The sequence below is a fragment of the Lactuca virosa genome, chromosome 8 (assembly GCF_052849685.1).
Source record: "Lactuca virosa cultivar CGN04683 chromosome 8, Lactuca_virosa_CGN04683_v6, whole genome shotgun sequence".
In the NCBI taxonomy this organism is placed as follows: Eukaryota; Viridiplantae; Streptophyta; class Magnoliopsida; order Asterales; family Asteraceae; genus Lactuca; species Lactuca virosa.
This window is the reverse complement of record NC_136433.1, coordinates 360,931,646-361,003,734: the sequence shown is the minus strand read 5'-3', so window position 1 is coordinate 361,003,734 and position 72,089 is coordinate 360,931,646. Positions and strand designations below refer to the sequence as shown.

At 38.9% G+C, this 72,089-nt stretch overlaps 2 protein-coding genes and 1 long non-coding RNA gene across 4 annotated transcripts in view; 2 read left to right on the top strand and 1 right to left on the bottom strand.

Moving 5' to 3' along the window:
* Nucleotides 1–26,508: 26,508 nt before the first annotated feature.
* LOC145134674 (uncharacterized) lies at nucleotides 26,509–54,193 on the bottom strand. The gene is made up of 4 exons (XR_013719264.1): nucleotides 52,993–54,193; nucleotides 52,620–52,695; nucleotides 27,272–27,331; nucleotides 26,509–26,590 (listed from the first exon to the last, which is right to left on the bottom strand). It is a non-coding gene; the product is annotated as an uncharacterized LOC145134674 (long non-coding RNA).
* A 301-nt stretch (nucleotides 54,194–54,494) lies between these two features.
* LOC145128729 (mitochondrial metalloendopeptidase OMA1-like) lies at nucleotides 54,495–57,054 on the top strand. Of its 2 annotated transcripts, XM_079063535.1 has the most exons (3): nucleotides 54,495–54,636; nucleotides 54,941–56,379; nucleotides 56,812–57,054. In XM_079063535.1, exons 2-3 carry the CDS (start codon nucleotides 55,528–55,530, stop codon nucleotides 56,959–56,961), a joined length of 1,002 nt encoding a protein of 333 aa, XP_078919661.1. In that variant the 5' UTR covers nucleotides 54,495–54,636; nucleotides 54,941–55,527; the 3' UTR covers nucleotides 56,962–57,054. The 2 variants fall into 2 exon arrangements, with proteins under 2 accessions (XP_078919661.1, XP_078919660.1); XM_079063534.1 differs by having other exon boundaries at nucleotides 54,495–56,379.
* A 14,060-nt stretch (nucleotides 57,055–71,114) lies between these two features.
* Nucleotides 71,115–72,089, top strand: part of LOC145128732 (uncharacterized) — a 5,450-nt gene continuing 4,475 nt past the window's right edge. Inside the window, exons 1-3 of the mRNA XM_079063537.1 lie at nucleotides 71,115–71,578; nucleotides 71,887–71,944; nucleotides 72,045–72,089. The exon at nucleotides 72,045–72,089 is cut by the window's right edge and continues 44 nt beyond it. Coding sequence (XP_078919663.1) covers nucleotides 71,231–71,578; nucleotides 71,887–71,944; nucleotides 72,045–72,089 — 451 coding nt within the window. The 5' untranslated portion in view covers nucleotides 71,115–71,230. The remainder of the gene's footprint in view (nucleotides 71,579–71,886; nucleotides 71,945–72,044) is intronic.

Below are 72,089 nucleotides of genomic sequence, written 5' to 3'. Positions count from 1 at the left end.
ATACATGGGCTGAATCTCGCTGTCCATAGCCTCTTTCCATTTCGCAGACTCTGGGCCTGCCATGGCTTCCTTGTAGCTGTTAGGTTCGTCTAAATTTACTAGTGTACTATCACTAATAAACGTGTCCCCTTCAGTAGTAATATGGAAGCCATAAAACTGGGGTGGAACGCTAACTCTTTCGGAACGTCTAAGAGGTAAGGACTCGTCAATCAGTTCAACATGATTTTCCTCCTCATGTTGAATGCCAGTGTTAGAGGTTCCTTCGTCGTTCGATTCTTGAAGCTCTTCAAGATCGATCTGCCTCCCACTGTCCCCTTGGCTTATGAGTTCTCGTTCTCGGAAAACCCCTCTCCTCGCAATGAAGATAACATTGTTACTCGGTCTATAGAAGAGATAACCAAAGGACTTATGTGGATAGCTGATGAAAATACACCGCTCACTACGAGGTTCGAGCTTGTCGTGAGTCTCTCGTCTTACGAAATCGTCACAACCCCAAACCTTGATATGTGCCAACGAGGGAGCTTTCCCTGTCCACATCTCGTGAGGTGTTTTGGCAACCTTCTTCATAGGGACTAAGTTAAGGATATGGGCGGCAGTCTCTAAGGCATACCCCCAGAATGAGATAGGTAGCGGAGCACGACTCATCATGGAACGAACCATGTCGAGTAAGGTTCGATTACGCCTCTCAGCTACACCATTCAACTGCGGTGTCCTAGGTGGCGTCAACTGCGAAACTATTCCACATTCCTTGAGGTAGTCGTGGAATTCATGACTAAGGTACTCTCCACCTCGATCGGATCAAAGCATCTTGATTTTCCTGCCCAACTGATTCTCCACTTCCTGCTTAAACTCTTTGAAGTTTTCAAAGGTTTCTGACTTGTGCTTGATTAAGTAGATATACCCATATCTGCTATAATCATTGGTGAAAGTCACATAGAAGCGGCTCGCATCCCTTGTGGTGGATCTAAAGGGCCCACACACATCGGTGTGTATGAGATCCAATAAACCCTCACCCCTTTCACAAGTACCAGTGAAAGGTGACTTGGTCATCTTTCCAAGTAAACAATACTCGCACACGTCATCGTCCCTAAGGTCGAATGATTCCAACAATCCATCCTTTTGGAGTTGGGCTATGCGCTTCTTGTTGAAATGTCCAAGATGTCAATGCCACAAGCATGCTTTGTCCAAACTATTGAATGAATCGATATGCAACACATCATTTCCTAAGTTGTCTACAACCATCACAGTTTCATATATTCCATTACAAGACAATGCTTCAAAATAGAAAACACCATTAAGATAAGCATTAATAGAACCCTTTTCATTATCAAATGAATATCTAAATCCTTGTCTATACAAACCATGAAAATAAATGATGTTTCTTGCCATTTCTGGCGAATAGCAATAGTTATTCAAATCTAGTCCTAATCCATTACTAAGCACTAAAGAGTAAACTCCAATCTTGGTGACAGGCGACGATCTTATGTTCCCCATGATCAAGTTTATCTTCCCATGCTCCACATCCCTATTTATTCTTAGGCACTGCAAATCAGAACAAATGTGAAAACCACATGCTGTATCAAGTACCCAAGAAATAGCATGTGATGAATCATTAGATTGAATAATGTAAATACCTGTGTAGGATGGCTTGATCTTTCCATCCTTGATATCTTGCAGGTACTTCAGGCAACTTCGTTTCCAATGCCCCTTTTCGTGGCAGTAGTAGCACTCTACATCCTTTGGGTTGGAGGTGGGTGACCAACCTTGGTTCCACTAGAAGAGGAGCCATCATGGGACTTTCCCTTATGGTGGCTCTTGGAAGGAGCCTTCCTCTTCTTACCCTTCCCCTGCCCAATTTCCAAGACGGGGGCAACAGTAGGAGTCGATGCAACAGATTTATCCTTGAGGTTTCTCTCAGCAGTCCTCAACAACCTTTAAAACTTGCTCAACGTGACCTCCTTTTTGTTCATGTGGTAGGTTATGCGGAACTGGTTGTAGCAAGGAGGTAAGGAGTGAAGAATTACGTCAATCGCCAGCTCCTCATTGAAGTCTACATTTAACTTCTGCAGGCGGTCAACATATCTTTGCATCTTCTGGAGATGAGCAGTGACAGACTCTCCGTCTCTCATCTTGGCCGTGATCATCGAAGTGATGATCTCGTACCTCTCCTACCGCGTGCTTTGATGGTACCTATCCATCAAATCTTGATGCATCTCGTAGGGATAGAAGTCCTCGTAGGACTTTTGGAGTTCTGCCATCATGGTGGCGAGCATGATGCAATGGATTTTCATAACATCTCGCTCGTGGGTCTCATAAGCAGCAATCTCCTCGGGAGTAGCAGTTTCGAGGTTTACTTCCTTCAGCTCCTTGTCGAGGACATACTCATTGTCCTCGTAGCGAGTAACCATTCGTATGTTGCGGATCCAATCATTAAAATTGTTTCCATCGAAGATTACCCTCCCACACAAATTCATGAGTGAGAATGAGCCGGAAGAGTTCGAGCCTTGAGTGTTGTTTGAGTTCGACATCTGAAAAGGAAAAGAGACAAAGTTTGATTAGATAAGAATCCCCAATTAAACACCCAAATGAGAAATTAGGGCTAGGATCCAACAACATTATTTACAACTTAAAAGAGGGATGTCGTAATTTAAATTGCAAATAATTTGAAGGTAAGTGAATGACGATTCACTAATTTCCACCATGAAAAACGAGAATAATTAGGTTTTAAAAGTATTGAAACTCCTAGATCTTTTGAGATTCATTGAACTTTTCAATGGCATGTTTAAATCTCGATATGCCCTTCAAGTTTGTGACTGGGATACCGAGGATCACAAACAATGTGTAAATAACCATGCGAGTGTACTTGGTGCCCTCTATGTTACAACCACCTAATCAATGTGTCGGTTAGCCACACACGCTCCATTGATCTATGACAAACAACGAGTCACCCTTTTCCACCTTTGCTTAGAGCCAAATTAGTGTGCCGGTCAACCACACACGCTCCACTAACGTCTTAGCAAGGGTACAAAGTGTAATTCCATGGAATAACATCAAATTCATATTTTTCCTAAAGTAACTAAGATTGGGAATTTTATAAAAACATTTAGTTACTTTATTAATCATTATACTTTTAATGATGAATTAGGTTGCCTTATCCTACCCGTTCGGCTAACGACCCTCCACCAATCAAGGAAGCGGTGGGTGAGAGTTGATACCCATTAAACGGCCATTTTATAGGTCATAACCTTATACCCCCTTATAGATCGGCTTCGTGAATGAGGCCTACTAACGGTAAGACTAGCATTTATCTTATACATATATAATAATTATTCTTATAATATTATAATAGTATAGGGTGAATTTTAAACTTGTAAAATTCTAGGGTATGGAAATTAATTATTTCAAAATTAAACTTTTAATCCAAAAATTAAATTTCAAAACTTGAGGGCAAGTTTTGAAACATTTCAAAACTATCTAGATCAAAATTCAAATAATAATTAAACAATTGATTGGTGATTATCAAATTTTGACCTAATCCAATTTCATGCAAGATAATTGATCAAATAATTCAAATAATTAATGTTAATCAAATAAGGCAATAATTATCTAATTAAATGATAAAAAATCTTTTATTTTGACTAAGATAATTACATGGAATCAGTAAAATCGGATTTTATTAATTAAAAATAATTTTGGTAATTATCCCAAGTCAAAATAAGCCAAAATCCCGAGATTTGCACTCTGACCCGCCACCACGTCGTGCCAATCTATGCCACGTCGTGGTTACCAGCCAGAAGCAAAAAACGAATGCTTTGAACGATTAGTCTAGGCATCAAATACAAAAGAAAAACAGTCAAGACTTTGATACCACTGATGGGGTTTGAGCATAAGAACATCCTATGTGCACATGCAAAACCTTAAAGCATTTGGATCTAAGTTTCTCTATTGTACATGCAAATTATCCAAAGCTTGTAAACCCTAATCTAGCATACTTTGACAAACAATATATATAACAAAACAAGTTTAGATGATACCTTTCAAAAGGACCATACATAACAGGGTCAAATACATACCAAATATAGTTATGGGCTTAGACACTAATCCAACATGTTGGCCTACCGCCTCAACCCTACCGCTCTCCTCGAGCCTCCGTTCCTACGGCTTACAGTCAGCCCGCACCGGGTATCTCGGCCTACCGCACAAATCAGGACCGCCTCAACCCAAACCAAACACAATATGTCGACATATAAATAATCATGATCAAGTAGGCACATAATACAGGAAAACATCAATCATACAACTCACTACTGCCTACTAGTCTTCTCGCAACGTACAGTCCTGCTACCAGCGGACCTCCAGAGAATGCGTAACCAGAGGTGAGATAGCCACCCGAACAGATGATCCTACTCTAAAGCCACAACCAAACAAGGAACAAGCAAGTGAGCCTAGACCAAGAGTTCTCAGACTATCCTACATGACCACAGACAGTCCCTAAAGGCACTCCATAGATGATAACTAGCAAGCACAAATAACATACAGTTCTACAGGTTATTACCACAAGGAATCTACCAGCTTCAACTCGCTTCCAGACACCTACAGGAAGATACTTGAGTCAATACTCGATCACAGGTCATAGTCACTTGCAACAATGACCACCTCACATGAAATGATGATTAGGGTTTCACATAAAATGACAATTAGGGTTAAGTAAGAACACTTAACCCATTAAGGACTTAATCACCTAAGGGTAGGACTGATTAAGGTTTGACTTAGTCATTCTTGGGTGTAATAATAATACAATCAATAGCCCAAATACGCGTACGATCATTGTCTAAATAGAGCTCCTCGATTCTAGGATTTTTCACATAAAATGAAAACTAGGGTTAGTGTTCCACACTTAACCACTTAAGGACTTAATCCATTAAGTCCAATATTGCATTAAATTAATTGTAGAGAACTATTAAGTATTATTTTAAGTTTAATTAATAGTTTTAATGCGGGTCCCGACCAACTCCAAAATTAGGGTTTCTTGATATTAGGTTTTTCTAAACCCTAATTAGGGTTTCCAACTCCATAAGCTAGATGATTAGTTAATTAATTAAATATATATGTTTAATAAATCGGGCATCACCCACTGCCACCTCGGGCAATGGTGGTCGGCGGCGGTCCATGGCGGTAGGAGGCGGCAACCACCATTTCAAATTACGGGAATCATAAATTTTAGATCCAAACACCATCCAAAGCCTCTTGGTTTACACAGAATGTTAATACAACACCCAAACACGTACACAACCACCCGAAGTGGCGGCTGGTGGTGGTAGAACGGCGGCAAGAGGTGGCAGCCACCACCTGACGGTGGTGGTGGTGGGTTTTCTTCAACTTCCGACCAAGAGACGTCCAAGCAACATCAAACTACTACCACATACACATTCCCATGATATCACACACACAGCCACCTCTCACTGTGGCTGGTGACGACAGAAGAAGGTAACATGGCGGCAGCCACCATGGTTGGTTGCCATGGTGGTTATTCACGTTTTACGTCAACCTAAACACACCCAAACCCGCGACATTGACTGAAACAAGCACCCACACATTGGAAAACACACACCAAACGAAACAGCAACCTCACCGTCGGAGGAGGACGGAGGTATGAAGGAACAACGAGAAAGCAGTGGCGGTGCTAACTGTCGGCGCTAGCGGTGGAGATACAACAGCAGCAGAAATGAAGAAGAAGAAGTGAACCGGAACAGCAACAACGACAGTCACAACGTCCAACGGTGGCTTCGTCTTCAACGGAAGCAGTGCAGCGGCGGTCTCCGATGGCTCACGGTGCGACGTAGTTAACGGCGGCGGCTGGAGATGGGGGGGGGGGGGATAAGGTGGCGACTGGAGATGATGTAAGGTTAGGGTTTGGGGGTGCTCCACTCTAAAAAAGGGAGGGGTAAGGAACACAGGTTTAAGTCCCGTGTTTTACCCAACTTCTATGCATTTTAACGAGATTGGTCCCCGCCTTAACAATTCATTTACAGTTCAAATCCAATAATTACTAAACATCCCTTGCTTCACAAAATCCTTTTCTTTCAAGTCCTAATATTACAATATAGACCCCAAATTTTGGAAATTATGACATTTAACTCACATGGCTAACACTGATCAATTATTACGGATTTAAGGCTAAAATAAAATAAAATCTAAAATACATCTCCGGGTTTTAGGGCTATTAATTATTTAATTTATTTATTTATATGTTCATTTAATTTTATTTATTTAATTAATTTTATTTATTTAATTTTATTCAATTTTAAACGGAATGTTACAAGATGTGTACAAAAAAAGAAGTTACCCAGATGTGAACAAAACGAAAAGACAATTACCCTGATAACTCAATTTTCCTTTTTATTAAGGTGGTCGATTAGAATGTTTGCAATATTAATAAATTCAGTTAAATTTACTTTAAACAATATTTATGAGCATTTAAATTGGCCACAACATGATGGGAGCCGTTTTTGGTAGCATTAGTGTGGTAAATATCGGCCTAGGCGCTAGGCGATCTACAACTGATTACGATTTGAAGTGTTTGACGGAAAAATATCGGTCAAACTCGGGCTAGGCGGTCCGCGGCGCTCATAAGCGGGAAAATTTAAAAAAATTTAAACATTCAAAATTTCAAATATTACCCCAAATTTTTCAAAATTTCACATTTTTAAATATTCAAATTTTCAAATATTATACCAAATATTTCAAATTTTAAATTTTCAAATACTAATTTTCTTAGGATATATTAAATTTTAAAATAATTTTATTAGTAATTTAGAGTTCCCGATTAATCCCCGTCAAACCGATTAATCGTTTGACCTCAGTCTACCGTCAAAGGTTTTTTACAACCATGGGTAGCATAATTATCAAATAGCTCTCTCTCTCTCTCTCTCTCTCTCTCTCTCTCTCTCTATATATATATATATATATATATATATATATATATATATATATATATATATATATATATATATATAGAACATTCATTTGAAATTTGAAACTCATGTGTTTTCATATTTCTTTGTAATAATGATTTTAAATTACAATTCAAGAGTTTTTAACTTATTATATCTATTGATACTTATGACTCCACTTAATTAATATTAAGATATATATAGTTCAAGTTGGTAAAATATTTTGGTAGGATTTGAGATGGTTATGTTAGATTGGAAAGTTTAAACAAGATGTGAAGAAAACAATTATATTTTCTAGGTTAAATTTTTATAATGATGTGAAAAAAACAAATGTATTTCAAGATCATTTTTTTTATAATGCATGTTCGTTTTTTCAAACAAACATATTGTATTGGATTAGTTTTTTATTTTACTTTTTGGCTGATTCATGATCTTTTTAGGGTAATATTGTCTTATGAATGAAAAAAAAATAAACACGAGATAGTTTTCTCCATCATACGACAGTTAACCGAGGTTGAACAAATTCGAGCACCACAACTGAAGAATATTTCCTTTTGTTTTGCAAAGAGCTTAAGATAGATTCCTTATGTTTTCCTAAATTAATTTTTTTAATAATTGAAACTTTTCCAAATAAATGGTTTTTAAATGATAGCCATTAACAATACTAATAGTTAAAAATAACATAACCTTATAAATTATATTACATTACCTTAAAAAATATCAAATAAGTAATTTCTAAATTACTTAACCGTAACGTTAAAAGTAACATTAAATCGATAATTATATTTAGTTTTATTCATAAGTCAGCTCCGAGTACAGACCATTAAATAATATGATTTTAATAGACGTTATAACATGGTACAAAATCATTACAATTTTACATAACAAATTAGTGTAAGAAACTATTATTTCATAGTTAGTATTAATAACATGACTAATTTCAACATATACTTGCCAACTTTTAATTACAAAATTTTATTAAACGCGCAGATATTCGTCGTGTGTGTGTTTATATATATATATATATATATATATATATATATATATATATATATGACACAAGAGCAATGCTATCTATGTAGATTTTAATACATAGAGAAAACTTCATTGAAGATGGTGTTATTTTTTATATTATTGGTCTCCATCGTTGGTACGTTTTGTCTCTAGTAATTTTAATTTTTATATTTTATATCTTAAACAATAAATTTCTATAAAAGCCTTCGTTGGGTACAACATGAACTATATGAGAGTATGTATGTAGTCAAGATGGGATTTGTTCCTCTTATGTGTTGAGAGTTAGACATCTAAGGCACCTTCTTTTAAGTTGGATGGCAAATGAGGATGATCACGTTCCATGTCTCATATCCAACATGATGTCTGTAACAAAGAGAATATTGATACACTTACCTTATACTTCAATTGTAGCTAGTGAGATCCTGGAATTGGATGTTGATTGATGGGACCCCTTCGTGTGTTATTAGGGGCAGTAGCCCGTTGCTAGACGTCAACTACTGTCTATGTCAGTCTATAATGAATCTTGTGCAAGTGGGAGATTGTTAGATCTATATGCCTAAGAATCATTATTGAGTGACATTGCTAATGACATATGATCCTATAGGGTCACACCTTAATTAAGTTGGCACTTATTGAATATTTATTAAGTAATTTCTTATTAATAAATAAATTCAACTCTTGTATTTAATTAGAGAAAAATTATTGTTCTATGAAAAAAATATTGTAAGAAGTAGAAAATTAGTCTTTATTTGATAAGGTATCATATAATAAGTCATGTACAAAGTTTTGGACACTTTGGTTAACAATGATTAAATCAAAGGCTTACTCTACCATGGTTAAAGGACTAGTGAACATTATTTATATTATTTAGGGCACATGGCCGAAAGTTGTAAGAGTATGGAGGTTGCGTGTCAACCTCCATCATGATGTTCCCCATGCCTCTTCTTTTATAGCCCATGCTTTTGAATATTATATTCAAGAGGCCATGATTGGATGGGGTTATTGTAATATTCCAAATTTTCAAGCCAAATTTTTTTTTTATTTAAGTAATTCTCAACATAGTTGACCAAAACATTTCCCATGCCATATCATTTGCAAACAAGAATATAACAATATGTCTGAAAATCATAATGTCAAAGTAAAATCAATCAGAGTACAATCCCAGAAAACTCCATGCGGAAATCATGTGTGTGTGTGATGCGCTGCTACACCGCCGGCTCCTTCCCCTTAGACGAAGAGGTACCTGAAACCAAAACTAAAAATGTAAGCACAAAGCTTAGTAAGTTCCACCATCATACCACATACCATACATATACATCATAGACATACTGCCGGGCAATTCTGGGGTGCCCGACCTACCCAGTACGGCCATTCTGGGGTGCCGACCTACCCATGTCAAGCCATTCTGGGGTGCTGACCTACCCATGTCAAGCCATTCTGGAGTGCTGACCTACCCTTCGGTCCTAACAACCGAACCTCGGGGGCTACTCCACCCCCTACTGCTATTATCACATATATATCATAACATAAACATATTGTCAGACATATCCGGGGTGTCTGACCTACCCTTCGGTCCTAACAACCGAACTTCGGGACTATTCCCTCCCTACTACCACTATCACATATAACGAATCATGCTAGCATATAAACATATCATCACATACTGTCAGACATATCTGGGGTGTCTGACCTACCCTTCGGTCCTAACAACCGAACCCTACTACTATCACATATAACATATCATGCCAGCATATAACATATCAGGTAGTAGCAAATCCAGATGATATCACAAAGACAATCATCCAACATACAACTCCTACTGGTGGGCTGGCATTGTGACCGTAGACCCACCGCTACTGGAAGGTAACTCACCTCGAACGAGTAGTTGTTGATAATCTGTGCGGGAAATCTCTGTCTGCTGCTGCTCTGGAAATCCTCCGGCTATAATCCGCACAAAACACTTAATCAGAGTCTGATATCTATTCTTAGGGTAAAATGACCATTTACCCCTGACCAATGTCCAAGTCAAAGTCAAAGTCAAATTCCAGTTGACCCGAGTCACCGAGTTGGGCCGCCAACTCGTCGAGTCCCTATCTCTTCAACTGTCCCCCATCCACGTCTCTACTCATCGAGTTTAGCAATGACTCGACGAGTTCTCCTTCTAACACAACCTCGGATGAACCCTCATCCGACTCGCCGAGCGGTATGAACACTCGTCGAGTCCATCTTCATCCTATGAACACGTCCTGTCCTCGACTCGCCGAGTTGTATGAACAACTCGTCGAGTTCATTTTCAAGAGTTGGGAGATTGCCTTGGACTCGTCGAGTCGGCTCATGCACTCGCCGAGTCCTATGAACTCCAGGACTAATGCTTATCCCAATACGTTTGGGTCACTCCCCTGGACCCTTTAAAACCTTTCTTTCACTCAACTGGGTCTCTTGAACCATAACAGAAAAAAAGGAAGTCAAGCCTCGGACTCGCCGAGTCCCAAGAACGACTCGCCGAGTCGATACAGTCCCAAGTCTATTCCTTCGATTTCTGGTGTACAACTTTTGTCCAAATGATAGATCCAAGCCCCTAAGCTCGATCTAGCACATAAAGTTACGAACTTGACGTGCATGCATGGGACTTTTGAGCCTAAAAGGCCCTAAAATGGCTCTTATGTTGCATGGGACTTTCCTTGAGTGCAAAAGCAACCCCAATCTGCCTCGTGACTCTTCCCAAGTCCTAGATCCGAAGTTTTGACCCCCAACCATGCTTATAATCATGGTTGGTTACCAAGAATGGCTTATAAATGCCCTAAATCTCCCCAAAAAGGGATCTAGCAAATGAACAAGCAAGGTATCGACTTTATACCTTACAAGAACTGCAAATGATGTACCAAACTCGAATCCTTCAGTCTCCTCTTGATCCTTCTATGCTCTTCCTTCTTCCTTGTGGTCAAAACCCACAAAAATCACTCAAAAGCCTTAGATCTTGCACCAAAACACTTAGGGTTTGCTATGGAGGGTTTCTGGGAGCAATAGGGACGAGTGGTGGCTGAAAGAGATGATTAAATAGGGCGCAAACCCTCAGATTAGGGTTTTTGTCCAGTCAGAGCCTACTCATCGAGTCTAGGACCCGACTCGACGAGTCCCATACTTAAATCCCGCGTCTCATCCCTCTTCTACTCGGCGAGTTGGGCCTTCAACTAACCGAGTCCCAGGCCAAAAATGCAAAATTACTTAAATAAAATACATACCAGGAACCAGGTGCTACAAATCTCCCCCACTTCTTTCAGACTTCGTCCTCGAAGTCTGCTGCTCGATCCTGGAACAGCTCTGGGTAATGCTCCATCATCTCATCCACCGGCTCCCAGGTCCATTCCGAGCCCTTCCGGTGCTTCCATTGCACCTTCACGAGCTCCACCCTCTTGTTCCTCAGATCCTTCGACTTCCGGTCGAGGATTGCTACAGGTCGTTCAATGTAATTCAGGCTGTCATCGACCTGAATGTCCTCTAAGGGTACTACTGCTGAGTCGTCCACCAGGCACTTTCACAGCTGAGAGACGTGGAAAGTGTTGTGGATCTGGCTGAATTCGGCTGGCAGATCCAACCTGTACGCCACCTTGCCCACCCGGGCTAAGACCCTGAACGGTCCAATGTACCTGGGGCCCAACTTGCCGCGTTTCCTGAATCGAATGATGCCCTTCCATGGCGACACCTTCAGGAGAACAATGTCCCCGACCTGGAACTCCAGGTCTGATCGGCGTTTGTCGGCATAACTTTTATGCCGACTCTGAGCAGTCTAAAGTCTGCTCCTAACTTGCTGAATCCTCTCTGTCGTCTTGAGCACCACTTCGGTGCTCCCCATGACCCTCTGGCTGACCTCACCCCAACATATCGGGGTCCTGCACTTCCTCCCGTATAACATCTCGAAGGGAGGACGGTCAATACTCGCATGATAGCTATTATTATACGAGAACTCCGCCAACGAAAGGTAGGTATCCCAGCTACCTCTGAAGTCTAAAACACATGCCCGCAGCATGTCCTCTAGCGTTTGGATGGTCCGCTCGCTCTGACCATCCGTCTGCGGGTGAAAGGCGGTGCTAAAATGCAGACGAGTACCCAGCTCGTCATGAAACTTCTTCCAAAACCTGGAAGTGAACCGCACATCCCTGTCGGAAATCACTGAAACTGGCACTCCGTGCCGAGCTACCACCTCTCGGATATAGATGTCGGCCAACTTCTCGGCCGAGATGCTCTCCTGGATCGGTATGAAATGGGAACTCTTGGTCAACCGATCCATGATTACCCAAATCGAATCCACTCCCCGTGCAGTCTTGGGAAGCTTGGTGATGAAATCCATGGTAATATCTTCCCATTTCCACATGGGAATATCTAACGGCTGCATCTTGCCGTGTGGCCTCTGGTGCTCGGCCTTGACCTTCCTGCAGGTCAAGCACCGCTCCACATACCATGCTGCGTCCCGCTTCATGCAGGGCCACCAATAATCAAGACGAAGATCTCTATACATCTTCGTCTCTCCGGGATGGATAGAAAATATGGATTTGTGTGCCTCCTCCATTAGGATCTGGCGCACGCCTCCATGATAAGGGACCCACACCCTACGGTGAAGTGTCAATAACCCTCGGCTATCATAGTCGAAGGAGGAAACCTGACCCACTATACGATCGCTCTTCCGATGTTCCTCCTTCATACCCTCCTGCTGAGCCTCCCGGATCCGCTCCAACAATGGAGTCACCACTGTCATCCTCAGACAGATGTCCGTGATTGGCACTGCCTTGCGGCTAAGCGCATCGGCCACGACATTGGCCTTCCCCGGGTGGTAGAGGATCTCGCAATCATAATCCTTAACCACATCAAGCCACCGACGTTGCCTCATGTACAGGTTCGGCTGATCCATGAGGTACCTCAAACTCTTGTGGTCCGTGTAAATGGTACAACGAACACCATATAGGTAATGACGCCAAATTTTGAGGGCAAAAACAACAGCCCCCAGCTCCAAATCATGCGTCGGGTAATTCGCCTCGTGGGGCTTCAGCTGCCTCGAAGCGTATGCAATAACATGCCCACTCTGCATCAGTACCGCGCCCAAACCTGAGATGGACGCATCACAATATACCACAAAATCCTCTACGCCCTCTGGCAGGGCTAGGATCGGTGCCTCGCACAATCTCTGTCTCAGTGTCTCGAATGCGGCCTTCTGCTCAGGCCCCCAACGAAAGACCACGAATTTCCTCGTTAGCCTGGTCAGGGGTACGGCTATCTTGGAGAAATCCTGGATGAATCTCCGATAGTAGCCGGCTAATCCTAGGAAACTCCGAATCTCAGATGGAGACCTCGGAACCTCCCATCTCATCACGGCCTCCACTTTGGTCGGGACTACCGATATCCCGTTCTGGTTGACAAGGTGCCCGAGAAACTGCACCTCGCGCAACCAGAACTCACACTTGGAGAACTTAGCATACAAGCTCTCCCTTCTCAAGGTCTCCAGAACCTCTCGCAGATGCTCTTCGTGCTCCTCCTGCGTCTTGGAGTAAACCAAGATATCATCAATAAACACTATCACAGACCGATCTAACATCGGTCTACACACGCGGTTCATGAGGTCCATGAACACGGCAGGAGCATTGGTGAGCCCGAAGGGCATCACCACGAACTCGTAGTGGCCATAGCGCGTCCGGAACGCAGTCTTCTGTACATCCCCCTCTCTGACCCTCATCTGATGATACCCTGATCGCAAATCAATCTTGGAGAACCAAGATGCTCCCTGTAGCTAGTCAAAGAGGTCATCAATCCTCGGGAGTGGGTAACGGTTCTTCACCATTACCTTATTCAGCTCCCTATAATCTATACACATCCAATGCGACCCGTCCTTCTTCTTCACAAATAGAATCGGGGCTCCCCAGGGTGAACTGCTCGGTCTAATGAATCCCTTGTCTAGCAGCTCCTGCAGCTGCGTAGACAACTCTTGCATCTCAGGAGGAGCCAACCGATACGGTGCCTTGGCTATCGGAGCCGCACCAGGGACTAGTTCAATCCTGAACTCTACCTGCCTCTCCGGAGGTATCCCAGGCAACTCCTCGGGGAATACGTCCGCAAACTCTCTTACCACGGGCACATCGCTCACCGTTGCCTTACCCATCTCCCAGGTATCCATCACATAGGCAACAAATCCTAGGCAACCCTGCTGAAGGTAACGCCTAGCTCTCGCTGCTGAACATAAAGCTGGTCCTTGTTGTGGCCTCTCGCCCTGAATCACCAGCTCTCCCCCACTTGGGGTCCTAATCCGCACCAACTGCTGCGCACAGTCAATCACTACCCCATTGGGGCTTAGCCAATCCATACCGATAATAACCTTGTTCCCCCTCAAACAGTCGCAGGACGCAATCTCGGTAGACCTCTGATGCTCGCACTGACCGGTCGTCCGCAATCTCGACCTCTAGAGGGCAATCCAACGTGCCCGACGACTCAGGAAAATTCTTGCTAAGCGCAAGAGAGACAAACGATTGGGTAGCACCCGAATCAAACAATACCTGAACTGGGATACCGTTCACATGGAACGATCCTAAACAGAGCACATACATAACATATCAAGATCACAGCGCCATAACATAAAAGCATAAGAAAGGAATCATACCCGTCACTACATCAGGTGCAGCGCGTGCCTCCTCGGCTGTCAACTGAAATGCTCGGCTCCGCTCCACTGGAGCCTCTGTCTTGGCCTTCCGGCCATCTGCAACCCGCACTGTCGCTGAAACCGGCGCCACTGCTGTCGCTGCTGCTGACGCTGCTGTCAATCTCGGGCAGTTGGCCTTTTTGTGGCCCCTCTGATTGCAATGGAAGCAAATCAGGTCTGTCATCTGTACTGTGGGGGCGGGGGCAGTACAATCCCTGCCAAAGTGCCCCGTCTTGCTGCACTTGTAGCAGCCTGACGATCCCGCTCTACAAGCTCCCTCATGCGACCTGCCGCACTTCCTGCAGCGGCTCTGGACCGGCTGGCTCTTCGACCTAACGTCGAATCCCTTGGGTTTCTTCCCCGAAAGCCCTGTAACCTGCTCAGACTCAGCTTTCCTCTTCCTCACGTGCTCCAAATCGAGCTCACTATCCCGCGCCCTGGCAATCATGGACTCCAGGGTCGGGCAGGCAGAGTAGCTGACATGCTCCCGAATATCAGCCCTCAACATATCATGGTAGCGGGTCTTCCGCATCTCCTCATCCCCCGCATACTGGGGTACCAACAATGCTCTCTCCCGGAACTTGGCGGTGATCTCCGCCACAGTCTCCGTAGTCTGCCTCATATCCAAAAACTCTTGGGCCAGCTGCTGAAGCTCTATAGCCGGCGCAAACTCAGCCCTGAATCTGGTCACGAAATCTGACCACGTCATAGCCTCGACGACTGGGGCTCCCAATGAGTCACCAATCGACTCCCACCAGTCTCTAGCTCTATCCCTCAAACATCCCGCAGAAAAGCGGACCTTTTACCCTTCCGGGCAGAAGCTCGTCAACTGCGCAGACTCAATATCTGCGATCCATCTCCTGGCAGCGATGGGGTCTTTCACCCTGTGATAATCCGGCGCACCACTCCCACGGAAGTCCTTAAAGGACAGTGTGCGCGTACTCGTCTGGTTAGACGCCATATCACTCCTGAATGCCCGGAGGCGATCCTCCATCAGCTCAACAATCCCCTCCTTGATCGACCCGAAAATGACTGGGGTCGACTCAAGAATGCCTCTCGTGATCTCAGACGCGATGAACTCGCGCAGCCCGTCATCAACCTGCTCGGATCCTGCACCCGAGCCTGATCCTGATCCTGATCCGAAACCTCCTGCTCCATGTCGCGTGGTCACCATACTGAAAAATACACGCATAAATGGCAGGGTCATACATACTCTCGAGAGGTCTAACACACTCTCCAAGTTTCCCGGTTCTGTCTCAACCTTCCTTGATTCGAGTACGGATCCTCTGCTTCCAGTAGTACGGGCCCATACTACCTTCCACGTCTATCCGTACTTTCCTCAAGGACTGTCTCGACTTTGCCAAGTCCCTTAACCAATATCCCTTTCCAACTGGTCTCAACCCAGGCTCTCCTAGGGCACTCTCTGACCTACTCTCCACCATCAGCTGCACTAGGAGTCCCCACTTCCCTTCCCTAACTAGCTTGCAAGTATTGTTACATATCCGCCCACTAGTTAGTTAAAGTTAGCCAGGACCCCTTAAGCACAAAACAAGCAGCATTCGTGCATCGAGTGACCGCATCAGGCATAACCTAATCAGACTATCCTACTGCCGACTAAACAGTCCTAGCATACAGCTCGTACAACAGGCATATAAGGAATCCTTCCTAGATCCTTAAACCTAATCTAGCATGCAGTTCTCGGAATCATATATATCAGGCATACAAGGCATCCTCCTAGATCCTTAGCCCTAATCTAGCATGCAATTCTCAGAATCATATATATCAGGCATACAAGGCATCCTCCTAGATCCTTAGCCCTAATCTAGCATGCAGTTCTCAGTATCATGCATCATGTAACTTATTATAACAAGTATGGGTATCTTGGGGAAAACTTACTTGAGCTCGGCTGGTCGCACGCATCACACACCTTGTTCTTTCTCAAAACCCCTTTGACTCAGATTTTAGAAAACCATTTTCTTTGTAAAAATCTTTTAAATCCCTCGGTTTGAGTCCAGACACCCCCGAGGGTGTGTCCGAATCCCTCAAACCAGGGCTCTGATACCAACTTGTAACATTCCAAATTTTCAAGCCAATTTTTTTTTTAATTAAGTAATTCTCAACATAGTTTACCAAAACATTTCCCATGCCATATCATTTGCAAACAAGAATATAACAATGTGTCTGAAAATCATAATGTCAAAGTAAAATCAATCATAGTACAATCCCAGAAAACTCCATGCGGAAATCATGTGTGTGTGTGTGTGATGCGCTGCTACACCGCCGGCTCCTTCCCCTTAGACGAAGAGGTACCTGAAACCAAAACTAAAACTGTAAGCACAAAGCTTAGTGAGTTACCCCATCATACCACATACCATACATATACATCATAGACATACTGCCGGGCAATTCTGGGGTGCCCGACCTACCCAGTACGGCCATTCTGGGGTGCCGACCTACCCATGTCAAGCCATTCTGGGGTGCTGACCTACCCATGTCAAGCCATTCTGGGGTGCTGACCTACCCTTCGGTCCTAACAACCGAACATCGGGGGCTACTCCACCCCCTACTGCTATTATCACATATATCATAACATAAACATATTGTCAGACATATCTGGGGTGTCTGACCTACCCTTCGGTCCTAACAACCGAACTTCGGGACTATTCCCTCCCTACTACCACTATCACATATAACATATCATGCTAGCATATAAACATATCATCACATACTGTCAGACATATCTAGGGTGTCTGACCTACCCTTCGGTCCTAACAACCGAACCCTACTACTGTCACATATAACATATCATGCCAGCATATAACATATCAGGTAGTAGCAAATCCAGATGATATCACAAAGACAATCATCTAACATACAACTCCTACTGGTGGGCCGGCATTGTGACCGTAGACCCACCGCTACTGGAAGGTAACTCACCTCGAACGAGTAGCTGCTGATAATCTGTGTGGGAAATCTCTGTCTGCTGCTGCTCCGGAAATCCTCCGGCTATAATCCCCACAAAACACTTAATCAGAGTCTGATATCTATTCTTAGGGTAAAATGACCATTTACCCCTGACCAATGTCCAAGTCAAAGTCAAAGTCAACTTCCAGTTGACCCGACTCGCCGAGTTGGGCCGCCAACTCGTCGAGTCCCTATCTCTTCAACTGTCCCCCATCCACGTCTCTACTGGTCGAGTTTAGCAACGACTCGATGTCACACCCCGCTAAAGCGGAAACGCAAGGTATGACAGCGACAAAGGTTTCATTGCAAAAGATAAAGATACATCACCATAGCAATATTTAAAAGTTTACAACCCCTAGCTTAAACAAAACAAAGTACAAGTTTTCCAAAATGACATTGTTCAAAATATAACTTCATAAAATAACTTCCACACGATGCAGCATGCTCTATGATGATGAATCTCTATATCCACTTACTAATTATTTCCTGAAAAAGCATGTAAAACGAGCGTCAACTATGAAAATAGTTGGTGAGTTCACAGGTTTATAAAATCAAGATTTGGTATAAGACTTTTCATAAATACAAGTACATTGCTTTAATGAGAACAAAGTTCATTGCTATAATGAGAAACAAAGTTGATTGCTAAAATTGATAAACGAGTTTATTGCCATAATAGATAACAAGTTTATTGCTATAATGAGAAACAAAGTTGATTGCTAAAATTGATAAACGAGTTTATTGCCATAATAGATAACAAGTTTATTGCTATAATGTGTAACGAGTTTGTATGTGTATGAGCAAACAATGAGTCTCAACCAAACCTATGACTGAAGCCCTATCAAGATCTATGCTTATCGTTCCATAGATGAATATGGTATCATGCACTCCAGCAATAGGGCGAGTGAGGAGTTGTCAATTCCTAATAGCGCTATCCATAATGACCATTGGCTCAAAGAGTTAATGGTTAGAGATAAGGGAAGGGCCTTAGTACGATAAGTTCTCATGTTCCGTGTTGCATAGACATACATAGAGAGACATAGCAATAAAATAGCAATCATGTTTGATACAAATCAATTTAAATACAACATTAAAATAATAGTTTTTCGGGACATGCTTTTCCACCCCAAAACATAAAAACTGAAAATAGGGGAGTGCGTGAATACTCACAACGTTTCGAGTAGGTACAAGTGGTACTTCGGAATGCACCAACGTCTTACTACCGGGATCCTACGACATCAAACACACACTAGTGAGTTTCCATGTCGAAATCTGATGCTAATATACTAAATTCTACATATAGTGAAATGCCAATTTATGTTTTAGTATTTGATTTTATATTAATTGGTTACACTTTTTCTGAAATAATGAAATTCTACAAATCGTGCGATTAATTACAACATTGGAATATAAATTTTCCAAATTTTTAAGTCCTTATTACAACATAAATTCACGGAAATAGCATTCAAAGGATAAAAATTCTCAAACTTTTTATTTAACTGTTATTACACAATACTAAGCTGAGAAAATTATAAAAAAAGATTTCCAAGCTGTTTAATTATATTTTATGATTTTTGAGCATTTATTCCAATAAAATTTGAAATAAATAGAAAACAGTTTCCAAAATTACCCAAACTTTTTATTTAACTGTTATTATACATAAATAGGCTGGGAAAAATAAAAAAAGATACTTTTCAGTGGGTATTTCTATTTTTCCTTGTTTTATTCCTTTAAATAATCACTAATTGAAGAAATAATATTAAACAGTTAAAATAAATTACCAAAAATTTTTGTAACATCATTTACAGTATAAATAACCTGAGAAAAATACCAAAAGTGGTTTTTATATTGTATAATCCGGTTTTGGGTATTTATGTGTAATTAACTTTAGAAATTAAGAGAAAAATAGTTTATAGTGGACAAAAATCCTTAAAATTTTTATGTAACCTCCTACTGTAAAACATGATGTTCTGGTAAATTTTCATGAATTTTGGATAATCAGAACTATTTTTCCTATTTTTAAACCATTATAATTACCAAAAATTGGGAAAAATAGCAAGGCATGATTAAAAATGTTGAAATTATTTTTCTGAGTCATCCATCACAGGTAAGGTATGCGAAAATTGTTAGATAAAATTTTCACACTCTCCAAAGTGGTTTTGTGATTTATTATATCCTAACAAAAAGAAAATTGGAAATCATACCAAACAGCAACAAAAATTGATGAAATTTAGTGAGGGGTCATTATCCATCATAAGGGTCATTCATGAATTTGTTCCGGATTTATTGACCTCTGGAAGTATTTTATGTGATTTATGCCCTTGGTTTCTAGCAATAATTTTAATAAATCAAAGAAATAATAAAAGCTTTTGGTATTTTACAGATTATCACATGCATGTGAGGGCTTCCAAAAGGAAAAATGTTCGAAATTTATTCAGAAGGGAAATAGGGGTATTGAACCCAAACAAGTTAAGAAATGTTGCATGCAATGGTGCATGAGATATAAATGTGGCTGAAGTTTATGAATTTATGTAGCCCATTCAGTGGGGTTTTAAGCCACGAAATTTCAACCATCATTCACTGCATATGTTAAGTTTCTAAAGTATTTTTCCCCAGATTTATGGTTGGGTTTAAGGCCATTGATAATGCAAGGCAAAAATGGTGATCATAGAAAAAGAGCTGTTTGCGCAACCATTTTGTAAAAATTGCCAAAACTCGGATTGTTAATATTTTACAGTAAGACCAGTTGGGTTTGAAAGTTAACTCATGAAATTATCCAATACAAAAAGAATATCATGATTTGGTTAAGAAATGACCGAGTTATGGTCGTTCAAAGTTGAACAAAGTAATCTGGCAGATTGCATGTTTGCTTTGAGTGCATCCTTAGGACATTTTGACAAGAACATCATGCATGCCTTTGATAAGGTCCGATTTCTAGCACATGCATGGAGTGAATGAGCATCCAAGATGTACTAGAAATGGTTTAAATGCTTTTGACCATGCAAGAATACAAAAGAAATGGAGAAGAAGATGTAATACTTGTTTTTGAAGTCACATGAACATATGTGCATCATTTTCACTCCTTGCATGGGTTTGATCCCGGATTTTCACCATTTCAAACACATGCATTGTGTTATGGTGAGAATCTACAAACCACAAGGGGAAAATAAAGATTTCTAGCCATGGAAAGGCATAGAATCCGAAAAGAGGAGAAAACTAAGAAGAAAAGGAAGTAGAATCATGAAACTATGGAAGAAGATGTTGTTGTTTACCTTGGTTTTGATCTTGAGGGAAGTAAGAACACTTCAAGGTCTTCTAAATCTCGAAATTTGGCAGAGGAATGGGAGGATTTTCGTGAGTTAGAGAGAGAGAGAGGAAGAGAGTTTGTGTGTGTTAGGAGGGTGGAGTGTGAGAGAGTGAAGAGAGAAGAGGTAGAGTGAAGGTTTAAGTCTAATGATTGAGTTTTGGGAAGAGAGAGTGCATGGGGAGGGGAGAATGGCTGGCTCTATCATGCATTAGGCCTCCTCTCTCCTAATTTCAAATTTTATAAAATTCCCTCCAATAATTTTATAAAAACCCTAATTTTTATAAAAATATTTATTAAGCAATTCTTGATTTATTTGTAAAAATCTTGTTTTTAACTAATAAATTATGATTATTGCATGATAATTTAATTTCTATTTCAATGATTATAATCCATAATTTTATTAATAAAAAATTGATATTAGAAAGTTTATAGCCAAATTTTATAAAGTTTTTAAGCTTTATGATTTATAAATTTGGATTTTTAGCTCTCTTAGGGTTTTTGGAATATTGTTTGATATTCATCATCATAATGAAGTATAATTAGAATATTTTAATTTATTTTTAGGGTTTTATACCCTTTTTCAATTATAACAAAGCTTGAAAGTTTCATTGAAATTATAGCATTGGCATTTCCTATTGTAGTTAAGCAACTTACTAGAATCGTAAGTGTCAAGTATATTAGTCCTAGGTCTTAGATGGATCCTAGTTTATGTAAGATTTTGACCTAATTTATACTACTAGGCCATGGCATGATGTGCATGAATGGTTATTATAAAGATGCATGAGTCCGAGAATGACCTGAATTGACAGTTGTCACAGTATCCCCCACTTAAAAAGAATTTCGTCCCGAAATTCATTCTATGTCATCGCTTGTCATCGTATGGGAAAAGTTGTGGATACTTTTCCTTCATGAAGTCCTCACGCTCCCAGGTGTACTCCGATCCGCGTTTTGAGTTCCATCGAACTTTCACAATCGGGATCTTACTCCGCTTAAGTTGTTTTACCTCCCTGCCAAGGATTTCTATCGGTTCCTCAACGAAGTTTAGCTTATCATTGATCTTAATTTCCTCAAGGGGTACTATCAATGCTTCGTTGCCTAGACATTTCTTAAGATTGGAGACGTGGAATGTGTCATGAATGGCGCCTAACTCTTGGGGCAACTGGAGTTTATAAGCTACCGGACCAATCCTTTCAATGACTTCAAAGGGTCAAACATATCTCGGGCTTAGTTTTCCTTTCTTACCAAAACGCACAAGCCCTTTCCAAGGCGACACTTTTAAAAGTACCTTGTCTCCTACTTGGAATTCTAATGCTTTTCGACGATTATCCGCATAACTTTTCTGACGATCTCTAGCAGCTTTAAGCCTATCCTTGATGATACGCATCACAATACACTACAAAGTTCTCTGATCCCTCTGGTAAAGCCAGAATTGGTGCATTACACAACTTGTTTTTCAGGATTTGAAACGCCTCTTCGTGTTTCTCTTCCTAGAGTAATTTTCTGTCTTTTTGGGTCAAAGATGTTAATGGTTGAGCAATCCTAGAGAAATTCTCAATAAAGCGTCTGTAGCACCCAGCTAATCCTAGGAACTGTCGTATTTCTGTCGGGGTTTTGGGGGCTTCCCATTTCTTGATTGCCTCGATCTTAGCTGGATCTACATGAATTCCTCTTTCGCCGATCACATGACCAAGGAAATGTACTTCCCGAATCCAAAATTCACACTTAGTGAACTTGGCATACAATTTCTGCTCCTTCAACAGCTCCAACACTAGCTTCAGATGTCTCTCATGATCTTCTTTGGTTTGTGAGTAAACAAGTATATCATCGATAAATACAATTACAAACTTGTCTAGGTATGGTCTACAGACCCTATTCATCAAATCCATGAAAACAGCGGGTGCGTTCGTTAGTCCAAAAGGCATGACTAAGAACTCATAATGTCCATAAGGGGTTCTAAATGTTGTTTTGTGAATGTCTCCTTCGTGAACTCTTAGTTGATGGTATCCTGATCGGAGGTCGATCTTTGAGAAGTATGAAGCGCCCTGCAACTGATCGAACATGTCATCTATTCGAGGGAGAGGATATCGATTCTTGATTGTCAACTTGTTCAGTTCTCTATAATCAATACACATTCGGAATGACCCGTCTTTCTTTTTGACGAATAACACTGGAGCTCCCCAAGGTGAAGAACTTGGTCGTATGAACCCTTTGTCTAGAAGTTCTTGAAGTTGTCTGGACAGTTCTTGCATCTCGGATGGCGCAAGGCGATATGGTGCTTTTGCTACCGGTACCGCTCCGGGAATTAAGTCTATCCGAAATTCGACCTGTCTGTGAGGGGGTAGACCGGGTAATTCCTCCGGAAACACTTCGGGATAGTTTTGAACCACCGGGATCTCCTTGAGTTGCTTAGCTTCAGGTTCTCTTTCCATCACGTGGGCCATGAATGCAATACAATCCTTTTTCAGGTACTTATGAATCTTTATGCTCGATACAATGTTTAAACTTCTTCCTGGCTTCTCACCGTGTATGATAAGGGTTTCTCCATTAGGGAGAGGTATCCTAATGACTTTCTCGTAACAACCAATGTCCGCTCTATTCTTGGATAACCAATCCATTCCTACTATTACATCAAAACTACCTAGCTCGATAGGAATTAGGTCAATGCTAAAGAGTTTATCAGCTAAATTTAGAGTACAGCCAGGAATTATTTCATTAGCCCTAATTTCATACCCATCAGCAAGTTCAATAGTATGAGTATTCCTCATCTTTCTTGATTTCAAGTCGAGTACCGGTCTAAATGTTAAAGAAACGAAACTCCTATCTGCTCCCGCATCTACTGATGCAAAATGATTGTTCAGGAGAAACGTACCTGTTATCACTTCAGGGTTCTGACGAGCTTCTTCTGCACCAATCACAAAGGCTACACCTCTTGGCCGCCCACCTTGATTTCCTTGGAAATTTTGCCTAGCTTGGCCTTGTCCATTGTTACCAGGCCCCTTGTTCAGTTTGGGACAAGCACTACGCAGATGATCAGTACTCCCGCACTCGTAACATGCCCTTTTTCCATCCTTATTCAGCTTACAATACTTCGGGTAATGGCCTGTCTGTTTACAGTTTTGGCACACTGGGCAAGCTCCCTTGTGATGGAAGTTACACTTATTACACTTCGGGTGCGGTCCCGTGTACTGCTTTCGCTCCTGCACTTCCATGACTTTCTGTTCCTGAGTTTTCACTGGTTCTTGCTCCTGGGCTCTTACCATAAAGTTTCTTGAGACTTTCTGCTTCCTCCCTGACTTGCCTCCATACTTCTTCTCTCCCTGATCTGCTGGCTTCCTCTTGCTACTAGAGCTTTCCTTTGTTGATGCTCCCATCCTTATCACATCATTGGTTAGTCGATTTGCTAGGCTTACTGCACTTTGAATAGTAGTTGGGTTTGCTGAGGTAACCATTCCCTGAATCTCTGGTGCCAGACCCCAGATGTAACGATCTATCCGTTTCTCCTCAGGAGTAACCATGTGAGGTACCAGTTTTGCTAGTTCATGAAATCGGACTGTGTACTTCTCTATTTGTGTTCCAACCATAGAATGGTTCCAGAATTCAGATTCAAGCTTCTGAAGTTCATCCTTGGGACAATACTCCTCTATCAGCAGCTTCTTTAGGTCTTCCCAAGTTAGCTGATATGCCGCTGTACGGCCTCGGGTTTGCACTAGAGTATTCCACCAGGTTAATGCCCTATCTTGGAATAGGCAAGATGCATACTCAACTTTGTTGCGCTCGAGGCATTTGCTAATGTGAAGGACCGACTCCATGCTGTCAATCCATTTCAGCAACCCGACCGCACCTTCTTTTCCATGGAACTCCTTAGGTTTACAGGCCATAAAGGACTTGTAGTTGCATTCTCTTTCATTGTTTCCCCGATTTCCTCCACTACTTCCTTGGTTAGCATTAAGTCCTGCAGTTACTTGAGTAACAATGTTTGGGATTGCTTCCATGAGTTGTTGTGCTACAATTTGAGCAACATCGGGTGTTTCGTTCTGTGGGCGCCCGCGATTAGGCCTTCCTGACATGGTTCTAAGACACAAGAGAAGAAATACGTATAAATACATAAAATAATGTATAATATTTAGTTCACTACTATTTTGAAAACCGTAAGTGTTGTCAAATTAATGGTTTGCATTAATACTAGGCATATAGATTTTAGAAAGGAAAGAAAAGAAAAATCTTTTTATTCAACTATTGACTAAATAATAACTAGGGTTTGACCTCATAGTAAAAGTTTTCAAACATAAAATAAACTTCTTCATTACCATTTGAAATAGTCTTAAAACCAAAACAATACATCAATCCCAAAATAAAGTTTTAATGTCTTTCCCCAAAAGATACCCAACATGGGTTTTCATTTCATGACACAATAAAATACTAAAATCAGAACCAAGTACGAATCGCTATCCCAACAAGAAACATCCACACCACAATCAGTAACAGCCCTCCAAACACATAACATGCGGTCATCGCACGACCTGCCACTCGTCTAGCAGCACTAGCAGTGTCAGCAGTCTCCATCGAATGCTGAAACAGGATTTCCATCCTTGTTAACACTTCATCCAAAACTTCCCGATGCTCAGCTATCACAACAAGACTGTGATGTAGGCCCGCTGCCATCGAATGCATCCTCCGGGACTCCTCCGGGGTCATACCTGACTGCCTGACAAGTATCCCTATAACTCGCTGAGGTGAGGGTGCTCTCGGTCCTGCCATGTTGGGTCCTACCTGACTGGTTCCTGCCGTGCCAAGTCCTGCTGTACTGGTTGCTATCCTTCCCGGGATAGGGACACTCTTCCTTGCTGTCCTCCGAATACGAAGCCCATAAAGTGGTGGCTGTGGCAACACTGATGTAGGTGATGCCTCGCGTCGTTGACTCGGGGCGTTGTCATTGCTGATCTCCACCGAGTTCCTTGTATCTTCCGTATCCTCTGATGGGTCTTCTTCTACCGAGGCGGGGGGATTACGTCGAGGGATAATAGTGACGTAGCCGGACTCATCGGCTGAGGCGGTAGCGTGAGAAGATGACGATGTCGACATAGTGGACTGAGACATAGATTCAATGAGATATGAAATAAATGACAATGCATGGCTATAATATGCAATGCTTACACACACCAAAATTAACCTTTTTGAATTTTTGAAATAAAGTTTTCTCAAGAATTTTGTTGAACATATTCCCATTATAATTAGCTCAAGCTTTGTATAAATATTTCCTTAATTAAACATAGGTGATCAGGCTATGTTTAATCGAGGTCCAATAATACAACTCCCGACCTAATTATACTAGTAATATGTTTGATGTAAAAAGAATTTCTTTGTAAGTTTTAGTTATAGGTTGTGTTTTCTTAAAAAAAACCGATGTTCTCTATAACTTTAGCTCTGATACCATTTCTGTCACACCCCGCTAAAGCGGAAACGCAAGGTATGACAGCGACAAAGGTTTCATTGCAAAAGATAAAGATACATCACCATAGCAATATTTAAAAGTTTACAACCCCTAGCTTAAACAAAACAAAGTACAAGTTTTCCAAAATGACATTGTTCAAAATATAACTTCATAAAATAACTTCCACACGATGCAGCATGCTCTATGATGATGAATCTCTATATCCACTTACTAATTATTTCCTGAAAAAGCATGTAAAACAAGCGTCAACTATGAAAATAGTTGGTGAGTTCACAGGTTTATAAAATCAAGATTTGGTATAAGACTTTTCATAAATACAAGTACATTGCTTTAATGAGAACAAAGTTCATTGCTATAATGAGAAACAAAGTTGATTGCTAAAATTGATAAATGAGTTTATTGCCATAATAGATAACAAGTTTATTGCTATAATGAGAAACAAAGTTGATTGCTAAAATTGATAAACGAGTTTATTGCCATAATAGATAACAAGTTTATTGCTATAATGTGTAACGAGTTTGTATGTGTATGAGCAAACAATGAGTCTCAACCAAACCTATGACTGAAGCCCTATCAAGATCTATGCTTATCGTTCCATAGATGAATATGGTATCATGCACTCCAGCAATAGGGCGAGTGAGGAGTTGTCAATTCCTAATAGCGCTATCCATAATGACCATTGGCTCAAAGAGTTAATGGTTAGAGATAAGGGAAGGGCCTTAGTACGATAAGTTCTCATGTTCCGTGTTGCATAGACATACATAGAGAGACATAGCAATAAAATAGCAATCATGTTTGATACAAATCAATTTAAATACAACATTAAAATAATAGTTTTTCGGGACATGCTTTTCCACCCCAAAACATAAAAACTGAAAATAGGGGAGTGCGTGAATACTCACAACGTTTCGAGTAGGTACAAGTGGTACTTCGGAATGCACCAACGTCTTACTACCGGGATCCTACGACATCAAACACACACTAGTGAGTTTCCATGTCGAAATCTGATGCTAATATACTAAATTCTACATATAGTGAAATGCCAATTTATGTTTTAGTATTTGATTTTATATTAATTGGTTACACTTTTTCTGAAATAATGAAATTCTACAAATCGTGCGATTAATTACAACATTGGAATATAAATTTTCCAAATTTTTAAGTCCTTATTACAACATAAATTCACGGAAATAGCATTCAAAGGATAAAAATTCTCAAACTTTTTATTTAACTGTTATTACACAATACTAAGCTGAGAAAATTATAAAAAAAGATTTCCAAGCTGTTTAATTATATTTTATGATTTTTGAGCATTTATTCCAATAAAATTTGAAATAAATAGAAAACAGTTTCCAAAATTACCCAAACTTTTTATTTAACTGTTATTATACATAAATAGGCTGGGAAAAATAAAAAAAGATACTTTTCAGTGGGTATTTCTATTTTTCCTTGTTTTATTCCTTTAAATAATCACTAATTGAAGAAATAATATTAAACAGTTAAAATAAATTACCAAAAATTTTTGTAACATCATTTACAGTATAAATAACCTGAGAAAAATACCAAAAGTGGTTTTTATATTGTATAATCCGGTTTTGGGTATTTATGTGTAATTAACTTTAGAAATTAAGAGAAAAATAGTTTATAGTGGACAAAAATCCTTAAAATTTTTATGTAACCTCCTACTGTAAAACATGATGTTCTGGTAAATTTTCATGAATTTTGGATAATCAGAACTATTTTTCCTATTTTTAAACCATTATAATTACCAAAAATTGGGAAAAATAGCAAGGCATGATTAAAAATGTTGAAATTATTTTTCTGAGTCATCCATCACAGGTAAGGTATGCGAAAATTGTTAGATAAAATTTTCACACTCTCCAAAGTGGTTTTGTGATTTATTATATCCTAACAAAAAGAAAATTGGAAATCATATCAAACAGCAACAAAAATTGATGAAATTTAGTGAGGGGTCATTATCCATCATAAGGGTCATTCATGAATTTGTTCCGGATTTATTGACCTCTGGAAGTATTTTATGTGATTTATGCCCTTGGTTTCTAGCAATAATTTTAATAAATCAAAGAAATAATAAAAGCTTTTGGTATTTTACAGATTATCACATGCATGTGAGGGCTTCCAAAAGGAAAAATGTTCGAAATTTATTCAGAAGGGAAATAGGGGTATTGAACCCAAACAAGTTAAGAAATGTTGCATGCAATGGTGCATGAGATATAAATGTGGCTGAAGTTTATGAATTTATGTAGCCCATTCAGTGAGGGTTTAAGCCACGAAATTTCAACCATCATTCACTGCATATGTTAAGTTTCTAAAGTATTTTTCCCCAGATTTATGGTTGGGTTTAAGGCCATTGATAATGCAAGGCAAAAATGGTGATCATAGAAAAAGAGCTGTTTGCGCAACCATTTTGTAAAAATTGCCAAAAATCGGATATTTAATATTTTACAGTAAGACCAGTTGGGTTTGAAAGTTAACTCATGAAATTATCCAATACAAAAAGAATATCATGATTTGGTTAAGAAATGACCGAGTTATGGTCGTTCAAAGTTGAACAAAGTAATCTGGCAGATTGCATGTTTGCTTTGAGTGCATCCTTAGGACATTTTGACAAGAACATCATGCATGCCTTTGATAAGGTCCGATTTCTAGCACATGCATGGAGTGAATGAGCATCCAAGATGTACTAGAAATGGTTTAAATGCTTTTGACCATGCAAGAACACAAAAGAAATGGAGAAGAAGATGTAATACTTGTTTTTGAAGTCACATGAACATATGTGCATCATTTTCACTCCTTGCATGGGTTTGATCCCGGATTTTCACCATTTCAAACACATGCATTGTGTTATGGTGAGAATCTACAAACCACAAGGGGAAAATAAAGATTTCTAGCCATGGAAAGGCATAGAATCCGAAAAGAGGAGAAAACTAAGAAGAAAAGGAAGTAGAATCATGAAACTATGGAAGAAGATGTTGTTGTTTACCTTGGTTTTGATCTTGAGGGAAGTAAGAACACTTCAAGGTCTTCTAAATCTCGAAATTTGGCAGAGGAATGGGAGGATTTTCGTGAGTTAGAGAGAGAAAGGAAGAGAGTTTGTGTGTGTTAGGAGGGTGGAGTGTGAGAGAGTGAAGAGAGAAGAGGTAGAGTGAAGGTTTAAGTCTAATGATTGAGTTTTGGGAAGAGAGAGTGCATGGGGAGGGGAGAATGGCTGGCTCTATCATGCATTAGGCCTCCTCTCTCCTAATTTCAAATTTTATAAAATTCCCTCCAATAATTTTATAAAAACCCTAATTTTTATAAAAATATTTATTAAGCAATTCTTGATTTATTTGTAAAAATCTTGTTTTTAACTAATAAATTATGATTATTGCATGATAATTTAATTTCTATTTCAATGATTATAATCCATAATTTGATTAATAAAAATTTGATATTAGAAAGTTTATAGCCAAATTTTATAAAGTTTTTAAGCTTTATGATTTATAAATTTGGATTTTTAGCTCTCTTAGGGTTTTTGGAATATTGTTTGATATTCATCATCATAATGAAGTATAATTAGAATATTTTAATTTATTTTTAGGGTTTTATACCCTTTTTCAATTATAACAAAGCTTGAAAGTTTCATTCAAATTATAGCATTGGCATTTCCTATTGTAGTTAAGCAACTTACTAGAATCGTAAGTGTCAAGTATATTAGTCCTAGGTCTTAGATGGATCCTAGTTTATGTAAGATTTTGACCTAATTTATACTACTAGGTCATGGCATGATGTGCATGAATGGTTATTATAAAGATGCATGAGTCCGAGAATGACCTGAATTGACAGTTCTCACACTCGACGAGTTCTCCTTCTAACACAACCTCGGATGAACCCTCATCCGACTCGCCGAGCGGTATGAACACTCGTCGAGTCCATCTTCATCCTATGAACACGTCCTGTCCTCGACTCGCCGAGTTGTATGAACAACTCGTCGAGTTCATCTTCAAGAGTTGGGAGATTGCCTTGGACTCGCCGAGTCGGCTCATGCACTCGCCGAGTCCTATGAACTCCAGGACTAAGGCTTATCCCAATACGTTTGGGTCACTCCCCTGTACCCTTTAAAACCTTTCTTTCACTCAACTGGGTCTCTTGAACCATAACAGAAAAAAAGGAAGTCAAGCCTCGGACTCGCCGAGTCGATACAGTCCCAAGTCTATTCCTTCGATTTCTGGTGTACAACTTTTTTCCAAATGATAGATCCAAGCCCCTAAGCTCGATCTATCACATAAAGTTATGAACTTTACGTGCATGCATGGGACTTTTGAGCCTAAAAGGCCCTAAAATGGCTCTTATGTTGCATGGGACCTTCCTTGAGTGCAAAAGCAACCCCAATCTGCCTCGTGACTCTTCCCATGTCCTAGATCTGAAGTTTTGACCCCCAACCATGCTTACAATCATGGTTGGTTACCAAGAATGGCTTATAAATGCCCTAAATCTCCCCAAAAAGGGATCTAGCAAATGAACAAGCAAGGTATCGACTTTATACCTTACAAGAACTGCAAATGATGTACCAAAATCGAATCATTCAGTCGCCTCTTGATCCTTCTATGCTCTTCCTTCTTCCTTGTGGTCAAAACCCACAAAAATCACTCAAAAGCCTTAGATCTTGCACCAAAACACAGGGTTTGCTATGGAGGGTTTCTGGGAGCAATAGGGACGAGTGGTGGCTGAAAGAGATGATTAAATAGGGCGCAAACCCTCAGATTAGGGTTTTTGTCCAGTCAGAGCCTACTCATCGAGTCCAGGACCCGACTCGACGAGTCCCATACTTAAATCCCACGTCTCATCCCGCTTCTACTCGGTGAGTTGGGCCTTCAACTCGCCGAGTCCCAGGCCAAAAATGCAAAATTACTTAAATAAAATACATACCATAATCCAAAACCTAACTTAATACATCTCATATACCCAACTATGGGTTTGAAACCCTAATGTCCCGGTTCAAACTTAGTATGGACCAGGATCCTCTTATTGGGCCTAATGGGCCAGTAAACCTTTCATTTGATGATTTGGGGCCAAAGAACCCTATTTGGGCTCTAATTGGACTCACATTCGTCAAACCATGGTATTTGGGCCTTGATGGGCCTAAAATGTCTCACCTTGTTATCATGGGCCATGATGGGCCGTGAACCACTCTATTGAAGATTAATGGGCCGAGAACCCATTTTTGTTCATCCTTTGGGCCGTAAACCCATGAAGAGGTCCCAATGGGCCTAGAACCTTCATATTGGGCCTATAATTTTGAATATGTTCATTAAAAGCCCAAAACATTCTTTCCTTTCACACTTTCCTCCCCATTCTCGGTTATGTGTGTGTATATATATATATATATATATATATACACACACATTAAAAAAAAGGGGGATAATATGGGGATTTTTAGAGCATGACACCTAAGTTTTACATGGTGGAAACCCATGCAAAATAACCATCAAATATCTAGGACATGAAGCAATTAACCATTAAGTAAAAACCATTAAGCTTTCTCTCCTTTATCCTCTTCTTAATATCGGCCATATCTTCCCATTTTACACTTGAATACAATTCTAAACTTCATTCTATATCTTCAAGGATACCTCCATATCCCTCTTAAAAATCGTGACTTGGTGTATGATTTCAAAAGGGTTCTTCAACAAAGATTCTTCCTTTTGGTAAGTATTTGTTTAATTCTATGGTTTAACTTCAAGTTTACACTAAAAACCTCTCCTTAAACCACTCTTATTTCGTGATTCATGCTCTTAGATCCATCTTGAATTCGAAAACTCCTCTCAAGAAGCAAGCTAGGCTGAATTCTCCTTTCATCTTCTCACCAAAACCGAATCCAACACCCCAAAGTGAGTTTATACCCCCTATTTTTGGTTTTTACTAAGTTTTGGGGGAGAATACAAGTTGTTTTGTGTAGATCTATGTATATATGCATGACTATGTGTGTTTTTCATGATTTATTTGGTGATTATGTGTTGTTTACTTCATAGATCTAAAAATATGTTAAAAATATGAAGTTTATCACTTAGATCTTCATAAAAACTATGAGAAAAGTATATGTTGTCATGTAAACTTGCAGATCTGAGATTTATACACTCAAAATAGCAAAAACAAGTGTTGTGTTAAAAAATCTATAACCTAAACTCAAAAATCAGCTTTTAACATAAACGTTTTGGTCTAGTTACGGACTGTTTTGACCACCTTGATGGTAATATTTTTCAAAACTGTTTTACATGCAAAAATTACAGGTTTATACCTTTAAAATGACTACTCTCACGCGTTCGTATGATTTTTCTACAATTTTTTGGCAATTTTTACAAAACTGCCTATCAGTTCATGAAAGATTTCGGACAAGTCTATGAAAATGAACATTTTCACACTGGTTTGAGATCACTAAAAATTATAATAAAAATTATGAAGAAAGTAGACTCATTTTACAAACTCTCAGAGTTTACAGATCCAAATTTCTACTTACGATGATTTTTCTATAATTTTTCTAAAAATAGGGACAGAAAGGCCAAAAATCAGAAATTTGTTTTAACTTACTTAAAAGTGCTTATACTTTTGTTAGATGCAAGTTTATATGACTTATACATACTTTTAAACGTCAAGACATGTTAACTTATATATATATAAGATTACAAAAAGGTGTTATTTTTAAGTAAATTTGGTAAATAATTAAAGTAAAACAAGAAATAAAACAACCAACAGGCTAATTTTGCAATTCTCATGTTATTGGGCCTTACTGACCCATTTATATGCTTGATGGGTCCTGAATACTCTTTATATGTTTATTGGGCCTTATTGACCCACTAACATGCTCGACGGACCTTGGATACTCCTTGCGTGCTATTTGGGCCTGTAAATAACACACATATGAAATGGGCCTTAGTTGTCCTTTTACATATATTTTGGGCCCATGTTATATAATCCCATTCCTTTCGATCCTTGAAATGACTTACGTGTTTAGTGATCCTTAGTTGTTCACTTACATGATTCATTGGGCCTGGAGTGTGCTTTATATGTTTCTATTCGCGTAATTTCGATTAAGGATCTAGTGAGATGTGTCGGTTGACACATATTGAGTGTACGATCGTAGCCTGTAGTTATAACCAGAGTCTCTTGGAGGGAGAGCGGGGATTTGTGTATATATCTATACGGGGATGACACCCCACACCTGAGCTGTTCTCTACAATTAGACTAAACCAGTCTAGGGTGACGAAAACCTTATTCTATTCTGTCGGCGTCCAACAACGCCATGACAGGCGAAATTGTCATCATCTAGTATGGTTATAACGACTCACTTAGAGGAATTAACATTATAAAATTTACGGGAGACCATTCTCTTTTCTCATTGGATTACTCGGTAACATACTCGCGCCGGTACTAAACCTCGGGGGTTAATATACCGGCATTCTCTTTTACAAACAACATCGGGTTGTCTGGGGGCATTCTCTTTATATTCTCTTTACAGACAACATCAGGTTGTCTGGGTGCATTCTCTTTACATTCTCTTTTACAAACAACATCGGGTTGTCTGGGGGCATTCTCTTTACATTCTCTTTTACAGACAACATCGGGTTGTCTGGGGGCATTCTCTTTACATTCTCTTTATACATTCTAGTAAACATTAACACACATGCATTAATATAAGATCGGACACAAACATACTAAACTGATTTCAAAAAATATAGGATTTTCTGGTGGTTACAAAGTTATATAAATCATTTTCACAAACATGCTTATGAACTCACCAACATTTTTATGTTGACCCTTTTAAATTAACTTGTATTCTCAGGAAACCATTGAACAAGTTGGGCAGAACGAACACATGGATATTTTGTTATATTTTGTTTCATCATACTTTAACTGTTTTGGCATGTAATATTTAAAACGCAATACTCGATGTAAACAATGAATGTTGTTATATAACATGTGTGATGATGATGATGTTATGTTTCAATTATATACTCTGTAATGATACTACAACAATGGAGTTACGCACAATCCCCCAGACATTTCCGTCGTCTGGTTCGGGGGTGTAACATATAAATAGAGAGTCTTATACATGGAGATTATGAAAGTTTTTTGGTCTAAAAACTCCTTCTCTTTTTCTCTCAAAACCGTGAGCATCTTAAGAGCTTGGAGCTCTTTCTTCTTTTGAATACATTACTTGCTTTTGGTGCTCATTTTGTGTCTTCCTTTAGTGCTTACTTGATTAAGAACTTAAGGCTTAAAGAACAAAGTTGTACAAGAAGAAAACTAGCAATTTTGGTACCTTATTCTTGTTGGTGGATTACATGTAGAGAAGATCAAGCTCCTTGTTCTTGCCATCTACTTCAACACCCCAAATCCAAGAGGGTCCAAATGCTACAAAGGTTGTTATTTCTAAACACCCTATGGTTGTTGTAATATCATTCTAACCTCTTTAAAAGGATTCTTGATGGTTTGTTTTGTTGTCACACTCGAAATTTTTAAGAAATTTTAAAGCTTCTGTTGCCGTTTTTGTGAAAAACAATTTATTTTATGCAACAAAATCCCTTCACTAATAAGGACCGAATTATTAGTGACTTGAAAAACGAGGTCCATCAATTGCAAAACGAGCTCAGTGAATGTCGCGAGAAGTTCAGTTCACAGGATAAGCGTTTAGTAGAGCATGACGTTATTTTAGCCATTGTTCTAAAACTTATCAATAAGACTCTCGAAGAGGATGTTGGTACCTCGAAGGGGGTGGAGGTACATTGTTAATTATTTCATCGTTTATGGTCTTTATATTTTTGCATCGTTTATAAGTAAACAATATTGAACCATATAGGCACTCATTGTGCAAGATGTTGGCACCACATACTATAATGATGACGACTTATGGGAGCATGATTATGGGTTAGGCACACCCGAACAGCCGCTGAATGACGGCCCTGAGTAGCCGTATGCATGTATTCAATCGTCGGCTGTAAAAGAGATTATGCAGGATGAATACGAAACACTATCGCCAGCACCTCTTAGGTGTTCTAAGCGCCAAAAAGTAATGTCCATATGGTATAAGTCCCCATGGATACAAATGAAGAGGAAAGTTGTTACACGGAAACAACCAGCACCGTTGGACAATCTTTTAGAACCTATCGTACATAGTGTATATAAAGAACAGGATGGTTCGTTGTTGTTTGGTCACAATTATTTGAACTGTTTTGATACGATTGAGTTTTGGACTTGTTGCTACTCACAATCTCGGACCAACATAGTTGATCAAGCTATGTCATTCCCAGAACTGACCATACATCCCCAAGCTTACTTGTGATGTTCAACAATCGTAATACTTTTATTATGTTCTAGTATGACACTGTTTTATAGTAAGTATGTAGGTATGTGATTAGGTATACTTCTAGTTAAGTATTTTAGTACTTAAAAGTATAAACTCTTGGTCAGAGTATTTTAATCCCGCTATGTTTATAGTTTGTATATCTTTTATGGGTTGATATACTCGATTCGCTATAAACAATGCTCTGATACCAATCTGTCACCCCCCAAAACCGGAACGGCGGAAACGTTCGGGGGTGGAGGACGTCATGTACAGTATCATAACAATGCAAAGTAGTAAATGAGCAACAACATCATCCATTGCATTAATAGTATAATTTCATACAAGTGTGTTCTTTAATAGTAATAAGACACCAAAAATGAATAATCAAAACAAAAGACGAGTCTTGAACACGCTCCGTCTTCTCAAAATCTGGTCATCGGTACCTGTCTACTGGTGACCTGAGAATACAAGTTATTTTGAAAGCGTAGATCAGCATTTAAGCTGGTGAGTTCATAATTATTTAATGTCGATGTTTGAATAAATTTGAGGAAAATGTTTGTGAATGTTCAATGTAAATGTTTGTATATGTTTGAAAACTCCTAGAAAATCCTATATTTTCTACTAGTATAAAAAGTAGTCTTCTACCAAGACCCGACTGTTTTGTATGTTTGTTTCTCTGTAAAAGTAGAAGCTTTTCCCAAATATGACTATCGTTACCAAAATATAGTTTTATATTACCCTTTATGTGAGAAGATCACAATTTGAATATAATGGGAAAAATGTATGCGTACTGTAGTATTATTTGTATTAACTACTGAAGTAATAACTACCTTAAAACCAATGGTTTAATTAAGGCAAAATGTGATAAAGTTGTAACCATACTAAACCGACTATAACACGACGATATGAGACGTCGGAAGAAATGACATTTGGCACCCGTAGACTTGCAAGTCCCACTGTAGCGAACAGCAAGGTGTAGGATAGTCAATCCAATATAGATTTATACGCAAACTCACGCTCTCCCTCCAGGAGATTCTGGTTACAAAACGTGACATAACGAAATGGTCGATGTGTCATGAAGTAGTATCTCACATTATGTTATCTCAGAATCTTGTTATAGTATACTTGTTATAGTAATAGCATTCTATGTATAGTATCCTCTGTATAGTATCCTTTGTATAGTATTCTCTGTCTAGTATTCTCTGTTATAGTATTCTCTGTTATAGTATTTGTATATGATAGTATTCTCCTAAACTATACCTATTATAGTTTACTAGTAATTTATGTAGTTTAAATGAAGGAAGGTATGCCTTTGCTACCCAAAGGTACTGAACTGATTGATAGTACTTTTATATCTACATATGTATACATAATATATAATTGATATTTAAACGACTTTCAGACAAATAACAGATACTTTCAGGCCACATCCAAACAAGGAAAAGGAATTTAAGCGAGTTATCAGTCCTAAGTCCTTTAAATATTACTTATATAACTATACATATATAGACATGCATTTGACAATGTATAAGTTTTAAAAGAAGGTTTGTAAAACATTTGAAGAGTTTAATAATAAATATTGATGACTTGATGTCAATTTATAAAACGATTTAAAAGCAGTTTGATTGATAATACAGTTTGAAAGTATAAGAAATCCTTTGTTTGAAACACAATTTGAAGTATATGAAACCCTTTGTTTGAAACATATTTATAAATCACATGTGATTGATTATATAACTAACATGTTTTCTACTTGTATTCCCCCCCCCCCCCATAAAAGCATTTAAAATCATTTAAAAGATAGATTAAGGGGTATGAACTCACCTATAATGAGTGATACGGAAGTATGTTTGGAAACAGGATGTAGAGTGTCAGGTGAAACCTTGAGCACACACAAAGATCCTAATAAACATATAATGACATGTATGTGTATTGATTAGCGTATAAGCAACCAATTATAAGGGATAACACCCTACTTGACTAGGAAACTCTTAGATTGAAGGGATACAATCACATATGATTGCATAACTAGGGTATATGGCCACCCAATAGAGTTTACGATCTAAATGGCATGACCTAGGGTGTTTACGGTCCAAGTGGTTCACGGTCCAAGTGGTTCACGGTCTTATGACCTTACGGTCTAATGACCTTACGGTTATGGAGTTTACGGTCTAAGGAGATCCAACCGTAAACTCACATCCTTTTGTGCATATGATGATTTCCAAGCATTTCGAAGGATTCTAAGTTCCATTCTAGGCTTTAGGAGGGTTTAATGGTCATAATGCATCATTTATAAGGGTTTACGGTCTAAGGAGATGCATAGACCGTAAACACCTTTTGCTCTTGGACAAATGATGATTTCAAGGCCTTAATCAGGAATCCTAATCAGATAACAAGTATGGAAGATAGATACTTACAATTTGGAAGCTAAGAAGGGTGTTTTCAGCCCAAAACACTTAAGTGTTCTTGATGTTCTTGAGGATCTAGAAGATCTAGACTCAAAAGATGAATTTGTGGATGAATTCAAGAGTGAATCAAGAAGAAGAGATGTAATAACTCCAAATAAAGAAGGAATCACTTACATTATTGAAGTTTGGAAGCAAAAACCTCAAGATGCTTGGGAGAGAAATCGAGTTCTAGGCTTGGAATTGTAAAAGTGATTGAAAAATGACTAAGTATCATCTATAAAGGGAGTTTACGGTCACCTTGACCGTAAGCTCTAAGCTTACTAGTCGTAAACTCCTTTTGAGGAGGTTTACAGTCTGCTAAATAGTTTGGAATATAAACTGACACTTTCAAACACTGATTCCTTTGATGTACTAAGCTCAGAATGCTCAAACAGACTCTAAACAGTGCCAAAAGTTAGCAGAAACAAGTCTGACTTTGATTGAAGTGAATGGTTGTAGAAGATAGAAATTTCGGGTTGTCACATCATCCCCCCGTTAGAGAGAATTTTGTCCCGAAATTAGAATTTAAGCAATTAAGTTACAAATAACTATGCTAAAAGGTGAGGATATTTCAGTTTCATCTGATCCTCGTGCTCCCAAGTGAATTCAGGTCCTCGCTTGGCGTTCCAACGAACCTTCACTATCGGGATACGGCTTTGCTGCGTTTGCTTGACCTCTCGGTCCATGATCTCTACAGGTTCTTCCACGAATTTGAGGCTCTCGTTGATCTCGATTTCGTCGAGTGGGATAACAAGAGTCTCGTCGGACAGACACTTTTTCAAGTTCAAGATGTGGAAAGTAGAATGTACGTTACTGAGTTCACGCGGTAGATTGAGTTTGTAAGCTACAGGGTCGATTCTTGCGAGAATCTCGAAAGGCCCTACGTATCTTGGATTTAGCTTTCCACGCTTTTTGAAGCGTATCAAGCCCTTCCCGGGTGAGACTTTCAAAAGAGCGCGGTCTCCCACCTGGAATTCCAAAGGTTTCCTTCTCTTGTCAGCGTAGCTTTTCTGTCGGTCTCTAGAGGCTTTCAATCGTTCACGAATCTGAACGATTTTCTCTTTCGTTTCCCGAATGATCTTCGGACCTGTGAGAGTGCTGTCAGGAATTCGTCCTTTAGCTAACTGGGTGTCACCCACCTCAGCCCAGCACAGAGGGGATCTGCACTTCCGGCCATAGAGGGCCTCGAATGGAGCAGCCTTTATGCTCGTGTGATAACTATTGTTGTAGGAAAATTCGACAATGGGTAAATTAGTATCCCATTCCTTCCCAAAGTCGATCACACAGGCTCGCAACATATCTTCCAAGGTTTGGATAGTTCTCTCACTTTGTCCGTCGGTCTGAGGATGGTAGGCTGTACTATTGTCCAGCCTCGTTCCAAGGGAACTTTGTAGCGACTGCCAGAACCTCGAAGTGAATCTACTATCCCTATCGGAGATAATAGATATAGGAACACCATGCAGTCGTATGATCTCCCTAATATAAGTTCTCATGAGCTTCTCCATCTTGTCAGTCTCCTTGATTGGAAGAAAATGTGCGGATTTGGTCAATCTGTCGACGATGACCCAAATGGTATCAAGTCCACCCGTTGTCTTGGGCAACTTGGTTATGAAGTCCATTGTGATCCGCTCCCACTTCCATTCCGGTATCTCCAGTTGTTGAAGTAGACCTGATGGTTTCTGATATTCGACCTTGACCTTTGCGCAATTAAGACATTTACTTACGAAGGTAGCAATCTCTGCTTTCATGTTAGGCCACCAGTATAACTTTTTAAGATCCAGATACATCTTATCTGAACCTAGGTGAACGGAATGTCGAGTGTTGTGCGCTTCGGTCATGACCAAGTCTCTGAAGCCAACGTGTTTCGGTGTCCAGATCCGGTCCATAAGATATAAGGCTCCGCCACCCTTGACTTCCAAGTTCTTATCCATCCCTCTTAGGGATTCACCCGCCACGTTTTCGGGTTTCAAGGCTTTGAGTTGAGCCTCTTTAATTTGTGTGGACAAGGGTGAATGGATAGTTATAGTCAGAGATTTGACTCTCCGACCAGAGTATTCTTTCCGACTCAGGGCGTCAGCTACTACATTGGCCTTGCCGGGGTGATAACGAATTTTGCATTCGTAGTCATTGAGTAGCTCGACCCACCGTCGTTGTCTCATGTTGAGCTCCTTCTGATCGAATATGTGTTGAACGCTCTTGTGGTCTGTGAAGATAGTGCTCTTTGTACCATACAGGTAGTGTCTCCAGATCTTCAGAGCAAATACCACTGCTCCTAACTCAAGATCGTGTGTTGTATAGTTGACTTCGTGTGTCTTAAGCTGACGGGAGGCATAGGCAATAACCTTTCCTCTTTGCATAAGAACACAACCAAGCCCTTGGTTGGATGCATCGCAATACACCCGAAATCTTCTATCCCTTCTGGGAGGGATAATATCGGTGCGGTGCACAAGGCTTGTTTCAGTGATTGAAACGCCTTCTCGTGTTTCTCTTCCCAGTCAAAGGCCATGCCTTTCTGGGTCAGTGTAGTAAGCGGCTTAGCGATGCTAGATAAGTTCTGTATGAACCTGCGATAGTAGCCAGCGAGACCTAGAAATTGTCGAATTTCCGTAGGTGTCTTCGGTGCTGACCAGTTCTCAATGGCCTTGATTTTGGAAGGGTCCACGTGAATTCCCTTTTTGCTAACAATGTGGCCCAAGAATTCGACTCTTCGAATCCAAAACTCGCACTTAGAGAACTTCGCATAGAGCTTCTCCAATCGTAATGTTTCCAAGACTCTTCGTAGGTGTTGACTATGCTCCTCCTTACTTCGGGAGTAGATAAGTATGTCATCGATGAAGACGATAACAAACTGATCCAAGTATGGACGGCACACCCTATTCATTAAATCCATGAATACAGCTGGTGTGTTGGTTAATCTGAACGGCATCACTACAAACTCGTAGTGTCCATAACGAATTCGGAAGGCTGTCTTGGGGACATCCTCCTCTAGCACTCGTAACTGGTGATACCCGGATCTCAGATCTATCTTCGAGAAGTAGTTCGCTCCTTGAAGTTGATCAAATAAGTCGTCAATGCGGGATAGGGGATAACGATTTTTGACGGTAAGTTTGTTCAACTCTCTGTAGTCGATGCACATACGAAACAATCCGTCTTTCTTCTTCACGAACAAGACCGGTGCTCCCCATGGCGAGAAGCTTGGCCTAATGAATCCCTTCCTGAGAAGTTTGTTAAGCTGGCTGGAAAGTTCCTACATCTCTGCTGGTGCCAAAAGATAAGGCGATTTGGCTACTGGGGTAGCCCCTGGAACTAAGTCGATTCGGAATTCGACTTGACGTTGTGGTGGTAATCCCGGTAGTTCTTCTGGAAAGATGTCGGGAAAGTCGCATACTTCGGGGATATTCTGAATGTCTTTCACTTCTAGGCTCGTATCAATGATGTGTGCAAGGAATGCGTGATATTCCTTTCGCAAGCACTTCTGAGCTTGAATACACGAAATGATTCGAAGGTTCGTACTTGATTTGTCGCCGTAGATAACTAGAGTTTCGTTGTTAGGGAGGTTAAGACAAACTGCTTTATCAAAGCACATAATGTCGGCACGAATATGACTTAACCAATCCATGCCGATTATGACGTCGAAACTTTTAATTGAGACCGGCATGAGGTCGATTTGGAAAGAATGACCATCTAGGGTTAAAGTACAACCTATGTATATGCAGTTAGTACTTTCTGTTTTCCCGTTTGCCATTTCTATAGTGAATGATTCTTCTAGTGCACGTGGTTTTTGTTTAAGTAAATGAGCAAATTTTTGGTTCACGAAACTCCTCTCCGCTCCACTATCGAATAGTATGCATGCATATGAATTATCGAGGAGAAACGTACCAGTAACCACCGTAGGATCAACTACGGCTTCCTCGTGGCCTATCGCCAGGATTCTTCCCACTCCGCCAGCATTTCCTGCCTTCGGGCAGTCTCTCTTGAAATGACCAACCTCGCCACAACCATAGCAATCCTGGCCCACAACAATGTCGGGGGTTTGGTTTATTGGCCTCGCCGGAGCCTTGCAGAATCGGGCAGTGTGCCCTTTCCTGTTGCAGTTAGCGCACTGCATTTCCCGGCAGGCACCATTATGATGGAAAGTGCATTTGTTGCACTTTGGCAAATTTCCAGTATACTGCTTCCTCGGCGCAGTAGCAGCAGGTGCTATCGCAGCATGAACAGCTACAACCTGCTGCTTTTTGGCAGCTTTCTGCTTCTTCTTGTCATCCCAGAATTTCCGCTTGTTGTCGGCGGCTTTGGAGGGTTTTGAGATGGCTAGGGTTGTCGTTGTTGACGGGGTAGGGACTTCGTGATCAATGAGTCGTTGTGCCAATCGCTTGGCACTATCGAATGTAGTGGGGGTTTGAAGCTAAGACATTCCCCTGAAATGGAGGCACCAGCCCCCAAATGTACCTCTCTATCTTCTTCCCCTCGGTGGGAACCATATTGGGACATAGTGCCACCAGATCGCTAAATCTGGCAGTGTATGCCACTATGTTGGAGCCCTTCATGGTTAGGCCCCAGAGTTCTTGTTCCAGTTTTTGAACCTCGCCCCGAGGGCAGTACTCTTCAATCATCAGCCCTTTAAGAGCTTCCCAGCCCATAGCATTTTCCACTACTAACGTTAGTGACTTGACATGGCTATTCCACCACGTCAGGGCTCTATCACTGAAGGTGCATGCAGCAAATTTAACTTTGCTTCCTTCAGTACAAGAACAGATCTCGAAGATCGATTCCGTCTTTTCGAACCATTGCGACAGAGCAATGATTCCACTGATCCCGTTGAAGATTCAAGGTTTACAGTTGGTGAAGTCTTTATAAGAGCACTCTCGCGAGCGCACCATGACATCACCTTGTGTGGAATGAACGATTGTTCCACCTCCACCAGTACCCTGGTTGTTTTGGTATTGTGCCATGGCTGTAGCAACAGCCGCAGCTACCGCAGCATTAAGAGCTGCTGTAACAAATTGTGGAGGAGGTGGTGGTTGAGTTGGAGTAATCGGAGGATTACGCCTTGTTGACTTACGAGGAGGCATATTTCAACTATAAGTTTAAAAGATGAATACAATGATAAGAATTCAATAGTGAAGTTAATGTATGAGTCCCATGAACTAAATTGCCATAGTTCATCAACTAGATAAGAGTGTGAGTTCTATAGAGTTCTAGAATTTCAAGAATGAAAGTATTTGAACAAAGATTTCTACAAAGGATTAGCTGACTGCCAATATCATTGATATTAAGGATGTAATAAGTTTGGGGAAAAATTGACCTAAGAGTAGATCTTACATCATATCAGAAGTAGTAAAATTTTTGACAGCTTAGAAGTCTAGTTAAAGTATTTGAATGACAGGAATATTTTACAGAAAAGTGCTTCATAGAGCACCGATACGAAAGGCTATTCCTTAAACCAAAAGAAAAGATGAGTCAGTCATCTTCTACTGGCGACGAGTATTCCTCGGGCGAACCCTCAGATCTGCCAGTTGACGTACTACGTCTTGAAGATGTCGCTCATGAGCTCTCTGACGTACACGAAGTTCTATGACTTCCGCTCGGGATGCAGCTAGTTGTTGCTGCAGAGCCTCATTGGTTCTCCTAGTCCTTTTCATGGCTTCTTCGAGTTGGCGAATGCGGACCGTGTTAACGCCAGAGTTAGCGTCAATTTCCATGACTCGGTCGATGGCTGCTCTACCTTGCTCATTATTCCGAGCAATCCTGCGGACCATAATGGGCAGGACTCGGTCAGCTGAGCCTCCTTCGCTGAGATTGTAAAAGCTTCGATCTCCATTGAAGGGTAATGGTTGACCCTGTTCATCACTCCAACGATTCAAGTTTGTCGCCCACAAGGGTGTGGGACCTAGAAATACAGGTCGGGGGTTGAGATTTGGGTTTTGAACTTCCTGAGGTAGGTTGTTGACTTCTGGTTCGGAGTCAGAACCATCTGAAAGCCTTCTGCGAGGTGATCATCCAAAGGGATTGGATGATCATCTTCTGGCTCTTCATCAAGCCATCCAGCATTGCCTTGATTAAGGTAGTACGGGTCTCCGGGGATATGGAATCCAACCATGTTATCTACGCGAGAAGTAGGGGTAAAAGAAATAGTTAATAGACGTACTAACTAATATAAATATAAGATGATCCTTACTAGTTACTCCAACATTTGCGTAGTGCATACCAGTCATATGTAACCAAAACAGGATAGAACTTCGAATAAGTGATCCTAACTCTAAGTCCACAACCAAACAAGGAACAGGAAGTAAGGCAAAGATCACGGATTCTAAGTCTATGACACCCTAGTTACATATAATCGTAGTGTATCCACTCAGCAACTATTGACATACTAACAAGACCTGTTTAGTTCTCAAATAAGTAATGATAGTAACATAAAATACTCCTATAGTATTTAAGGTTTATCTTCTGTTCTAATGTTCTCATTGTAGTAGTGTTGGTAAGTTTTTAGACTTGTTGCAACATCACAAACATCCTTGGGCATATGCTACTCACCTCTCGGACCAACATAGTTGATCAGGCTATGTCATTCCCAGAATTGACCATACATCCCCAAGCTTACTTGTGATGTTCAACAATCGTAATACTTTTGTTATGTTCTAGTATGACACTGTTCTATAGTAAGTATGTAGGTATGTGATTAGGTATACTTCTAGTTAAGTATTTTAGTACTTAAAAGTATAAACTTTTGGTCAGAGTATTTTAATCCCGCTATGTTTATAGTTTGTATATCTTTTATGGGTTGATATACTCGATTCGCTATAAACAATGCTCTGATACCAATCTGTCACACCCCAAAACCGGAACGGCGGAAACGTTCGGGGGTGGAGGACGTCATGTACAGTATCATAACAATGCAAAGTAGTAAATGAGCAACAACATCATCCATTGCATTAATAGTATAATTTCATACAAGTGTGTTCTTTAATAGTAATAAGACACCAAAAATGAATAATTAAAATAAAAGACGAGTCTTGAACACGCTCCGTCTTCTCAAAATCTGGTCATCGGTACCTGTCTACTGGTGACCTGAGAATACAAGTTATTTTGAAAGCGTAGATCAACATTTAAGCTGGTGAGTTCATAATTATTTAATGTCGATGTTTGAATAAATTTGAGGAAAATGTTTGTGAATGTTCAATGTAAATGTTTGTATATGTTTGAAAACTCCTAGAAAATCCTATATTTTCTACTAGTATAAAAAGTAGTCTTCTACCAAGACCCGACTTTTTTGTATGTTTGTTTCTCTGTAAAAGTAGAAGCTTTTCCCAAATATGACTATCGTTACCAAAATATAGTTTTATATTACCCTTTATGTGAGAAGATCACAATTTGAATATAATGGGAAAAATGTATGCGTACTGCAGTATTATTTGTATTAACTAATGAAGTAATAACTACCTTAAAACCAATGGTTTAATTAAGGCAAAATGTGATAAAGTTGTAACCATACTAAACCGACTATAACACGACGATGAGAGACGTCGGAAGAAATGACATTTGGCACCCGTAGACTTGCAAGTCCCACTGTAGCAAACAACAAGGTGTAGGATAGTCAATCCAGTATAGATCTATACGCAAACTCACACTCTCCCTCCAGGAGATTCTGGTTACAAAACGTGACATAACGAAATGGTCGATGTGTCATGAAGTAGTATCTCACATTCTCTTATCTCAGAATCTTGTTATGGTATACTTGTTATAGTAATAGCATTCTATGTATAGTATCCTCTGTATAGTATCCTTTGTATAGTATTCTCTGTCTAGTATTCTCTGTTATAGTATTCTCTGTTATAGTATTTGTATATGATAGTATTCTCCTAAACTATACCTATTATAGTTTACTAGTAATTTCTGTAGTTTAAATGAAGGAAGGTATGCCTTTGCTACCCAAAGGTACTGAACTGATTGATAGTACTTTTATATCTACATACGTATACATAATATATAATTGATATTTAAACGACTTCCGGACAAATAACAGATACTTTCAGGCCACATCCAAACAAGGAAAAGGAATTTAAGCGAGTTATCAGTCCTAAGTCCTTTAAATATTACTTATATAACTATACATATATAGACATGCATTTGACAATGTATAAGTTTTAAAAGAAGGTTTGTAAAACATTTGAAGAGTTTAATAATAAATATTGATGACTTGATGTCAATTTATAAAACGATTTAAAAGCAGTTTGATTGATAATACAGTTTGAAAGTATAAGAAATCCTTTGTTTGAAACACAGTTTGAAGTATATGAAACCCTTTGTTTGAAACATATTTATAAATCACATGTGATTGATTATATAACTAACATGTTTTCTACTTGTATTCCCCCCCCCCCCCCCATAAAAGCATTTAAATCATTTAAAAGATAGATTAAGGGGTATGAAGTCACCTGTAATGAGTGATACGGAAGTATGTTTGGAAACAGGATGTAGAGTGTCAGGTGAAACCTTGAGCACACACAAAGATCCTAATAAACATATAATGACATGTATGTGTATTTGATTAGCGTATAAGCAACCAATTATAAGGGATAACACCCTACTTGACTAGGAAACTCTTAAATTGAAGGGATACAATCACATATGATTGCATAACTAGGGTATATGGCCACCCAATAGAGTTTACGGTCCAAATGGCATGACCTAGGGTGTTTACGGTCCAAGTGGTTCACGGTCTTATGACCTTACGGTCTAATGACCTTACGGTTATGGAGTTTACGGTCTAAGGAGATCCAACCGTAAACTCACATCCTTTTGTGCATAGGATGATTTCCAAGCATTTCGAAGGGTTCTAAGTTCCATTCTAGGCTTTAGGAGGGTTTAATGGTCATAATGCATCATTTATAAGGGTTTACGGTCTAAGAAGATGCATAGACCGTAAACACCTTTTGCTCTTGGACAAATGATGATTTCAAGGCCTTAATCAAGAATCCTAATCAGATAACAAGTAGGGAAGATAGATACTTACAATTTGGAAGCAAAGAAGGGTGTTTTCGGCCCAAAACACTTAAGTGTTCTTGATGTTCTTGAGGATCTAGAAGATCTAGACTCAAAAGATGAATTTGTGGATGAATTCAAGAGTGAATCAAGAAGAAGAGATGTAATAACTCCAAATAAAGAAGGAATCACTTATATTATTGAAGTTTGGAAGCAAAAACCTCAAGATCCTTGGGAGAGAAATCGAGTTCTAGGCTTGGAATTGTAAAAGTGATTGAAAAATGACTAAGTATCATCTATAAAGGGAGTTTACGGTCACCTTGACCGTAAGCTCTTAGCTTACTGGCCGTAAACTCCTTTTGAGGAGGTTTACAGTCTGCTAAATAGTTTGGAATATAAACTGACACTTCCAAACACTGATTCCTTTGATGTACTAAGCTCAGAATGCTCAAACAGACTCTAAACAGTGCTAAAAGTTAGCAGAAACAAGTCTGAATTTGATTGAAGTGAATGGTTGTACAAGATAGAAATTTCGGGTTGTCACAATGTAATGGCCCATGACTCTAAACCCCATCCATACCCGAGTTAAAGGAGTCAACAAGCCATCAACAATTATCCACGTTGTGGTCCTTCTTGGCCAAGACATGGGCATAAGATGAAAAAAACAGTCGAATGGTCCTTACTCGCCACACCGTGACGGCCTAGTGCCATGTTGTGGGGAGCAGTCTGTTTAGCTTAATCGAGTTAAGCTACTTTTAATTAAAAACCAAAGGCTCAAAAACCCAGATCTACTCCTTCTCAACGCCTTAATGGATAAAGTTTCCAACTTTATCCATTAATATACTTCAATTAGACAAGATCTCTAACCAAAGGTCTAATAAAGGCAAAAATCATGACATGGTTAACCGTTAATCACTTCTCCTCAAAGTTCTTAGCTTAACCAACTCCAGAAGGGTTTATAATACCAGATCTAGCATAAAGTTTAGTGCTTTATAGACATGCATATATGTCCAATGCATGTATGGATTCCATTTTAGGTCAAAATGATCAAAAAGGTGACCAAAACTAATGCATGGCTAAAAATCTCGACTAAAGTCTAGATCTACAAGATATATTTCTCATGGGACTCAGTGAAAAAAATAGAAACAAAGGTCTTGGACGATAGTGAAAAAAATAGAAACAAAAATGATTAAGAAAAAATTATATAAATAGGAGTTACATACTATAGTTTTTTAATATAAACCACTACTACGAATGAAAAGAAAAGAGTTACTTAATATGCCCGTTAATCGGCAGTTAAAAGAGCTATTAATGACAAAAACTGAAATAAATGGGATAAATTGGCTTATATTATGTCCAACAAAGGTCTTGGACGATAGTGAAAAAAATAGAAACAAAAATGATTAAGAAAAAATTATATAAATAGGAGTTACATACTATAGTTTTTTAATATAAACCACTACTACGAATGAAAAGAAAAGAGTTACTTAATATGCCCGTTAATCGGCAGTTAAAAGAGCTATTAATGACAAAAGCTGAAATAAATGGGATAAATTGTAACTGAAATAAATAAAGTACTTGTAATTACAATAAATAGAGTACTTAATTCAATGAAATTTTAGTTGTGAGCTTCAATTTTAGTCATAGTATAACCTCATTACTTTTCTTTATAATAATTGAAATTTTAAAAGGTTGAGAGGGGCTTATGTAACATCCTATTTATTAAATAAATAAATAGATAAAATAAATGAAAAAAATAGTAGCCCTAAATGCGGAATAATTTAGCAAGGCGTTGGTTTTTGGGATTTAAAAGTCATCATTGAGAGTTAGGGGAGCCAAATGTTACAATTTGGATTATTCGGGGGTTAAAATATAATTCCCGGATTAGTTTGTAAATAATTTTGGAGGTGGAGGGTGGTTTGGTAAATTCTGGATTTAAATTGAAATAAAATCTTGAAGAGGTGGGTTGAATGGTAAATATTGGATTAAAGTTGAAAATATTTTATGGAGGCAGGGACGAAAGGGTAAGTTTTGGGCTTAGGTTGAAAAGAATGTGATGGGAGGGACTGAAATCGGATTATCGCCAAAGATCTCATGTGACCGGGTATAAAACCCGCACCTTCTCCAAACCCTAACCCTAGGGTAGTCAGCCGCCATCAACGGGAGTCCTCCGGCCGCCACCTTGTTGTAACCGGTCACCACTCAACCACCGGCAGTCTAGCCATCGGACGTCACCACAACGTGGCTGCCGGACGTCCTGGATCGTCGAATAAACCGCCGAGACTGAAACTTGAAGCTGTAATGGCGTCCGCAGCCACCACTCCTCCGTCGTCTCCTTCCTCTGCCCTCTATTGTCATCTACAGGCGAACTACGCTCGTCACCGGTGCTACTCCAGCCGCCCATTGCTACCTTCTGTCCATTAGACGTTGTAGTGGAGTTGCTGCCATCGCAAACTGCCGCTGTTGCCCGTCATCTCGCGCCACCTCCGCCCTAGCGACTGTTCCCTTCCGTTGCCGACCTCCGACCACTGCACGCCACCACGTGGGTGGTTTGTTCAAGTTAGTGTGTGATGTTGTTGCTGATTATGTTTGTTGTGTATGCGTGATAGCTTAGCCAGAGATCGAGAGAAAAACCCACCATGGCAGCCGACCATGGTGGTTGTTCCCTGAAACCGCTTTCTGCCACCACAAGCCATCGTGAGGTGGTGGCTGTGTGAGTGAATCCTTGGATGAGTGTGTTTTTGGAGTTGTTTGCGCAATATATGACCGGAAAACCCACCACCACCACCACCGTGAGGTGGTGGCTGCCACCTCCAACCACCACCTGCCACCAAAAGGGTGGTTGGGTGTGTGTGTATGTGTTATTTGTGTGTGTGCGTTCATTTGGATATTTCATTGTAATATCGTATTTTGTTTGGTATGATTAAGGAAATCTGTCACCACCACCGTGAGGTGGTGGCCGCCGCCGTGAGCCGCCATTGACCACCCCTACCCGAGGTGGTAGTGGGTGGTACCCGAATTAATTAACAGTTAGTTGACCTAAAACTTAACAAATGAAGTAATTGGGATATGGTTGGATTGGAAACCCTAATTAGGGTTTAGAAAACCCTAATTTGGTATATGTTAATTTGGAATTGTCGGGACCCGCAAAGTTTGGACCATTGGACTGGAATCATGAATTAATCCCGACCACGTTGTTATTTGACCTGGTAGATAGATGGACTTAATGGATTAAGTCCTTAATGGGTTAAGTTAGAAACACTTAACCCTAATCGTCATTTTATGTGAAAACCCTAATTTTACTTGGGCCTTAAGTTAGGCCTTTCTATTGGGCTTCAGTGATTGGGCTATTGATAGGCCATCCAAGAACAATCATATGGACTAGAATATTTAGATGGGCTTTAGGGTAAAGCCCATATGAAGGGTTGGGCCCAATTTGGAAAATTGGGCCATAGATGGGCCTTGATGATTATGAGATATTGGGCCATTAGAATGTCAAATGTTTGGACTGGAATAAATGGTTGGGCCTTAGGGTAAGACCATGTAAATGTTTGGGCCCAATTTGGAAAATTGGGCCATATGTTGGGCTTTGGTTCATTATTAGACTTTTGGGCCTTTGGATTGGGCCTTGGGCTTGAATCAAGCTAAGTTGGGGGTAAAGTAGTCTTTTACCCCAAGCATGGACTTATGGTTATGTGTTGAAACCCAATTATTAATTGGGTGTTATTTTGATATTGACAGATCGGGAATCTGTCATCCAGCAACTAGGGTTTTGTCTGTTGGACTTCAGCAGTGTGAGGTGAGTCTTCTCCTATAGGAACGGGTCTAAGGCACCAAGGCCGGCCCGTTTATGTATATTAGTATGTTCCAGACTAAGGTCTGATGCCGGGCGGGGCCCGATGTAGGTTTATATGTTTTTTCGGGTTGCGACTCGATGCGGGGGCGGTACCCGATGAATGTTTGTATGCATGATGTCTTTGTGATTCTTGCATGTGGTTGTATTTGTATATGTTCCGAATTTCGGTCCGATGCCGGGGAAAGCCCGAGGAATGTTTGTATGCTCCCGGATTTCGGTCCGATGTCGGGCGGGGCCCGAGGAATGTTTATATCTGTTTATGTTATGTGATTGTTATATGTATGTGTTGATATGTTTGTATGTATACCGAGATTTGATCGATGTCGGGCGGGGCCCAATCAGGGCCGTCCCAAACATATTATGGGCCCGGGGCTAAAATAGAAAATGGGCCTTTAAAAAAAATATGAATTAAACTTAAATAGTATATTGCAAAAAAAATTAATGAATATTAATATCATTGTTAATTTATTACTAGATTTGTTTTAAATGGGATTTATTGAGAGTTCATGAATTAGATGATGTACTTCACAAGCTACAGGGGTCGAACGGATCCATCAAAAACTTAAAAAGCATGTAAATCAACTGGGCTATCACCCATTTTACATTGAAAAGAGATAATATTAAATATAAAGAATCTTTCAATGTAAGTTAAAAAGTAGAACAAGGAAGAACCGAACACGGATCCTTTTTGATTGAAATTTTTTACGCGGGCAAACCTTTACCAACTCAGCTGCACTACCGATTACTTTTAAAGGAAATATTCCTTATATATCTACATAAAAAAAATCGAAATTGGGGCCCCAAACTATATTTGGTCCCTGGGCCGTCGCCCAGGTTGCCCACCCTCACGGGTCGGGCCTGACCCGATGCCAGACAAGCCGATGTCGGGTAGGGGCCGATGTAGTGGGTGAGGCCTAAGTTATGTGATTAGATGATTATGTGATTATGCTTATGTTATGTGTATTATTAGATATGCTCATATGTATGCCGAGATGTGCTCGATGGCGGGCGAGGCCCAATGCCGAATATGGTTCGATGTCGGGATATGTTTATGTGATACATGTATGATATGTGGTAGTTTGGAGAGCCTCACTAAGCTTCGTGCTTACGGTTTTCAGTTTTGGTTTCAGGTATTTCCATTAGCAAGGGAAAGAGCTTCGGATGACTGCATGACACACACCACAGTTCTTAGCCTGGGATGTTTAGGCTCTGATATTTGAACATGTGATTTGCTACAGTATTCTGATATGGTGTTTTGAGATACACGACTTATGATTTTTATTATGATGTTTAATGAATTATGGTTTTCTTAAATGATTTAAAACGAAATTTTTGGAGCGTATTTTTGGGATGTTTCAGCTTCGCATCATAAAAAACCGATATGGGCTTCAAATTAGTGATAGGCTCATTATTTATTTATAATATAGTTTGAAGTTTAAAGGAATTGAAGGGGAAAAGCATCTGACAGCCCCCTACTAGCTCCGCCCATGCTCAAGAGAGTCATAAAGTTGCAACCTTTATCTCATCAAACCAACCAAACAATGCTTATAGACCAAAATAAGTTAATAAAGCTAGATCTAGAACCAAAGAATCATAAAAATGGAAACTTGAGGACTTACAAATGGTCCAGAGAGTGATTCCAATGATGCAAAGGGGTTGTTGCTTGATCTTTGGGCTAGCACATTCTTCTCCTTCCTTCAAAATGCAACCAAACACCACAAAAAGCTCAATATCACACAAGGGAGGCTAGGGTTACGATTTCTGGTCTTGAGAGGGTGATGGAGGCTGAAAGATCACAAAACCCTAGCCATAATGTCCTTTATATAGGGCCCAAAGCCCAGGGATTAGGGTTTCTCCAATATCGGCTGCCACGCCGTGGCGAGTCATTTAAACCCGTGGTCAAGAAAATAACGCCACACCGTGGTAAATCCCCACCACGCCGTGGTAGTCCAAGAATAAATTTATGAAATTTTTAAATGATTTGACTCATACCTGAAACGAGTGTTATAACTCTCCCCACTTGAATCAGACTTCATACTCGAAGTCCGCCGCCAAAAATAACTCAGAGTAATGCTCCCTCATCTCCTCCTCGGGCTCCCATGTCCACAATGAACCCTTACGGTGCTTCCATTACACCTTCACCAAGCTCACAACCTGGCTACACAAAGTCTTCGTATTCCTGTCGAGGATGGCAATTGGTCCCTCTAAACAATTCAGACGCTCGTCCACCTGAATGTCCTCCAAGGGAACCACTGCGGAATCATCAACCAAACACTTCTGCAGTTGAGAGACGTGAAAAGTACCATGGATCTGACTCAGTTCCTCGAGTAGATCCAAACGATACGCAACCTTGCCTACCTGGGCAACCACCCTGAAAGGTCTAATATACATGGGGCCCAACTTGCCCCTCTTCCTGAATCGAATGACACATTTCCAAGGTGACACCTTTAAGAGTACCATATTCTTGACCTGAAACTCCAAATCTGACCGTCGCCTATCATCATAACGTTTCTGTCAGCTCTGCGCGGCCTACAACCTCCCGTGTACACCTGTTAGATCAACTTGGTAGTCCGGAGCATCACATTTAGGATTTTTTTCAAGTGTTTTATTTTGCTATTTAATTGTATCTGTTCATTGCTTTCTTACTAATGAACCGAATCGGCAAAAAGTTAATTAGTAGGCAAAATCATGTGGGTTTAGCAGTTATGGGATATAAGTATTTTGAAAAGATTATGTAGGCATGAGGCTTTTGTAAGCAAACAAAGCATGAAACCAATAAGAATTAGGTCAAACATAAAGAAAAAAGGAAATGGAAAAACTTACCAAGTGAACAACGATACTCAAAATTGGAGAGAGATGAATCGGCAATGAAGTTTCATGTCCATACCTTGCTGGTGGTGACCATGGATAGGGTGAATGCGATGGGAAAAAGTCCTATACTTGGTGAACGAACAAGAATATATATATTTTTTTCTGACAATATTAAATAAATGGTCCTGTGGTTTTTCAATTCACATGTTTCATTCCTAATTTTGTTTTTCAATACATGTTACCAAAAGAAATAGGGATGAAACATAAAAATCTGAAAAATACAGGGACCGTTTATATAATTTTGTCAAAAGAAAAAAGAAAAAAAACTTATCTATCATCTTCTTTGACCAGTATAAGAGGGTGTTTGAGATTTCATCTAAAATCTCATTTTTAACTTATTGACTTTTTGAAAAGTCAATGACTTAAAAAAAGTGTTTGGATATTTAATAAGGACTTTTAAAATAACTTTTGGTTTAGCCTTTGAAAATGAGTTTTGAAGAAGTTATAATTTGTGACTTTTTGGAATGACTTATGACTTATTAGAATAAAAAACAAGCAAAAATCAATAAGTTAGCCAAACATTTTTTAACTTACCGACTTAACTTTTGTTTTAGCTTATTGACTTTTGTTTTAGCTAAACCAAATACTTTTTTAAAATCTCCTTTTTCCCTCGTTGATAAGCCTTCTACATAATTCAAAATGAAATCCAAACATCTTCCCAACGCGTTCACCTATCCATGGTCACCACCAGCGAGGTATGGACATGAAACTCCATTGCCGATTCATCTCTCTCCTTCTCAATTTCGAGTCATCTTTGTTCACTTGGTAAGTTTTCCCCTTTCCTTTTTTTCTGCTTGACCTAATTCTCATTGGTTCATGAGATTGTTCTATTTTGTCTACAAAACGCACAAATTGGGCGCTGTAAGATAGTACAGATATAAATTTAGCGTTGCCGAAAATGATGCACATACGCTTTTATGTTTTTTGTGTGCAAAATCCGTTATTAACTGTGTAAGGGAGGATATGCTTCCGAAGTCAGTTATTTCCCTTGCTTCACAGTAGACGACCCTTTTGTACTTACATTAGTGGTTGTATCGTGTTGTATCGACTAATATCTTATTTTGATCAGTGCATCGACCACAGAGTCTATGTTGTTGCAGCAATACAAGTACATGAAATGTCCCTCTATTTGCTCTTGCATTGCAGAAAACTGGAAAACAGAAAACATTTCTTGTAATCTGATGAGCTTCCATGTGCTCACATAATCTTTTTAAAAGACTTTTTATCCCATAGTTGCTAAAACCCACATGACTTTTTCTTCTACTTACTGTTGGAAAAGTAAAATTTTAGCAATGAACAGAGGGAAAACATAGAGATGCTCTGATACATTCGAGAGGAAAGGACTCTCCAAGAAGAACAATCTTAAATTCTTAATAATTCTTAGCTGCCTTCTTCCTAAAACATAAGGTCTGTTTATACTACCACTAGAGACAAGACAAAAGGGAATAACAACCAACATAATCAGGTGTTTGTTAATTCAGTCCATTTTCCCTTTTGAAGTTTCAGATTTCTCCCTTTCTGGATTCCTGTATGCCGAATCACGCCATTGTTGTTTCTTGTACAAGTACAACAAACTCTTCTATATGCCAACCGTCTATCGCTTTCTACACTCTACAAAGCTTATTTTGAGCCTGGTTTTTTTTGTAAGCTCAAAAAATGGCATGGTATAGAAGGTGGTCAAAACTAGGTTTTGATGCAATTTCTAGTTACTTCACCTCCAAATTAACAGCTCCCAAAAACACAATCCGAAACGCACATAGTAATCAATTGAGTAAGCTTACTTGTAGTGCATATTACCCTCTTAGGGTTTCGAAAATTTCTCTGTTTCCACCTGTACGTGTTGATAGAAGCTTAAACTCTGGATTATATGCAACTGGTAATAGATATTACTATGTCGATTCACGACAAGTTAGGCATTTCGGATACAGAAGAAGATGGTCTGATAACCCCAAGAACGTTTTGATAGCTGTGTTAGTGGGATCTGGAATTGGGATAACTGTATATTTTGGGAATGTTGAGACGATACCTTACACAAAACGGAGGCATCTTGTTTTGTTGTCGAAAAATTTGGAGAGAATGATTGGTGAGTCTCAGTTTAAGAACATCAAGGCTGGGTTCAAAGGAAAAATTCACCCAGAAAGCATTAGGGTGAGATTAATTTCAAAGGACATAATCGAAGCATTGCAAAGAGGATTGAAGAAAGAGCAAGTATGGACTGCTTTCAATTATGCTTCTCAGAGTGGAGCTGCATCGGAGACTTTAATGGCGATGACAGAGGAGACTGGTGCAAAAGATGATATGTGGGTGGATCAAAGTCGGAAGAAGGGGAAAGAAAAGGGGGAAAAATCGGCTACTGGTCATTTGGAGGGGTTAAATTGGGAAGTTTTGGTAGTGAATGACCACGTTGTAAATGCTTTTTGTTTGCCTGGTGGAAAGATTGTTGTGTTTACAGGGTTATTAGAGCACTTTAGAACTGATGAAGAGATTGCCACCATCATTGGACATGAGGTATGCTTTTATTCACCTTTTCATATCAATTAAATTCCTTTACATATGTATATGACTATTTTTGTATTAAGAACTAGTATGACTATTTATGTGTACTTTGTAATGATCATCATTTTTGTTTAATATTTGTTAAGAAATGACTTGATAGGATGATAAGAAATGAATAATGAGGCGGGAAGTAGTTAAAAGGATTAGTTGAATGCTACTTTTTGTATATAACACTTTTATTTATCAATCACAATTCACACCTAAGAAAAAAAAAGATGGATTTCATGATAATTTCCCCATATTTCTTTTCTCAACAAGATCTTGATCTAGGTTACTCACTTGACCATTAAATTGATGGTTTTGTCGCTCAAAGGGTTGTTTAGACAATTAGTTAATGGTGAAAAATGTGTTTTGTCTTTTTGCTAAACATTAATATGGCTGTAGGTTGCACATGCTGTAGCAAGACATGCAGCTGAACAGATTACAAAGAACCTCTGGTTCACAATCGGACAGCTAATTTTGTATCAATTTGTCATGCCAGATCTTGTAAACACCATGTCAAATCTTTTGCTGGTGTTGCAACTAAATGTATAAAATCCTTAAAGACATGAGTTCTAGCATGCAACAATAGTTTTATTTAAATGTAATTAATATATAATATGAAAATTTAGACAGAACATTATAGAACTTGTCTTCTATTGAGCTGTTCACATCAGCCTTGAGGCCTAAGACACTTAATTGTGATGTGGGGACTAATAAAGGACATATAATTAGATTTTGGACATAAATTTCCATTGACTTACAAGTCTTCCAATATTGTCGCTTTGTCTTTTATTGTTTTAGAACTAAATTACATTTTTTTGTCCTTGTCTTTAGATGTTCTTTTTGGATCAAGTCCAATAGGATTTTTTTTTGCAATTTCGGTCCTTCTTAAAGTGTTTTATAACGCTTTTGGTCCCCGGATCATCAACTTTAACAACGCATCTGTTAAAATTTTAAAATGACCAATTTGCCCTTACTTACTACTTTTGAATTTGTTATTAAATCTTCTTTAACGTCTTACCACCACCACCACTACTACCTTCATCATCCCTAACTTAAAACAAGGAATATAATTACTGTGTACCAAAAACATACAAAAGCGTCACACAGAAAGATTAAAAAATCATCTATTCCGAATATTTTACTATATGTAATTTTTTACCGTTTTGATCCTATGGTATTTTAGTTTTTACCATTTGCGTCCAAAATGAAAGGGCAAATTGTCATTGTAAAAAAATGTAATAGATTTTCTATTAAAGTTGACGCTCAGGGACCAATGCGTCATTTGACCCTCTAATAAGGACTGGAATTGCTAAATGATTTTATTTTGGACCTCATCCCAAAAGTGCACCTAAACAAAGGGACAAAAAAATGATGCAATTTAGTCTTGTTTTATAATGCATTGCTGTCTAATTCATCGTCATGATCACATTCTATAAACCAAGCAACACGTTATGCTTTTGGATGATCAGTGTCACAGTGAAATGAATAAAATAATTGATCATCACATCACATTCTTTAAACCGTATATATTTTTCAAAGTATAATAATGGTCTTAAGAAGAATAAAATTTGAAAGTACACTACTATAACTAGTTACATTTTTTTGTTCTACAATGTCTTAATAAGAAAAAAGATAGAAAATACAATGGTGTGGTGGATGCTATAATACACATAAGTGAAAATAAGTTGTTATTTATTGCATTTAGCCATAATTATATATATATATATATATATATATATATATATATATATATATATATATATATATATATATATATATATATATATATATATATATATATATATATGTTGGCTTAATAAAGAGCTCTTTTATATTTATCATCTCTTGGGTTATGATGCTTTCTCTATTCTTTGCTTTTGTTTTTTTGTTTTTGTTTTTTTTAGTCGTCCACCCCTTTAATGGTTTTAAGTTAGGTTATTTAATTATATAATGTTTCATGACTAGCCTTGGTCTTTGCATTATTTATGTAGTTTATTTAGGCCATTTTTAGTGCATCAATCAGAGAGATGTATTCGACACACACACTTTCCAAGTCAACCAACAAGGCTTCCCGGTGATCGTCTCTCATCACAAAATAATTATAAAACATATAAACATACTACATTTTATAATAAGATAAGACTAAATACTGAATTTAAAGTTACAAAATTTATCCTCTAGTGGGCTTGACACGTCAACTTGTTAGTCATTTACAAAAAAATTATAAATTATCTTTGATTTCTCGAAAATGTAAATGCTTATTTGTCAAATAAGATGTTTTTTATTCATTATTTATGTATAATTGTGGCCAATACAATTGCGTATGCAACAGGGAATAGAGTCGGACATGAATCAAGAGAAAAAGAAAATTAGGCTAGGACCACCACACAAGAATATAAGTCTGTCATTGACTTTCATGGCAATAAGTGTTCTTGACCTCTCAGAAAACATGCTGAATTCGTCGGTTCCTATTATGCTTAACCTTCTAGATCTTGATCTTTCCAATAACCAGTTAACCCCACATTCCTTGAGAATCTTTCCAAACTTGACCTTTCATTTAATAATTTGAATGGTTCAATTCCAGAATCCTTTGGAAATCTAGCAACTTTAACATATTTGGATCTAAGTTACAATCAGATAAGGGCCCCATCCCAGCATCTCTAGGAAGGCTTGTTTCATTACGATCAGTTTCGTTGGGTTCAAATTTGTTAAACGGGACTATTCCGGTTTCAATTGGGCAGCTTGCCAAACTCAGTTCTCTAGATTTCTCTTAGAATTTTTTAGGAGTAGTTCAGAAGCCCATTTTGCTAACCTTTCAATGTTGAAGGATTTGGATGCTTCTTCTAACACCAAGTTGACGTGACTGGATACCTCCATTCCAGTTGGCATCGATCTCTTCGACTCAGTTCTTGCAATATTGCAAATGGATTTCCACAGTGGCTACGAAATCAAAGGAATCTTTGTGAATAGGATTTGTCTAAGGCTACAATTTCGGGACATCATTCCTTTCTTAGATCTCTCTTACAACAATCTCAGCGGACCTTTTGACAAACCTTCCTAATGGGGCAACTCATAATAGGTTTGGATTTGTTTCTTCATTACTTGTGGGAAATAACTTTTTCAATGAGTCGATTCCAAGGTCATTGTGCAGAAGGACAGATCTGGAATATCTTCATCTTTCCACAAATTCATTAGCCAGCAAAATTCCCAACTGTCTTGAGAATCTGCAAAGCTTGAAAGCCATGATACTTAGCTCCAATCAGTTGTCCGATGTCATTCCGAGTTCTGTAGCTTTTTAATTCATTAGAGTGGTTAAAACTGAATGACAACAACTTTACTGGTGAACTTCCTCGGGAATTGGGGAATTTAGGTATCTTAGATGTGAGTGAAAACAAGTTATACCTGAATGGGTCGGAGAGAATATTAGGAGTTTGGTAGTTTTGAGGTTACACAAAAATAACTTCACTGGAAGAAATCCAAAGTCTTTGTTCAAAGCTTCAAATCTTAGAGTTTTGGGGTGTTATTGTGGAGATGGAACCTTAATTTTCATGTTTGCTGAGAAAACCATGGATAAAATATACTATGTTGCAGTCGTGGTAAGAGTTAACAAGATCAAGATAGGAATAGAAGCAGCATAGATCGTCTGGAATGCAAGCACTTATAAATCTTTATTTTGCTTTCTGATACCACTGCTGTGCTATTTTTGTAACTACTATTTGGATATATGGATGTTGTTTAAAGGTGTGAATTTTGAAACTTTGGTTGGATTTGGTATTTATATATACAAGATCTCAAGTAGTTAGATTAGATTACTATGGAATTCAAAAGAATCCATGAGGGGCAGGATTTCAACACGAAATATTACCATGCTCTTTCACTCTCAACCTGCTTCTGCTGTCACTGCAAGTAGTGCTGATTTCTGTCGCTTTACATCAAAATATATTAGATTGAGTCTGGGTAAGATACTTAATGAAATGCAAATTTAACTTTTTGTCCCACCAAAAAATATGAAATAAGGTGGGACCTTGGCCAACAAACCAACAAGAAAGGTCAGCAAACCTTTAAAGACATGTTATGATTCATATAGTGTCCACTTATAAGATCTAGGCGCATGTTATTTGGTCATGATATGATGTTTATGATGTTTAAATGAAAAAAATAATAATATGATCTTCTAGTATATATGTATACAATATGCATGTTCAATATATTTTGCACGTGAAGATTATTATTGTATTTTGCAAAAACGTTGCTTTATTATCGTGTATGAGACTACGTTCTGTGGATAAAAAACTTGTAAATTTATCAGTATAAAGTTGAATGTGGATATGTACATCAAAAAGTGTTAAAAAGTTGAGCTTGAAGTGAGAAGGTGTAGAAATTTTTTAAGAGATAATGAATCACATTTAATGCTTCAAAAACTATAATCTAGTTTAGTGTGCCACTGTTAATTGTTAAAGTCGCTATTTTTTTTTCACTATTTGAGTTTATTTTTTGTATGAGATAATTGTTGATTTAGATTAACAATTATTGGAAAGTAATCAGTTAATGACAACCTTTGCTTTGCGGTGTGACAACCGTGAAGTTATCCCTAAAACCGGTCATCTCTGTTATTAAACCTAATGTTTTGTAAGTTCAGTGACTTAAATGACAAAAAAATAAGGTGTTTTATCAAAATTAAGAGAGATAATAAATTTGTTCCCTATATCATGGTATTTTACCAACATATTTTCAAGTACTCAAAAAAGGAAGAGTTAACTGCATTTTTGGTCCTTGTATTTAGCTGATTTTCTTTTTATCAAAATTAAAAACCAATTATTCCAAACCAAAAAAAAAAAAAAAAAAAAAAAGAGTAAATTACATTTTTGGTACTTGCCTTTAGCTGTTTTTTTATGTTTTGGTTCTTATAGAAATTGGGTTGCAATTTTGGTCCTTATTTCACTATTTCATAACATTTTTCGTCCCGGCTCGTCAACTATTAGAATGTCTATTTTACCCTTATCTTCTCCATTTCGTCAACTATTAGAATGTCTATTTTACCCTTATCTTCTCCATTTCTTCATCTTTTTCATGTCCAGATAAAAGAATCCTAAATCAATGCAAAATCCAAACATCAATCTTAGAATTCAAAAAAAATTAAAATTAAAATTAATACTCAAATGCCAAAAATAAAAAATACATCACTCCTCAAAACAAAATAATATAAATCCTTTAACATTCCAAACACAAGACACACAGTAGATTGATTTCAACATCATAGATGAAGAACTTGTAAAATTGACTTCAATTTTGAGGAAAAGAAACGCCTTGATTAACTATGAAAGTCAAAAAAGAGTTGGTGTAATTCGCTTGATTCTATTGCTAAACCATATCTTTTCTGTTGGTTCATATTGATCCTATTGTCGGACAATGATGAGAATGTTGAGCATGTCATGGAAGGTGTTGATCTTGAATATAAAGGAACTTGGTATATGGTTTTTAACATGAACCTTTCAAGCAATCGATTTGTTGGAGAAATAATGTCGAACCAATTGCACTTGCTAATAATCATCTGAGTGGGGGTATTCCAGACAACATTGGAAACATGATGAATTTAGAATGTCTTGATTTATCTAGGGACAAGTTGACATGGATGATCCCTCTGAGCATAACACAACTTGACATTTTTGAGCCATTTGAATTTGTCACACAACAATTTGTATCACTTCATAAGAAAATTTTCCAACTAAATATTATGGTGAATTGGAGCCTTGTCTAGGGAAGCGTTTCTAAAGGTTAGTTAGTACCCCTAAATGTTGTTCCTTATTAAAATGTACCATTTTTCATTTAAACAATGTACATAAACTTTGTAATATGAAATTGTATTATTGTGAATTAATGTTGATTAAAAGATATATATATATATATATATATATATATATATATATATATAATAAAAATATTTACACTCTAATCCCTTTGGAACTCTAATATATATTTATCATTTAATATCCCCCTACAAGATAATGCCAGGGAGTGACCTGTAACTTGGAGCGTAAAAATAGAAACCGCTGTGATGGTAGAGGCTTGGTAAACACGTGTGCGATCTGATTATTTGTGGAGATAAACTGAACCGAAAGTTGTCTTAGGGCAATCTTTTCCCGAACAAAGTGAAAGTCAACCTCAACATGTTCAATGCGTGCATGAAAAACATGATTGGTTGATAAATACATTGTGCCTAGATTGTCACACCACAAGGTTGGAACGGGCCGAGTAGGACCCAAAGTTCATGCAAAAGAGTTTGAAGCCAGATGACTTCAACAATTGTATTAGCTAAGGCTTTGTATTCAGACTCCGTTGATGACCACGATACATTATTTTGTTTTCGGGAACTCCACGAGACAAGATTAGACCTGAGATATATGGAATATCCCCCAATAGATCGACAGTCATCTGAGCAACCAGCCTAGTCAGAATTGGAGAAAGCACTTAGAGAATTAAATGTTGCATTTGTGTAAGCATATAGGAGTGTACAAAAGTCTTGTTCAATCAGGAGCCCATATGTAAATGTGTCATGTATGTAACGCCCGGAATCTAGAAGGCTAATTATGGAAAATAAAACCTCATCTTTAAAGGTCAACTCGTCGAGTTTAAGGCATAAACTCGACGAGTAGGAGTTATGAGTCACGCGCATTTCAGAGATCAACTCGACGAGTTGGAAGGGACCAACTCGACGAGTTGGTTGCGGTTTGAGAAACCCTAAATTCGGGATTTTCACCCTATTTAAACAACTTAAGCTCTAGGGTTTTGGCCTCATTTCCAGCCTCCAAGTTCCTAAACCCTAGCCTCGAAACCCTAATGCATTTTTGAGAGTTTTGGAGCTAAACTTGTGCATTCTTGGTGATTTGAAGAAAGAGGAGCTTGAAGAAGGAGCAAGAACGCGTGGTAGGAGAGTAGATCCAGAAGTTGGACTTCATTTCTGAGTCAATTGAGGTATAAAGCTTCAACCTTGTCCATGGCATGCTTAGATCTAGTTTTAGGATGCTTTCTCTCATGTTTTGGTCCAAGTGTGTTGGTTGTGGGATTTGGACGTCCCATGTGGGCAAACCTTCAGATCTAGGGTCATAAGGGGACTTCATGGCATTAAGGTGAAACCTTTATGGCCATGGGAGTACCATGCAACTTCTAGACCATCATTTTGGTCTTTTAAGCCCTATTAGGTCATGCATGCGAGTAAAGATGGGAGCTTTACATGACCAAACTGTCCCTAGAGTTCAGATCTATGACCTCATGGTCTATCTTGAAGAGTTGGTGGTTTTGGGTTAAAGATTTAAGCCCTTGAGGATTAGGGTTTGAGCTAGATCTCATTAGAGTGGGTATTAGTGGGTAAAGTTGGAAACTTTACCCTTCTAGACGCGTTTCCAGCTTAGATTCAGAAGATAGGGCCTTGGACTTGAAGAATAAGGGCTTAATGCATTGACTGGGTTAGACAAACTGAAGAACTCGACGAGTCCATAGGGGAACTCGACGAGTTGGGTCAGGATTTCATGATTCTGTGAATAATGAAGAACTCGACGAGTTTGGGGTAAACTCGACGAGTTGAATCGATATATCGCGTTCTGTGACTTGTGGAAACTCGTCGAGTTGAAGGGTGACTCGACGAGTTGAGTCAACTCGGGCGTTGACTTTGACCTTGACTTGACCAAGATTGACCCTTGGAGGGTTATGGAGTGTGGAATGGGTTCTAAAGGGTAGTTCCATGTAATGGTTTGGGCCCAATTTGGAAAATTGGGCCATAAGTGGGCCATAATTGGGCTATGATGATTATGAGATATTGGACCATCGGAATGCCAAGTGTTTGGACTAGAACAAATGGTTGGGCCTTAAGATAAGACCATGTAGAGGTTTGGGCCCAATTTGGAAAATCGGGCCATATGTTGGGCCTTGGTTGATTATTTGGCTTTTGGGCCTCCAGAATGTGAGTTTGGGCCTTGGTCTTGGACCAAGCTAGGTTAGGGGTAAAATGGTCCTTTTACCCCAATTATGGTTTTATGGTTATGCATTGAAACCCAAATGGCTAATTGGGTTATGTTTTGATGATTGACTGTTCGGGGATTTGTCAGCCATCATGAAACATCCTAAAAATACAGTCCAAAATTTCCATTTTTATTTACTATTTAAAACCATGATCCTCAAACATAAGTCATAAAATCTCAAACAACATATCACTATATATCAAAATCAGAGTAAAACATCCCAGGCTGTAACATAAATGGTGCGTGTGTACTGCAGTCATCCCGAGCTCTTCCCCTTGCTACAAGAGGTACCTGAAACCAAAACTGAAAACTGTAAGCACGAAGCTTAGTGAGCTCCCCAAACTACCACATACCATACACATATCATGCAACTAGGAGATACGGGCCCCGCCCACACTCAAGGAGATACGAGCCCCGCCACACTCCGCTACTATGAGATACAGGGCCCGCCCACACTCTGCTGCTATGAGATATAGGCCCCGCCCACACTCAGCTACTATGAGATACGGGCCCCACCCACACTCAGCTACTACGAGATACGAGCCCCACCCACACTCGTCTACTAATATGCATACAAGTATCACACAGACAACAAGTATAACTAAAGTTATCAATCAGTCATATATCCATACTCAAATAATGCTATGAGATACGGGCCCCGCCTACACTCGGCTATCTAGGAGATACGGGCCCCGCCCACACTCGGCTACTAATCAAAACATATACGGGCCGACCTTGGTGCCATAGACCCGTCCTACTAGAGGAAACTCACCTCGAATAGCTGTGAATCTTGAGTGAGGAATCTCTAACGACTTCTCCAACGACTCCTCGGCTATCAATACACAATAACACTTAGTCAACATCTGATAATCCTTCTTAGGGTAAAATGACCATTTTACCCCTGGTCAAAGTCAACGTTCTGGTCAAAGTCAACATTATGTGCTGACTCGACTCGCCGAGTTGGCCTATCAACTCGCCGAGTCCTATAGCTCAAGAATCCTGAAATCGCGATCCAACTCGCCGAGTCATCCCCCTGACTCTCCGAGTTCCCTAGCTAGTCATAGTCGCGATTAAGCGTGTCAACTCGTCGAGTCATCCTCATACTCGTCGAGCTCACCGTATTCAGAATACTCGCCTCAACTCGTCGAGTTCCTCCATGGACTCGACGAGTTCCCCTGTCTGTTTGGGCCATCTTAACAGATTAAGCCCCTATCCCTTTAGATATGGACTTCTTGCTTCTCATGCTTACAGAAAACATCCATTCAAGGGTAAAGTTTCCAACTTTACCTGTTAATACCCTCATAAGACGAGTTTGGCTTAAACTCTAAACCTTTGGTACATAGATCTTGGTCCAAACACCATAATACTCCAAACTAAAGCATACTAACATAGATCTCGGCCTTGGACACCATTTGGACACGTAAAGTGTTGGGTTTTGAGCATTCTAACACTCCTATGGTGTACATGCAACCCTAGATGCTTTGGATCTATGTTTTCTCTATTATACATGCATACATTCAATATTCCAAAGCATCATCCTAACTAGCATACAGTGGAGCATAAACAACATGAAATACAAGTTAGATGACATACCTTTTAGTGTAGTTGGAACCTTAGACCTTTAAGAAATTAGTGCCCCAAGTGTTGCACCTCAAATGGAATCACAACACACCTAGGACAAAGGATAATTTGAGAGAAGAAGTCTTACACTCAAAATCGGCTATGGCTCTCCAAGAACACATGCATGAGCCCGATTTCATGAGATAGGGGTTTCTTATATAGTGTGGCATAACTAGGATTACACCATGTAAACCCTAATGTGCATGACCTTCCACATTCCTTAGGCTCCATGGGTTTTAACCTCCATGGAGTATCCATGGGTCACCACAAGGGTTTAGCCCAACATAAAGAACTATGGATCTTTGGCCCACTTTATAAGAATGAATGATTTACATAATCAATCCCCATATATTTCATTAGTCTCTTTTGTTCACAAAATTAATTCCAAATTAATTCTTGATCAATACTAATTAAATAATATGATTTCATATTAATATATTATAACTTATAATATATTAATAAACCATAAATAACCTCTTCTCAAAAGTCCATCCTATCAAATTGTCCTGATGATATGCAACCCAAATGGACCATGCTACTCTCGGGTCAAGTACATACCAATTATAGTTATGGACTTAGACACTAATCCAACAGTCTCCCACTTGGATAAGTCTAATAACTATAATTGCAAGTACGACTCCAAAATCCCGACTAGCAATCGTAGCTCTTAAAAGCCGTTGTCGAACTCTGACCTAGTCAACGACGCGTCCATTAGATAAGGGATAATATATTCCTCCATTCTAGATATCGTATGGACTGAGACATGGATTATAATCATTCTCTCTGTCCATCTGTTGTTTCCCGATTACCGGTTTATGACGACCGACTAATTGAACAAATCAAATCAGTCCAGGCTTGACCAAGCACTTAGGGGTGTCATCACTAAATCATCGAGAGGCCCACAGATATCACTTTTATCCCTCCAATGGTAAAAGGAATGGATAAAATTCGACTCATATGCTTGCTCTATCTACTCATCAAATCACACACAACGATATGTTTTATAACACCGAGTTACCGGTGCGTTTACATATCATCAATGTGCAACCGACTTGTAGACTGCAACTCATATCTCTCCGTTTGAAGAATATAAGATATTATCGTCTCATGATCACTTGTGATAAAATCCATGAAGTGATTCAAATGAGCGTGGGTTGAATCTAATACTCAAATCTTATTCCAGTAGTACTCATGAACACTGCAAGCAAACTTGTGCTATGTCTAAACGCCTTTAGACGAACTACAGACCCATTCATGACAGTCTTGCCTCAATACCTACTTCCAAAGTATGATCGACTATGGATGGTTTGAATAACCTAGTTATTCGGGAAGTCAAAACATGCAAATTGAAACACAAGAATAATACTAATCCTATGTGGCCCCAAAACTTTTGAACCATATTGATTACTCATTATTCATTGTATAATGTTTCGAATAATCAAATTAACACTTGAATTAAAACAATAGTTATGCCATGCTCCTAGCATGCACACCGTGTTTGTCTAAACAATAGTTATGACATGCTCCAAGCATGCACACTATGTTTGTCTATGGTCTTTGTTTTGTGAAATAGATCAATTGAACACATCTTCAATGAAACTCATTTCACAATTCCAAATCTTTATCACCAGTGTAAGAATTCTAAATTCTTGTCACTGCCAGAATGTGTTAGATTCTAAACTATCATGCAATGATTCCTTTGTAATGTCTAGGTACCAAAAATCACAAAGACTTGACCAACGATATTACAAAGTGATGTGACATTGGCTCCGACCACCTGCTCTGAGGATGTGCTTCTTCGCCGGAGACAGATCTGCGAGGTCACAACAGAGAACCGCGCTAGAGCCGCCCCAGGGACTGTGCCCCGGGAGTGGACTCCGACGGTCAAGTTAGATCAGCTGGTAGATCTGAGATGGTTCTCTTAGGCTAAAGAGAACCATCTTGGTGCTGGTGATGTATGTTGGTTGATGGCGGCAGGTGGCAGCTGAGTCACCCGGCCGAAGTCTAGGGTGGCGGCTGAGCCAAAGGGAAGGATGTCACACCCCAAAACCGGAACGGCGGAATACGTTCTGGGGTGGAGGACGTCATGTACAGTATCATAACAATGCATAATAGTAAAGACAAGCAACAACATCCATTGCATTAATATAATAATTGTAATACAAGCGTGTTCTGTACAGTTTGTAAGACACCAAAAGTATAATCAAAATAAAAGATGAGTCTTGTATGTGCTCCATCTTCTCAAAAGCTTCATCTGTACCTGTCTACTGATGACCTGAGAATACAAGTTATTTTGAAAGAGTTTATCAGCATAAAGCTGGTGAGTTCATAAGTATTTAGTGTCATTGCTTGTATAAAAATGTTTACAACAATGTAGTATAATAGCTGATATCAATGTTTGAAAATAGTATACTCCCTAGAAAATCCTATATTTTCCAGTAAAAGTAGTCTTCTACCAAGACCCGTTTGTTTGCATGTTTGATCATTTGAAAATGTAAAAGTTTTCCCCAGTGAAACTATCAGTAAGAAAATATAGTTTTAGACTTTATTCATGTAAAGTAATTGGGAAAATAAGGTTTTACCCCAGCAGTGGCACTGCCGGCTAAATGTAATAACATGCAGACTCCAGGTAGTATTAAATGTACAATACACCTCGGGGAGCCTGTTTGGCCTTTATTCCAAAAAGCTTGATAATTAGCAGAAACAGTTTTTGACTCCTATTGAAGTGAATGGTTGTACATAATAGAAATTTCGGGTTGTCACACAGATTCATAGTTCGAAGCATATCATAAAACATGTATGGGTATTTTGGGATAATTTACTTGAGCTCGGCTGATTACATGCACCACACCTTTCCATATTTTAGAAAACTCTTTCTAAGAATTTATTTCTCTTTTTGAAAACTCTTACCAAATCCTCGGTTTGAGTTCAGGCACACCTGAGAGTGTATCCGAATCCCTCAAACCAAAGATCTAATACCAACTTAAAACATCCTTAAAAAGTGACCCAAAACAACCAATTAAATAAATAATTAAACAATACTACCTTAGAACCATTGGGTGTTATAACAGAGCGAAAGAAAACAATGGCGATCATGTTTTTTAGGGCAAGGGTATCGCATCGATTTTTTTTTCATCCAGACTCCTCAATATCTCTCTCTGATTCAGACAATTTTTTGCTACATCTGACTGATTAAGAGGTTAACAAGGTTTCAACCAAACGTTATGGAAATGATCCAAAACCAACCTCTTTATGGGATCATTAAGAGCCCAAACAAACAATCCCTTAGGCAGTTTATGTTCTACTTCAGCCTCCATGACACCAACGTTTCGCCATGAAATCACAATAGAACCAATTCCTAGACAATATTGATCGTTGTTGTTTCCCATTTTTTTTACTAGAGTTCAAGTTTGAGATGCATTGAACAAACACCTTTGTTTCATTGTTGACAACATGGTCTCGACGACTCATTTTACGGCCACAACTTCTCCATCCATGTCACCAAATTATGAAGGCAACCCCATACTCCAACCCTTTTCCAGGCCATAGCCACATCATAAGCTTCGACACCACTTCATGCTAGCTCGAATGGCATAATCAACTCTAAAGATAATCAAGACTATCTCATTGTGACAACTCTTTAACTATCGGTCCTTTTCGACATCACACTGATAATCTAGTCCTTCAATCTTGACTATCGTCTCCCTTATAACTTATTTCGTCTATCCCTCATTTTTAGAGAGACCCAAAGATGTTCAATGCATTCTCAATCTCCTCTCGTTCAATGCTTGTTCCTTCAATGAAGATCTTCTTGTTTCTTGTCTCTCTTCTCAACACCGACAACTTACACCTTGATCTCTTTTCCCGTTTCTCATTACAACATATAAGAACACCCACCATAAGAACAAACTCCCGCTTATTAATCCCATTTTCCTTTTTAATTTTGTCTCTTGAAGCCCTTTACGGTTCCTCACATGAATAAAAAAAACGTATGCGCTTTAACTCTAATTATTGCATGTATACAATAGATAATGAGATATATTACTTATGGAGAGAGGTGCATAACACAATTCAATTTAAAATTTACAAGCCCTCACTTTTCACCCATTATTCAAAACACACCCTTCCTACTTGACTTTATATATATATATATATATATATATATATATATATATATATATATATATATCAAGGTTCTAAAAAGCTCGCAACGTCTCCGCCATGGCGCGCCATGGCTCCAAGGCTTGTGTATGCCGCCGAGCTTTACCAAAATATCGCCTTAACTCATATATGTGTATAAAATAAAATAATAGCTGAAAATACATATAAAATATTAATTATATACAAATTTGCCGCCTTAAGTGACGCCTTACAAATGACGTGACTCGCCAAGGCTCGGAAAAGCTTGAGGCTTGACATTGCCGCCAAGTCATGCCTTACGTTATTTAGAACCTTGATATATATATATATATATATATATATATATATATATATATATATATATATATATATATATATATATATATATATATATATATATATATATATATATATATATATATCGTGTTTTGATAAATTACAATTTACACCCTAACGTTTCATTATTTACACATATACCTTCACTAAATTTGATTCTCACTTTACTTTACATTCAACCCTATTTATTTTTATTTAATTATCATTTAACTCTTTTTTTTTCCTATGACCCTTATAACATTTGATCATGTCATAATGATCAAAATCAAGATAAATATAAAATAACATATTTTAATTTATTTGTTGAAACATATATGTGTTATAGTTGTCTTTTTTATTTTATATTATTTGTTAATATACATGAGAAAAAACAAAAAAAATAAAAACGGATAAAATGGTATTTTATATGGACTAGGGGTGTTCACTGTTCAATATAATTTCTTTAAACTATAAGAATGAGTTTGTCACTTTAAATGTTGGACCAAAAGTACAAATGTGACTAATCCACATGGACCAAAACTGTAATTTACTCTAAAATTAGTGACCATTTCGAGAAATTACAAATAGCTGGTTACCAATTTTAACTTTTAACCCTAAAAGTATCACCTTGCATACTCGGTCTTCAGTCAATCCCCCGTCTCTGCAAGTCTGCAACTACCCTCCAGAATTCAAATTCACCTCCGATTTCAAATGCATTGATTGATGATATGGCAGAAACGAAACGTTTCAATACTAGCAATAGTAAGAAGCCCTTGATCCTTAACTGGAGATTTCTCTTAGATGACTCTGTCGACGATCGTCCACCGGACATCGTCATCACCCCCGTCGAGAAATCGAAGGGCCGCGGTGGAGACCTGCAACAACCTGAAATGGAAGCGGAAGATCCGGAGTACAACATGGAAACGGATGGCGCACTTGAAAGCATGATTCTGAGGATGAGGAGTGAAATTTTGAAGCTACGTAGTAAGTTGCCGGATAAGGGAGAGAAACTCGAGGCTCGTCTACGGAGATGCGAAGCCGAAGCCGAACGAAGAAAGAGGAACCGTTGGTGCAAGGTTCTGCATCCCCTTTACAGATTTTGTGTGCAATGTACTTAAATTTGATCACTTGAATCGGCAAGTTATGTCAGGGCCTGTAAACTAATAATGGAATTAGGGAAAGGCATCAGGAATATGTAATATGAATAGATGATTAAGGCTCTGGAAAATGAGTAAAACTCCATGTCTAAATGTCTAGGTTGAAGATCATCCAGATGTCACAACTCACAAGCGTTACATCAGTACATGATATGACTCCTTTGATGATGTATTTACCTGAGACTTGATATCTGACCAATGCTTTGTTATTATATTCTTTTTATCAGGGTGGTAGTGGTACCAGATGCAAGGAGACTTTACAACTTTCTGATGAAAGTGATGATGGTGAGATCTTGATAGCTTCAAGCAAGTTGTATTAAAGTTAAACTTTCTGTATTATATCAATTCATAAGTGCATGCTCTCAGACAGAGCTTTCTTTTGCAGGTGTATCATGTGGGAAAAAGAAATGTGATCAGAAATCTTCAGCTT

Bases quoted from the DNA above. Each gene is read 5' to 3' on its own strand.
- LOC145128729 (XM_079063535.1), top strand. From the start codon at position 55,528: ATGGCATGGTATAGAAGGTGGTCAAAACTAGGTTTTGATGCAATTTCT. The intron at 56,380-56,811 runs GTATGCTTTTAT...ATATGGCTGTAG, and splicing joins CCACCATCATTGGACATGAG to GTTGCACATGCTGTAGCAAG.